This window comes from Cupressus sempervirens, unplaced genomic scaffold (genome assembly GCF_028749045.1).
Source record: "Cupressus sempervirens isolate cs-2001-9-10 unplaced genomic scaffold, ASM2874904v1 CseChr00s100013_2_01, whole genome shotgun sequence".
In the NCBI taxonomy this organism is placed as follows: Eukaryota; Viridiplantae; Streptophyta; class Pinopsida; order Cupressales; family Cupressaceae; genus Cupressus; species Cupressus sempervirens.
The window spans coordinates 1514530-1586618 of NW_028322208.1; positions in this window are offsets into that span (position 1 = coordinate 1514530).

The window sequence follows — 72089 nt, forward strand, 5'->3', positions numbered from 1 at the left end:
TAACTTTAAGAAACCCCTCCTACGAAAAATATGTAAAATTCTAGTGAATTGAATATTAAATATGCAGGAAAAAAATCTAATACAGGGTGATTTTTTCATTCAAGTCAAGGGAGAAAATAATTTTCTAGTGGCAAAAATTTTCCTTTCTACATCAAAATTTAATAATAATTGTGGAGAATGAATTTTTTTTTGGTACACAAATAAATGTAGGTGATTTTTTTTGTTGGTCATAAACATTTTCGTAATGTAAAAGGCTAATTAATTATTTCATATAACACAAAATATTAATATAGTTGGATAATATGTCAGTTTCCAAAGAGAGATTATTTAATTTTTTGGTAAATTTATAGAGTCACAAGTGGTCCATGGCCCATATGCCAAGTGTATAGTATACAATTGACTTGTAGTATGCCAATCCATTAAGATTCAATTAATAATGTGCCCTTTTTATTCCCAACTTGGTCATCATCACTTTTAATGTTGTCATTTTTATGGTGAAAGGAATTAATTTAGACTATTGATGTAATATAGATCAATGGCTTTAGCTCTATTTTGGGCCTAATTTTAAATGACATAGCATAAAGTCTAAATCTTCTTAGAATTAGGACACATATCCCAAAGATCAAAAAAAAAAAGTTGGCTAAGTGGGGATAGTTGGAGACGCACGTCAATAAAATAGTAGATGATGGTCAACTTGAGGGAAAATATTATTTTATTTTAAGGGAGAAATAACATTGTCCAATAAGTCAACGGTATTACTTTTTAAGTCACGGAGGAGGTAATTTCCATGGTAACAAGACTCACAATGAAGGGTTAAAAATGGAAGAAAGTCACTAAAGTACCGGATGAGACTAGCATGCAAAACTTCTTTGCAAAGAATGAGAAGTCAATTCGCTACATAGGAGGGTTTAAAAGGGATAAGTTACTTGAGCCTTGAGATGATGTGTGTCTAGTCCTGATGAAGTATCTCACTCTGGAAGGCAAGTTTGGAGTGTACTATTACTATCATCTTCCTTTGTTGAATCACTTTAGAAATAGGGATTTCATTTCCATTTCATTTTTCCTTCTGCATTCGCTTGAGGATATGATTAAGGATATTAAGGAAAAAAAGAGTAAAGGCTTAAACTTCACCATTATTCATCAGGGGTTAATTTTTTGTCTGTATCAGTTCCACTTAGCTTTGTGTCCCCCTAGAGAGGTTGTTGTGGAAAACCCCCACCATATCAGATTTCCCCCCTGAGCTCCAATATAGGGACAAAAATCCATACTCCTAGGCCATCTCCTAGCAAGGATACTAAGAAAAAGAAAAAACTTGACATGGCCCTAGAAAAAAAGGGAAACAAGAAATTTAAAGTTGATAAGGTGGTTGAGGTTGTTGGAGAGGATTTTTCTGAAGATATTGGGGGAAAAGAAAGAAGAAGGTCTAGTAGGTTAGCTCAGTCCCAGGCTAGGGGTAAGTAGAAGTCCATCAGATACCTTGTTGAGGAAATTGAAGAAGATAGCTCAGGAAATAATAGTGACAAAAGGGAGGAGGAAAGTATTTCCAACTCTAAAAAGGATGATGGTAATGAGGAGGGGGGAAAAATTTTCAATTCTAGGAACATTTTGATGGATGACACTCAAACTCAAGTGTCGGACGACAAAGAAAGGAATACTGAGACAACCCATGTTTCAGCCAGCTTCTCACTTAAACCTTTTACTTTTTGTGATGAGATGAGCAAAAAGGATAATTCCCCAATTACCATTTCTTCCCCTATTAAGGAAAATTTGAAGATTTCCTCTAACCCACGGGTGATGCAGGATACACCATAGGGACAGAAAATGAAGGAGGTTTCTACTAAGAAGGTCGAAGAGAATAAAGAGGAGACTGTGATGGTGGAGGAGCATTACATGAACCTAGAGGAAAGAGTCAAAGCTTTGGAGGAGGGTTTTTCACCTGCTCCAAGTTTGGACTTAAAGTTACTCATGTTGTTGCAACTACCCTCCAATTGCTAGCACAGGAGAAGGAGGAAGCTGGCTTTGACATGGAGGACAACAAATTACTCTTTAAGTTTCTTTTCGATGACTAGGCCCAGATTCTTCTTCATGCAAGAGGAAAAGGGAAAAAAGAAATCTAAGTCTTTTTTTTAATTCTGTTAAGTTATGGGGTCCAAGGATCCAAATACTTTATATACTGTTATGGCAATTATGGTTTTTCTGGTTATCAGCTGTATTTAAGTTTTTATAAGGCCTAGGTGCCTTATTGGACTTTGGTTAGTTGCTAGGGTTCCTTTCTAGTTCTAGCTCTCTGGTTTTTGGTTTTTCTCTCTGACTACTGGTACTCTTGTTCTATTTGTCTATTTTTGTTATTGGTTGGTAATGTGCTGGTTACTAGCCATTTGACTGTTAAGGGCTGACCCCCTTGTTTTTTGTCACTTTTAATTTCAAAAACATTTTCCAATAAGAAAATATTAGGGAAATGTTGGCAAAAATTTTAAAATAATTATGTTCTAAATGTAGATTACATTGGCGATTGGACTAGGATTTGGGACCAATTATGTGTAAACCAATGACTTATTAGCCTTGGACTTTGACCCAAATTATTTAATATCATGGTGACATGGTTGACCCCATATGTAGGTTGTATTTACCAAATTGTGATTTCCCAAAGAGACAAAATGGCCAATTGGCAAAGATTTACCACTAAAAAATCACTAAAAATATGGTAAGAAACCTCATTGCACCCCACAATGTATCCTTCTTAGCATAAGAAAACATGTCCTTCACCCATCCACAAAACTCCCCATTATATATTTAAGTCTGTGTACATAGAAAGAAAGTAAAGAGAGCTTTCGTTGATGGCAATGCCAGTTTAAACATCTACATACTAAACTTGGTAAAAGAAATTGGAATGCAAAAGATGTCATTGACCCCAAGAAAAAAATTTATAATTAAGGCTTATGATGATGAGGAAAGATCCCCTAAGGGCAAGGTCATTTTTCCAATAAGGGTTGGCTTGGTCATGAAAGAAATTGTTTGTCAAGTTTTGGACCTAAAGTTGACTTACAATATCCTTTTAGGTAGGTTATGGATCCATTACATGCAAAAGGTTCCCTCTATATATCATCAATGTTTGAAATTTCCATATATGAGTCAAGTAACCATACCTAGGGACTAAAACTACACACAATATTGTAATTCCCTTGTCTTTCATAACATGGAAGAAATCACCATTAAAAAAAGAAACACCAACCAATCTATAGTAGAAGAGACTTCAAGCTCCACTAGTGAAGAAAATAACCACTTTTCTACAATGACTAAGGGAAAAGAGAAAGTGGGTTGTTCTAGTTCTTCCCTCCCATCCCCTCTTCCATCAAAAGACTCCAAACAAAAACATCATGAAGAAATGAGTTGTTTAATGAAAAAGTTTAAGTGAAAGTGAAAAATTCAATGCAAAGGGGTAGGTGAATATTCAATTTCTTTTTTTGACCCATCATTATCTCCTTAATCTCATGGTAAACCAAGTTCAACTATCCTAGACCCTACAATGAACATTTTGTTAAAGGAAGTGATATATCTCTGAATATCAATGAAGAAGAAAATAACAAGATACAAAATGTTGATATTTCACCCCAACTTTTTGGCAAGGGTTATGACCTAATGAAGAAACTGGGTTATCTAGGTGGAGGCCCTTTGGGAAGGGGTACAAATAATTTTGATCCACTAGCAGTGAATTTTAGGCCCAATAAAATGAACACATGGGTAGGCTATTTAGAACAAAAAAATGAAGGTTTTTTGCTCTATCCTAAGCCACCACATATTGTTAAGTTACGATCTAAATACAAAGACTCCTCCTCCACTTTGGTTTGGGTAGTTAAAGAAAAGGATTTCATAGATTAGAGTGAATGTACTCTAAAGAATGTAAACCTATCTTTCCCTAATCAACACATTGTAGAAGAACCATTCATGGAAGCTATTTAACCAAGTGTGATTTTGATTCGTTATCTAAGGAATCTACCCATGATAAAGAATGTAATGTAATTCAAATTTATACTTAGAGCACTACCATAGCACAAGAACCCACTTCTATCTCAAACCTTCCTTCACTACATAGAGTCAATTCACAACAGAATAGTTCAAAAGAAGGTATAGAACAAATGCACGACCTCCCATCACCTAGAGATGATGAATTTGATGAGGGATTCCAATTCCAAACCCTATTTTGAGATTTCTTTTTGGAAAAAAATGAAAATAAGAATAATGAGTAGCTCAAAGACTTTAGTTTCCTAGATAGTTTATAAGAAGAACACATTATAGACTTGTATGATACACTGTGTAAGACATCAAACAAGGACATGTCTTTGAACCTATCCAAACCATATCCTTATCCTAAGTCATTTTCCTTGATCCATCCCAATCTTATTTTTTGGGATATAACTAAGATTCATAACATTCCTAACTTCAACACTAAGCAGGACATCTTTGTATACCTCAATGCAGTTGAATCATCTTTAAGACTAGAACTGACTGAAGAACCTATAGGGGGTCATGTATCAATTATCTTAGTCACACAAAAAGAGGTCAAGCATATCAAAAATCTAGCAATCCAAACCATTTTTTGGAAATCCATGATAGAAAAATAGAAACAAACAAAAGTGATGTATCTAAGGGTGAAAAACCAATAATGAGATAATTGATACTTTACTCGAGTATTCAAAAGAGAGGTTGCCTATTCTAATCAATCCAACAAAGAAAGTCAATATTGGGACAAAGAAAGAACCCAAAATTATTGACCTCTCTCTATCATAAATGTCTAATGAAAGAAGTAATTTCATTCAGTCCTTCAAGGAAAGGAAAATTAATTTTGCATGGTCCTATGCCAATATAATAGGTTTAGATCCTAATTTGATTCTTCATCAACTCAATATTGCTCCAAAAGCTAAGCTAGTTGAAAAAAAGATCAAAAAAATCCATCTGCATATAGAACTATTAGTCAAAACAAAGTTGGAAAAGTTACTTCATACTAATCTCATCAGGCCATTGTCCTATGCTTCATGGATCTCAAACATTGTTCCTATTTCAAAGAAGGATGGTAGTATACAGATCTACATTGATTTTTGTGATGTCAACAAAGCATGTCCCAAAGATGACTTTCTGTTACATAGTATTGATTTTATTATAGGCCTAACAATGGGACACTCTATGTTATCTCTTATGGATGGATTCTTTGGTTATAACTTATAAGAATTTTCCTTAGGTAAAAATTCAAATAAGACCAAGGAACTCAAACACAAACAAAAAATAGACTAGAGTATCATCAAAATAACTATATTGTATTCAATTCAATGTGCAAGTACACTAGGAGTGCTTGTATATAAAGGCCTCTAAGATGCATCTAGAATGCCTATGAATTAACATCATGATAAGTCATACAACCAGGCACATGTCCACTAGATATGGGTTATCCTTCATTAAGCACAGAAGTAAGTGCGATGAGAGGATAAGCCTACAATAGTGTAGCATGCAAATTTATTTTGTAGACACCATGTGCTAAATTAGGAGTGCAAATAACTATGTTGTCTATATGAAAACTCAATGAATGATGCAAACTCTAGTGTTTTAGACACCATGTACTAAATTAGAGTTGCATCCTTCTATGTTTTCAACATGACAACTCATAGGTATACAAATTCCTAAGTGTCTCACAAACTAAATAATAAAATATTGCACTAACCTAAGTAAACTAAAGTAAAGTGTAAATAGTAGATACTTATTTACACCAACACCCCCCCTTAAGTGCAAGTAAGGGGAATGCACTTAAGCTCAAAAATTCATGATGGGTATGTACTATAAGGCCATGTTAGGCACCCATGTACAAAAGCAATGCTCTACATACAATGATGCAATGCAATCTCTCATAAAGTAGAGAAATATGGAAAACCATATGTGAAAAACCCTCCTCCAAAAAGAGAGATAAGTACAATAAAGAAGATGAGAGAGAAGAAAACTTTAGATGAGGAAAAGATCCCTCCCAGATGAAGAAGAAGAGAGAAGTCAAGGGACTCCCCTTTCTGCAACATCCTGCACCCCCAAGAGATCTTGTAAATGAGTATAGTCGACCTCAATGAAGGGTTTGGTGAAGATATCAGTGACCTACTCTATTGTAGGAAAATATTGTAGTGCAATGATCTACTCATATATTAGCTCTCTAATGTACTATATATGAACCTCGATGTGCTTTGTCCATTGATGTTGAATTGGATGCTTAGAGATCGCAATAGCACTTTTATTGTCACAATGAATGACTATAGGTTTAGGTAGATCAAATCCAAACTCTTTTATGATGTGTTATAACCAAAGAGCCTTTGTAGTTGTATTGACAGTGCCTTGATACTCAGCGTCTATGGATGAAAGAGAAACATTATTTTCCTTCTTACTCTGCCAACAAATAAGGCCAGAACTAAGGTGAAATATGTAACCTAAAGTAGACTTGCAAAAATCAAGATCCCCTGCATAGTCTCAGTCTATGTATCCAACCAACTGAAGTCCTATACATGTTGCATAATGTACCCGATGTGTAGGTGTACCCTTTATGTAGTGCAATATGCACTTGGTGGTCTTCCCATGAAGCTCACATGGTTCTTGCATGAAGTGTGAAACCATGACAATTGCAAAAGCTATATTAGGGCATGTATGTGTCAAGTAGATAAGGCTCCCAACTAATTGTTTGTACAATGTAGCATCAACAAGTGGAGTGGTGCATTTTTCCTCTAACTTGACACTTGATAGAAAGGGAGTGGGAGCAGGCTTACAGTCACTCATGTGAAACTGAGAAAGCAAGTCAAGAGAATACTTGGGTTGAGAAAGTGTGATCCTTACTAAAGATTGTGTGACCTCAATACCAAGGAAGTCATGTAGCAAACCCAAGTCTTTCATAGAAAATTTTTCCTGTAGAGAGATCTTGACAATGGAAATTATGGATGAAGTGCTCCTTGTAATGATCAATTCATCTACATAAAGCACTAGTATCAAGTGTGAGTCATCCTTCTGAAGAATGTAGACATTTGAATCAAAATGACACCTAGTGAATCCTACTAAGAGTAGGAAGGAATCCATCTTGGCATACCAAGCCTGAGGAGCCTACTTAAGAACATAAATAGACTTCTTCAATCTGCAAACCATAGTAGAATCTTATACAAACCCATGTGGTTGCTCCATATAAATATCCTCATGAAGATCACTATTCAAAAAAGAACTCTTAACATCCATTTGGTGTACAACCCAACCATGAGCTACAACAATAGCTAGTGTTAGGAAAATGGAGTTCAACTTTGTGATTGGTGCAAAAGTCTTTGTATAGTCAATACTTGGAACCTACAAGAAACTTTTGGCAGCTAGTCTGGCCTTATGCTTATCCACACTTCCATCCACTAAAAATTTTGTCTAATAGATCCACTTACATCAAACCACCTTTCTTCCCTTAGGAAGGGGAACTAAGTCCCAAGCATTGTTTTACATTAAAGAATTATATTCTTCCTCCATAGCCTTGTCCCATTCTAGAACCCTTGATGCTTCCTAAAGTGACTATGGATCTAAAGCAATGACTATATATGCATGCGGAGATGACTTGTGATGTGACCTTGTCCTCTGAGTGTCTAAAGGATTTCCCACCAATGAACCTGCTACATCAAGGGTTTGTTGTGCCCAATGAGGTTTAGTGGAAGAAGAAGAAGGAATATCCTCAACTATTTTTTGACTCTATGAAGATGGTGTCCTATGAGTCAAAGTTGAAGGAATCTTGTTTTTCGAGTCACTATCATCACTATGATCACTATCCATGAACGAGGAAGAAGAAGGAGTTGAAGAAGCCAAACTTGAACAAGTTTCTTCAAAGTGAACACCCCTCTCATAAAAGATTTCATGAGTCTCTAGATACATTGGTTTGTATGCCTTGAGATGGTAAGGATATCCAGAAAATATACATGGTTTCCTTTTTGGTTCTAATTCCTTTCCCTTTTGTGGAGGTATCATTTCCCATGCTAGACAAAAAAAAAAAAAAATTTGAAGTGCTTTACACTTGGTTTTCTTCCATACCATGCCTCAAAAGGTGTTATTCCATCTAAGAACTTATGGGGACTTCTTTTTTGGATGTAATTGGCACAACACATGGATTTTTCCTAAAACACTTGATCTAGAGACTTATGTTGAAGCATACAAGTGGTCATTTTCTTAAGGGTTATATTCTTCCTTTCAATGACATTGTTCTATTATGGCGTGTATGCAACTAAATTTTGAAGATCAATACCATCATGAGTGAAAAATTCTATAAGCCTAGAGTTGACATATTTCCTACCATTATTTGTTTGTAGAATATTGATGGCTTTCCCTAATTTTTTCTCAACTTGAGCTTTGAAGGTGATGAAGTTATCGAATAACTCACTCTTATGAGCAAGAAAAAAGACCCAAGTGTACTGTGAAAAGTAACAAAGATTAGAACATAGCAAGCCTTACCAAATGATGGTATTGGAAATGGGCTAGCTACATCATTATGAACCAATTCTAGAAAATTAGTAGCCTTCCAAGAATTCCCCTTGTCATATTTCTCTTCAAGATTCTTGCATGCTTCACAACCTAGACATATGCCCTCTAAATACTTGACTTGAGGTAGACCAATGACCATATCCTTGTTTCTGAGTTGTTGAAGGTAGAGATAATTAAGATGTCCAAATCTCTCATGCCATAGTTTAATTTGTGTATTTGAATGAGTCAACAAGGCAAGAGAAGTGGACTTAGGCACAAAACATGAGAAAGAATAAAGTCTTGTCACGTGATTAACCTTTCCAACCACCACCATAGAATCATCTTGGATATTTTTCACCACAACTGTATTGGGGAGAACTCTACTTTTTTTTCACATCCATAGTGAGTTATTTGATAGATGGAGAGAAGGTTGATGCTAAGATTAGGAACATGAAGAACATCCTTGAAGATGCCATTTTGCAACTCAACATTGCCTTTCCCTTCAACTTCCACTTGAGTATCATTTCCCAAATAGATGTAAGGTACATTTGATGGTTTTAAAGAGGAAAATTTCTCCCTTGAAGCACTCATATGATGTGTTGCTACTAAATCAAGAATCCATTCCTCAAGATTATTTGTACTTGCTACCAAATCTTGTCCCTTACCCTTTGAAGTGGATGAAGATTCCTTGTCCTTATAGGCATTTGGTACATCAATTTTGTGTTTCCTCATTATATTGACCAATTCACCAATCTACTTATCCTTGCACTCATGTTCATCATGACTAATCCTCTTACAATAGGAACAAGTTTTCTTCTCCTTTGTGTTGGAATTGTTCCCCTTTTGATTTTTTTGGAAGAAGACTTTCCTTGTGAAGAATATTTTTAAGTGGAAGAAGATTGATTTGAGGAAGATTATTTTTTTGAGAAGGATTGTTGTGTGACATCTTGTGGCTTAGCCTTCCACTACTTATGCTTCTTGTTGCAGTTTTTACCACTTGAATCACCTTCATTAGCTACCAAGTCTTTAGTCTTGGAAGACTTGAGATTCCCATATTCACTAGAGGGTCATGTTCTAAGATCAAAATTTCTAAAAATTTCTTGAATGAAGGCTTAACATAGGCACTACCCATTGTTAATTTGTGTGTATTATAACTAGAAACAAAAGGAGCATATTCAAGTGGAAGATGAGTCATGATGTGTTTGATCATCTCTCCATCCGTGATGGGTTCACCACAATCCTTATGTTGTGCCCTATACATGTCTACTTGGGTAAGATAGTCTTTGATGGTGTCAAAATTCCTAAGATCCAACTTGAGAAGTTTGTCCTCTATGGTGTAAGCCATGTCTTCATCTACTATCCCATACAATGCTTCAAGTTTAGCCCATACATCTATAGGATTAGTAAGCTTCCTAATGTGAAATTTTATGGGATTAGAGATATTTTTCAACAACATTCCTAGGGCCATCTCTTGTTTGGATTCCTAGTCTTCTTTCCAAGCTTCATCAACATCAACAAGAGGTTTCTTTTCTGCACCAATTACATAATATAGTAAACCTTTTTCTACCAATGGTTCCTTAATGTTTTCTTTCCAAGTAGCATAATTATGTGGAGTTAACTTTGAAAAAGTACCCATAATGCAAGAGCATAATATCAAGGAGATACAATACACAATACACACACCCCCTTTTCACTCAATCAAAAAATCCCCCACAAATGAAAGATTTTGGCACTTTATATGTAGTGCATTTTACAATGTAGCTCAAAAATACAACAATTGTGAAGCAATACAATGCAAAACATGACCTATTCCTAAAAGTGGTATTTTTGTCTATACAAGCCTACAATATGACTATAGATTTGAAAAGTAGATGAGAAAATATGCACTTTCAAAAAAAATAGAACTTGAAAAGGAGTCCAGATGAGCCTATATGGAGTGTTTGAAGTTGCAAAATGTAGGACTGGGCAGGTATAGTTGCCAAAAAATGCTTATTCTGACAAATCCATGCACCAAAACTAGAAAAAAGTTACACCACTGAAAAGCTTAGGAAATTTTAGGCAAAATAAAATAAATTGCACCTAATTTGGAGTCCTAATGACCAAGTTATGGCCTCTCAAAGTCAGGCTACCAAATCAAAACTACATTTGAATAGGGGTCTAGAGAGGAAAACACAAAGTTAAATTTGACAGTCAAATGACTATTGCAACAATTCGAAATTGCCTCTGACTGAAGGTCAAATGGCCATCAATTTTAACATAGTAAATTGCTGATGTCAATGAAAATACAAGCCCTTGCTGATGTGGTGATGATGTCACTTGTATGGCTGATGACATCAACACATATGATCATACAGAAATATACAAAAAAAATTGATGTGGAGAGTTGGGATGGCCTATGGTGTTCTACATGGCAATCTATTATACTACTTATGTGTTAGTCAAGATGTTGGACACGTGGCAGGATGTGAGTCCAAGCTGGCGTGGGAGTGACATGGGCGCTATGACCTGTCAAGTCCATGGTGGCAGCAACTATCAGACTAAGGTGGCAAGAGGGGTCTCACAAGTGACAAGTGGCTTGTTCCTTTGTTGTGTGGCATCGTTTGTGTATGTCACATAGATAGTGAGGGTTCCCATGCTACGAATGTGGCTTTCTCAGATCGTGCCCCGTGGATGATTGAGATTGGTTGGAGATTGAATTCCTTCATTTTCAGGAATTTGCACACTATAGAGTTGAAAATCTATGATTTTTGAATGAACTCGCGAGTGCTACCCAGATTTTGTAAACTACCCACCAATGAAGGAATATTTTGTCAAATATTCTCTATACAGGGCTAGGGTGTGACTTCCTAGTGCCTATGCAAAAAAAAAAATCTCTAGACACCTAACTGGCTAAAATAATTTCAAAATTATTGTTTTCTCAAAAAATGTAGAAAAAAATAGATCTGAAAAATAAATTAGTATATCAAATAAAAGACTATACCCAACTTCCAATCAGGCCTTTGGGTTTCGATTTGCAAAATCTTTTTTGCCTCATGATTGACTTTTGCCTAGGGTAGGCAAATTTATAGTCAATTTTCACTAAATCATCACTTTGGACACAATGGTGAGGTTTTCTTCAACTCTAGATGCTCCCAATTGTTGCAAATGCTCTAGATCTAAATCAAGTCCCTTCGAGAGATGAAGCAACAAGGTCTCCAATCTCTTTGTGATGAGAATCTCCCTCAACTTTGATACCATGTAAGAATTTTCCTTAGGGAAAAATTCACACAAGACCAAGGAACTCAAGCACAAGCACAAAATAGACTAGAGTATGATCAAAATAACTATATAGTATTCAATTCAATTTGCAAATACACTAGGAGTGCTTTTATATAAAGGCCTTTGAGATGCATCTAGAATGCCTAGGAATCAATATCATGATAAGTCATATAACCAGGCACATGTCCACCACATATGGGTTATCCTCCATTAAGTACGAAAGTAAGTGTGATGATGAGAGGATAAGCCTACAATGGTATAGCATGCAAATTTATGTTGTAGACACCACGTGCTTTACTTGGAGTGCAACTAACTATGTTGTCTACATGACAACTCTATGAATGATGATAAATCTAGTGTTGTAGACACCATGTGCTAAATTAGAGTTGCGTACTTCTGTGTTGTCAACATGGCAACTCATAAAGGTATAAAAACTCCTAAGTGTCTCAGAAAATAAATAATTAAATAATGCACTAACCTAAGTAAACTTAGGTAAAGTGTAAATAGAAAATACTTATTTAAACCAACATAACCAAATTTGAATAACACCCAAAGACTAAGAAAAAACAAATTTCACTTTTGTATGAAGCACATTCTATTGGAACATCATGCCCTTTGGTCTCAAGAATGCAAGATCCACTTATCAACAAGCTATGATCATAATATTTCATAACATGATGCATAAATTTATGGAGGATTATGTAGATGAAATTCTAGAAAAATCCCATACCCATTAAGATCATCTACCAATTCTAGACAAAATATTTAGTCGTTTAGAAGCTTTTAAAGTTAGATTGAATCCAAAGAAGTGCAATTTTGGGGTACAATCTGGAAAACTCTTGGGTTATATTTTCTCTACCAAAGGGGTAGGGATAGATCTTGAAAAGATACAAGATATTATTTATATGAAACCTCCCAAGAATCTGAGCTAGCTATGTTCTCTCCAAGGGAGACTTCAATTCGTTCAAAGATTCATATCTCATTTGGCTGAGAAATATGTGCCCTTCACTCACCTCCTCCACAAAGATGTTTTCAAGTGGGATGGTTAGTGTCAAAAAAATTTTGACCTCCTTAATAATTATCTTGATGCCTCCTATGACACACAAAATTTTATTGTTGTATATCTCCTTGACAAAAAAATAAATAGGAGCTCTGTTGGTGCAATAAAATGACCAAGGAAAGGAACAAGGTATCTTCTACATTAGTCAAACTTTTGTTAATTATGAGCTTAATTACACTTTCATTGAGAAGGAATGTCTTGCAGTGGTCCTTTCTTCCGAAAAGCTACACCACTACCTATTAATTCATAAAGTAAATATCATAGCCAAAATAGACTCTCTCAAGTATCTTCTAAGAAAAAAAGCATTAATAGGCATAGTGGCCAAATGGGTAATGATTCTAAGTGAGTTCAATATAGAGTATGTTGATAGGAAGGCCATCAAAGGATAAGTAATTGGTTAGTAGATGTATCCCTAGAAAGCTCAAATCCTATTTTAGCAAATTTTCTAGAAACACACATCCTTCAAAAAAATCCAATCACATGGAAGTTCTACTTTGATGGTTCATATACACATCATGGTTTAGGAATAGGAATGATATTCATCAAACCTCTAGGTGTCACCATTTCAAATTTATACAAACTATTGTTCCCATGCACTAATAACATGGCATAATATGAAGCCTTACTTCTTGGCCTCAAATTATTCTTGGGATGGAAATTAATGGCAATAGAATTCTATGGAGATTCCTAGTTGGTCATCAATTAGGTCAATCACACATATCAGACCAAGGATGAAAATTTGATACACTGCAAACATTTAGTTGATCCACTCAACGAATGCTTTCTTCAAATTACATTTGGAAAAATTCCTAGAGATAAGAATAGGGTGGCCAATGCTATGGCTACTTTGGCCTCTTTACTCTAGTTACCTTATCAACATGAATGCTATGAGTTCTTAGTAGAGGAAGGTGGTTCAACATACATTTACTCAAATTGAATCTCACATCTAGATACTCCCAATATCCCTTGGTATGATTCCATTTCTACCTACTTGGATGATAACATTATGCCTCCTAATCTATCTAGAAACTAAAAATAAAACTTTATCCAATAGACCTCACATTACACATTGGTGGCTGACACATTGTATAGGAAAGGCCTAGATGGAACTATATTTAGATGTCTAGAAAACAATGAGTCTAGGGTTTCTCTATAAGAGATTCATGGAGGTATTTGTGGGTCACACTCTAGTGGGTTCACCCTAGCTAAAAAAATCCTTAGAATGGGCTATTTTTGGCCCACCATAGAAGAGGATTCTATCAACTATGTCAAAACCATGATAATCTAATTCATGCACCAACTCAGGAAGTCAACCCATTGACAACACCATGACCTTTTTATCAGTGGGGTTTTGAGTTGATAGGCACAATTAACCCAAATTTCTGTAGTGGATGCAAATGGATTATTATAGCGATCAAATACTTCACCAAATGGGTTGAAGTAGTGCCACTCATAGATGCCCTTGACAAACAAATCTCCTTCTTTATCCTTAACAACATCATTTGTCAATTTGACATACCTCATGCCATCCTAATGGATAATTCTTTGTATTTCAAAACCAAATAGTTGATGAGCTATGTGAAAATTTTCATATCATTCACCATTCCTCTTCAATCTATTATCCCAAGGAAATGGCCAAACAAAGGCCACAAAGAATTGTTAATGACACTAGTCAGGATTAGTATTTACAATTGAATCGTGCCTTGTGAGCCTATAGGAAAAGTGTTCTAACACCTACGAGCACAAGCCCCTTCTCTTTGATCCATGATGATGAAACAATTATCCCTTTGGAGGTTGAAATCTCATCTTTAAAAGTCACCCTACATGCTGTCATGATAGATGAGGACTATAATATAGCCCACTTAGAAAATTTGGAGTTTTTGAGAGGAACATCAAAGTACCACCCATGAACACCTCAAATTGTATTAGAAGAGGTTTTTGAGATACACTAATAAGAAAGTAAAGCCACATGCCTTTCAAATCTAAGATTTAGTCCTCCAAGAGAACTATAAAATCAACTAGTTTAAGAAAAGAAAGGCAAGTTGGAAGCCAATTGAATTGGACCTTATATCATCACAATGTCTCTTGGGACAAGTACATACAAACTTGTTTATTGTGATGGAGAAGAACTAATAGAACCCATTAATAAATTCTATGGAAAAAGATTCTATCAACTATGTCAAAACTTGTAAAAAGTGCTAGATCTAAGGTAATCTAATTCATGCACTAGCTTAGGAACTCAACCTATTGGCCACACCATGGCATTTTTATTAGTGGGGTTTCAACTTGATAGATGTAATTAACCCATATTCATACAGTAAACATAAATGGATTATTACAGTGATCAAATACTTCACCAAATGGGTTAAAGAAAAACTAGTTAGAGACAACACCGAAAAAAAAATTCTCCTTGTTTATCCTTAACCACATCATCTTTTGGTTTGGAATACCTTGTGCTATCCTAAAATATAATGACTTATATTTGAAAAACCATATATTTGATGAGCTATGTGAAAAGTTTCATATCATTCACCATTCCTCTTCAATATATTATCCCTAAGGAAATGGCCAAGTAGAGGCACCAAAAAAAACATCATTAAAACCCTTAAAAGAACCATTAATGACACTAGTCAGGATTGACATTTACAGTTGAACCGTACCCTATGGGCCTATAGGAAAATTGTTTGAACACTTATGGGCACAAACCCCTTCTCTTTGATCTATGGAAGTGAAGAAATTCTAACTTTGGAGGTTGAAATCTCATCTTTAAGAGTCACCCTACATGATGTCATGATAGATGAGGACTATAGAATAACCCACTTTAAAAAGTTGGAATTTTTTAGAGGAATATCGATGCACCATGCATGAACACCTCAAATTGTATCAGAAGAGGTTTTCAAGAAACTATAACAAGAAAGTAAAGCCATGTGCCTTTCAAATCAAAGATTTAGTCCTTCGAGAGAACCGTAAAGTTATATAGTTCAAGAAAAGAAACGCAAGTGGGAAGCCAACTGGATTGGCCCTTATATCATCATAGTGTCTCTTGAGATAGGTATATAAAAACATGCCAATTTTGATGGAGAAAATCTAATAGAACCAATTAACAAAATCTATGGAAAAAGATTCTATTGACTATGTCAAAACTTGTAATAAGTGTTAGATCCACAATAATCTAATTCATGCACTAGCCTAGGAACTCAACCTATTTTCCACACCATGGCCTCTTTATTAGTGGGGTTTCAACTTGATAGGCATGATTAACCCACATTCCTCCAGCGAACACAAATGGATTATTATAGTGATCAAATAATTCACCAAATGGGTTGAAGAAACACCAGTCATAGACACCACTAACAAACAAATCTCCTTGTTTATCCTTAACCACATCATTTATCAATTTGGAATACCCCATGCCTTCCTAATAGATAATTCCTTGTATTTGAAAAACCAAATTGTTGATGACCTATGTGAAAAGTTTCATATCATTCACCATTCCTCATCAATATATTATCCCCAAGGCAATGGCTAGGCAGAGGCCACCAACAAAAACATCATTAAAACCCTTAAAAGAACCATCAATGGACCAAGTCAGGATTGGCATTTACAATTGAATCTTTCCTTGTGGGCCTATAGGAAAAGTGTTTAAACATTTATGGGCATAACTCCCTTCTCTTTGATCTATAGGAGTGAAGAAATTTTCTCTTTGGAGGCTAAAATCTCATCTTTAGGAGTCACCCTACATGATGTCATGATAGATGAGGACTATAGAATAGCCCACTTAGAAATTTGGAATTTTTTAGAGGAACATCAATGCACCACCCATGAACACATCAAATTGTATCAGAAGAGGTTTTCAAGACACCATAACAAGAAATTAAAGCCATGTGCCTTTCAAATCAAAGATTTAGTCCTTTGAGAGAATCGTAAAGTTAGGTAGTTCAAGAAAAGAAGGGCAAGTGGGAAGCCAACTGGATTGGCCATTATATCATCACATCATCTCTTGGAAAAAGTACATACAAACTTGTCAATTATGATGGAGAAGAACTAATAGAACCTTTTAACAAAATCTATGGAAAAAGATTCTATTGACTATATCAAAACTTGTAAAAAGTGCCAGATCCACGATAATCTAATTCATGTACTAGCTTAGGAACTCAACCCATTAGCCACACCATGGCCTTTTTATTAGTGGGGTTTCAACTTGTGCAATTAACCCACATTCGTCCAATGAACACAAATGGATTATTACAATCATCAAATACTTCACCAAATGGGTTGAAGCAATACCAATCACAAACACCACCAAAAAATAATTCTCCTTATTTATCCTTAACCACATCATTTATTAGTTCAAAATACCTCATGCCATCCTAACAGATAATTCCTTTTATTTGAAAAACCAAATAGTTGATGAGCTATGTGAAATGTTTCATATCATTCACCATTCCTCATAAATCTATTACCCCCAAGGAAATGGCCAAGTAGAGGCCACCAACAAAAACATCATTAATATCCTTAAAAGAATTATCAATGAAACTAACTAGGATTGGCATTTACAATTGAATCTTGTCCTGTGGGCCTATAGGACAAGTGTTTGAACACCTATGGACACAACCCCCTTCTCTTGGTCTATGGAAATGAAGCAATTCTCCTTTCGAGGTTGAAATCCAATCTTTAAGACTCACCCTACATGATGTCATGATAGAAAAGGACTATAGAATAGCCCACATAGAAAAGTTGGAATTTTGGGAGGAACGTCAATGCACCACCCATGAACACCTCAAAGTACATTAGAAGAGGTTGTCTAGACACTATAACAAGAAATTAAAGCCATATATCTTTCAAATGAAAAATATAGTCCTATGAGAGAACCCTAAAAATTAGGTAGTTCAAGAAAAGAAAGAAAAGTAGGAAGCCAACTAGATTGGCCCTCATATCATCACAGAGTCTCTTGGGATAGGTACATAAAAAACCATCCAATCATGATAGAGAAGAACTAATAGAACTTATTAATAGAATCCATCTCAAAAGGTTCTATGTCTAAAGCCTTGAGGAAAAACCTCATAGCTGAAAATATCAAAAACATCAAAAATAATGAGAAATTATTTTTATTTTTATTTTTAATCTAGTATAAAAGGAGTGGAAGATGACACCTTTGGGTTTCCCTCAACAACACAATCCTTTCAATGAGAAACAATGAAACAAACATGGCTATAACAATCTATTCACACCAATTTTGTTTGTTTGTAGCCTTTCCATTGCTTACCTTAGTACCACCCAGTACTATTCATAAAAGACAAGGAAAAGTGATACATGATGCAACATTTGAGTCAATTTTTCACATAACCAATTGAGAAACACTTGTGGATTTCATATCAATGGTTTCTTACCATTGAAAGTAGCTTGTAGTAGAGCTTAGAGGAAACATGAAGTTCAATTATATTTTAAGATACCATAGGCGTGAATTACATGAATATCAGTGCACATTTCTAATATCTCTGACCACCATGTGGTTCCAAAAAAATCCTTTTTAGCCTCCATAAATCCATTTATGGTCCTAAAAATTCATTTTAGCCTCCATAAATCCATATGTGGTCCTAACAATCCACTTTTCACCTTCATAAATCCATAGTGGATCAAAACAAAATCACTTTTAGCCTCCATAAATCCATCTATGGCCCTAAAAATCTAAATTAGCCTCCATAAATCCACATAGGGTCTCAAAAATCTATTTTATCCTCAATAAATCCATATGTTGTCCCAACAATGCACTTTTAGCCTTCATAAATCCATATGTGGTCCCAAAAATCCATTTTACCTCCATAAATATACATATGGTCTGAAAAACCCACTTTTACCCTTCATAAATGCACACCTGTTCCAAAAAAATCACTTTTAGTCTATGTAATTCTTTTATGTGCTCCAAAACATCCCTTTTGGCCTCCATGCCTGCCCCTATGATCTCCATATTCCAAAAAATATCACTTCCATCACCTTTTCACTATTACCATAAAAAAACTATAAAAAATAGTCAAAAATCTTTTGTAAAAACTATCAAAAATAGTAAAAAATCTTCAAAAAACTATCATAAACAACCAAAAAAATCATCAAAAACTTTTTAAAATAGTCAAAAACCTTCAAAAAAAAATTTTAAAAACCATAAAAAATAGTCAAAAGTCATCAAAATTATAAAAAAAGTCAAAAATCTTAAAAATTATCAAAAACATACCACAAATATGATTATTAATTTTGTATGATTTTTTTTCAATCTGATGATCCATTGATTTTATGTCGAGTTGGTGTCCATCTATAACTATCGCTCCTTCAGGATGAGTTTGCACACCTCGACCAGTTTATATGAAATCAATGGTGAGACCCCCTATATTGAAAATTATTTAAATATTTTATGACATAATCCTTTCCCTATTACTTCTAGCAAAGATCTCAAAAAAAAAATACATAAATAGATTAAGAAGCAGCATTGTTATGTCTTGAAATATATCTCGAAGCTTGGGCAAATCTGGCACAACACTAATAGATGAAGAATTTTTCCTCTACTCCTCTTTACACCTTTCACCTTCTCAAGGAATATCAAAAGGGCATTCAAAACTTATTTATGTTGCAGAGGCCATGATTGATCTAGCATCCTTCATCAAATAGCTATCCTAAAATGCCTTTGCTATGGTTTAGAGACACATTGATGATTTGAGCATCATTTGGATTACTATAGATATCCATTGCACTCTTTCATCACCATCCAAATACCATGTTTCTGCACACCAGCAATGCTACTAGTACTCTCCCAAGCTCACTTACTTCCCCATCACAGGAAGCAAATACACAAAACTAAATGTCACAAAGGTCAAACCCTTGACCCTTGTAACTAATGGTAGCACAAAATTAGTAAGCATTTGAGAGACTATTGTGGCCTCCCCAACCTTATAAAGGCCCAAACACCTTTTTCAAGCCCCCTAGCACCTTTTTAGGCCATCCAAATACCATGGTTCTGCACACCAGTAATGCTGCTAGCACTCTCCCAAGCTCACTTACTTCCCCATCACAGGAAGAAAATACACAAGACTGAATGTCATGCAGGTCAAACCTTTGACCCTTGTAGCTAATGGTAGCACAAAATAAGTGTTTGAGAGACTATTGTGGCATTCCCCACCTTATAAAGGACCAAACACCTTTTTCAAGCCCCCTAGCACCTTTTTAGGCCATCTAGCACCATTGTAGGCCCCATATTCCTTTTTAGGCCACTTAGCACCTTTGTAGATGCAAGTGCTCTTTTCGGGTCCCCTAGTGCCTTTTTAGGCCATTTAGTGTCTTTTGTAGCCCCAAACACCTTTTTTAGGCCCCTTAGCACCTTTTTAGGACCCCAAACACCATTTTAGGCCATTTAGTGCCTTTTGTAGACCTTAGCACCCTTTTTAAGGCTCCCTAGTGCCTTTTTAGATCACTTAGCACCTTTTGCAGGAAAAAGCACCCTTTTTAGCCCCCCTGGCACCTTTTTAGACCCTCCAACACCTTTTACAACCACTCAGCACCTTTTTAGGCCCACGTGCCTTTTTAATTGGCCCCATAAGTATCTATCTTAGCCCACACCTAGAGAAAAATTAAGACTTTGGCCCTAACTTACCTATAAAGGCTACCAATATACACATAATTTCCAATATCTAGTTTTGTCTATAATTCATGAGTTATCACTTTTGAATTTTTCCACCTAGTGCACATTTTCTCTCAAAATATTACACAAGTTCATACTCATATTTCATTGAGAGCCCACCTTTGATTTTTTTAATCATTTAGTTATCACACATAAGTGCATGTCTATCTTCCTCTAGATATCTCTTGTTTATGCTTTTTGTGGATATTGGCAACATTCCATTCTTTCAAAAATACCAAAAGCATCCAAAATAATTTCAAAAATACCAAAAAAAATCCAAAACAATTTCAAAAATTCCAAGCACATCCCAAGACATATCAACAAAAATACCAAAAAAACAAAAAATCTAGCAAAAATTTTAAAACATCCAAGTCAAAATAAAATATGATGATTGTAAACAAACATGTCCAATAAGGTTGCTTACAACCCTACCTAGATAAACACATTTGTACATAGACATGAAACAAACACTAGTTACCCTTTTTGTTTGTCATGGAAAATACACTTCTTATTTATTACAAAGGAAAAGGTACAATTACATCCAACAAAATACTCATTTTGGCCTTCCTCATGGAGGTGGAATGCTAGGATTTTTGGCCAAGGGTGTTTCCCAAGGCACAGTCCTAGAAGATGAAGCTCCTACCATTGATCCCCCTCGCACCCAAACACCATCCATTCATATCAGGGACTTCCCACTACACAAATGATCATTCAATAATTGCATAAATTGTCTATCCACAAACTATGTCTTGAATCATTGCTCCAACAAAATTGATTGATAATATAGCCCCATATACTATGTAGCTTCTTAGTGTACTTTCATAGTCCTTTTCATATCCAAAAACACATTGTCAACTAGTTTATTGATACTCAACATAGTGATCTCCCATTGAGCTACATTAAACTCCTATTGTACTTGTCCAACTACCATCTTCCAATGCTCCACATCCATTTTCATCTCACCAAGCCACTACTAAAATTGTCTAACCTTTTCCTCACTAGTTGACAACCACTCTTGAAGCTGTAATGACATGGTGTTCATTTTTTATACTGCATCATTAAAAGACTCTGACTGCACCTGCAGTAACACCAGCTCATTCTATTCACTTCCCAAACCTGCCTACACCATCCTTAGAGCATCCTACAATCTTTATACCTATTCTCTCTTAGCCTAGATCCTCATATTATTTCCCTCTACTTGTGATCTTTCTACCCACAACTTAGATTCTAAAGATCGCACATGAGCCTATTATGCATTCAACATTGCTTAGAGCCATCTAGATTATGTTTGCACTCCACCCTCATGAGATTTATTTGTCAAACCCAACAAAAATATGACTTATTGTTTTACATTTTCTACCCAAACTCTCTCTATGGCCAACACTTTTTGTAGTTCCTCCACTTCATGTGCTACATGTGCCACACCCTCAACCTTTGCCTTTGGCTTGACCACACCCAATGCTCCCATCGCCTCACTTGTCAACCCTTGTATCAATATTTTAAGACTAATCAACTAATTCACTATGCTCATCACCTCCCCCACACTGACATCCTCAATCATCATCTACACTTTTCCTACAGTCTTCCCAAGAGAGTCCATCTCACCCACATCTGTTGTTTCTTCTAGCACACTTTTTGTTACTCCTAGAGAACTATATTCTACTCACATCCCAAGATCACCACCCAATTCCACCCACAACACCAATACCAACTATGTTGCACTCTCTAAAAACATTAACAATGTTGACAAAGCAGACTCTTCTATTGGTCTTAGATGGTTTTGACATTTGAGTGTCAACACACTTAACCACTTTCTACATTGAAGCTGAGTACACTATGTATGTCAAGCCATAGTGTGTGTTGAGTGACTTCAAGTGCTGAGCAGTATATAAGTGTCAAGTGATATATATGTGTTGAGTCATAGTTGATTCCAAGCAACTCAAAATGCTTCATCTATCGAGTGAGTCAGAATCATACATGTGCTGAGAAAGACAGAGTGAAATAGGTTCCGGCAATCCAAGATACTATATGTGCCAAGCACTAGTAGTCCAATATGTGCCAACTAATATAGAATCAACATGAGTTTGTGCCCTCACAAACTTAGATGTAAACCATTTTTGGAGCTGACATAGAAGGATTTTAAAGGAGCAAAAGGATAAGGACTAATCTTTTACATTTCCTATGCAATCAACATGTAGCCAATTGAAAAAATGGAGAAGGCACACAACCAATGAGAAAAATTCAAGGAATGAGTGGGAGCTTAAAGATTCAATATGGATCATAGATCCATACCTAACCCTAAGTCTTTAGAATCTTTAAAAGGAGGTCGAAAGCCCCATTGAAAAGAAGAAGAGAGTAGTGTATGGGTAAACTATAGCAAAATTCAATGTGAGGAAGAAAGACTTAGAGAAATAGAGCAAAAATTATACATCTAGTTGATCATAACAACACAAGGGATAAGAACAGAGATTAGATAAAGTGTCTAAATCTAGCAATTAAAGATTGCATACTATCAAGTTCATTGTTCTAATACTTTCTTGCCATTGTATTAGAAGTTGGCAATCCTATATTGATAGGTTAGCTTAACAACTAGGTAGGAGAAACTTTGGAGAAGGTGATTGAAAATCCTATTGTATTAGGTTAGTTTAACAACCTATTGTAAATCCTTTAATAGGGTGACACTTCATGTAAAGTGTTTGTAAATCCTCTAACTAGGTCACTATTGATATAGTGTAAAGCCTTTAATAGGATAGGCCTTTCATAGGGCAGACCATCAAAAGTGGTCAAACATTTATTGCTATAGTGATTTTTGTGGGTGGCATCCCCACCCCAATTTTACCTTCTTATTCCTAGAGGGTTTCTGGGTTACCAAATCTGGTGTTATGTGTGTTATGTGCATGTATGGTTATTTGATGTATTTACATGCATGCAATTGACTTTTCAATTATTTGATTTAAAGGATTAAAAAAGGTTAAAAGTGTGGTACTTCTAATTCACCAACCCCCCCCCCCCCCCCCCCCCAACCAACTCTCTTAGAAGTAATCTTCCCATTTTGAACATTCCAACATCTTCCACCTTGATTTCTGAGCCCCCAGGATGTGTCTACACCAATACAATCTAACTTAACTCACCATGCTCATCAATTAGTTCCTAGAACTAAGGATGATACATGTTGGTTTTTTAACCCCAATCTTTAAACTTGAAAATTAGAGTCTTCCTAATTGCCTCTCTTTTATTTTCTTTGACTTCTCCTAACTTATCCTATAAACCGTCATTGAATTCATATTGTTGACATTTTATAAAAAAAGTTTCAAAATTCCCTTCTGTAAGTCTTAAACCACCTTGTATTAAGTACAAAATGGTCTGATATGGTTCTAAACCATTTTGTACCTATTAAACAAGTTCAATGGTTTAGAGATTCAAGAGGTTCAACAAGTTCAAAATTCAAGATACAGGATCAAGAGTTCATTTAGATCCCAAGTTCATAGTATGGGTTGATGATTCAATTGTTGAGAGGATAGAACATTCATAAATGCAGAGCTCTAGAGTTTGAGCATTTCAAGCATTTTTAAGGATGCTAGCTTTCAAAGGTGATATTATACAATTTATTGTCTTCATAATAGTGCCTAACATTCAATCTATGAAATAAGGTCAAGTTTTAGTGTTGAGTTAAATAGCAATCATCATTAGTGTCCAATGGAACAAAGTTCTTCAACAAACTCCAATCTAAGTCTTGGTTTGTCAGATTATGGGTGTAGATTTCTAAATTTTTGGACACTTATAAGAATACCAATTCAAAGAAGTATGAGGAAATCATGGCATGAATATTTGATGAGTATTTGATGTTTTCTTTGCCTTCACCCATGTATAAAGCCTTTGCATCCAAGATGGGACAAATTCAATATTGAGGAGGAAAGAAGGTTAAATGCATGATGTAAAGGTGTTGAGATCGATAACTAAGCCATCCATATGGTCAAAGATGGTAAAGAAGTCCTCATCTATTTGATAGAATTCTTGTTATACTAACAAGTGAAATTGTGAAGATATTGCAAGCTTTGATGATTAAATCTTTAGCTCCATCATTGAGCCTTTAATTAGACACTGGCCATTGTCACAACGAGGCTAGTTCATGCTCTCTACAATGCACATAAAGTGTCAATGAAAGAGTCTAAGTATAGGGCACCGATGGGAGTAGTTTGACCATCACAGTGGACATGGGGATTCAACTTAGAAGCATTGATTGCACACATGATGATAATGGACCAAGAAAGTGGAATGTCATCATCTTTGTGAAAATACACACTTTATTAAGTGCATTAAGGAATAGTTTCAATTGTGCATAATCATGAAAGTGTCAACATTACATCAAAACTATTTGAAATAATGCCCAAATTCATCATATCATAGTAGTAGAATGCAATCCAATCCCAATTCAAATGGGAGATTAAGCTAAAATAATGACTAATATGTCAATCTATGTATAGTAGATGAAGGATGGAATCTCCATCTATCTAGTGAATAACAAAATGGAAATGTTGGTGATACCTCCTCTTTAGTGTGATATCAAGAGCATCTACAAAGCTTGATCCATCTCCATTATCACAAATCACATTTGACAAAACAATATAAATTTTCATCTCAGTCAAAGGAAACATTACATAAGGATATTTTTGGTATGAAGGTGATCATTCTACCATCTAGATAGAAATGTTGGTCACTGCCTACCCTAGTCTAAACACCTCTCTTATCAAATGCAAAAAGAAACATTATGATTTGCCTCATGATGGACAACATCAAACATAGTAGAAAAAGAACATAGTGCTCAAAGAGAAAGTGTGTGAGCTTGGGTCTCTTGGGAGGAGGCAATAGAGCATGTAAATGCACATAATGTATTCAATAGGATGCAAACTCTATGAACTAGGATTTCTATGTCAATAGATCATCATTTGAATGATGATATGTGTACAAATCCGAGAACATACAACATCTATATGTGCTCATCACCAAATACTCTGAGCATGAGTTTCTATTCTAGAAATGTATTCAAAGCAGTGTGTCAACAATGTGCAATCTATGTGTATTCCAACATTATAATTTCATCGTGTCCACACTTAGAAATGGGAGAGGAGATCTTCAATCAATGTGGAGAGGTACTAGCCATATGTTGGTAGTGAAATAAGACAAAGGTTTGATAGATTTCCAAGTTTTGATTGAAATTTGCAGGAATGAGGACATTTTCAAAGAATGAAAACATATGTAGAAGATTCACCTGCATAGTGGATGGGCTTCCCCTATGAAATCTTGATCAACTAGGATCATAATCACAACACATGGAAATCCAACTATGAGCTATTTAGGACACCATGTTTTCAGTTACTAGTCTATTGGGAAACTTACTATCAAATAACATGTCTATTGTAAAAGGCACCAGAGATATGACTAAAGATGGTCCATATTCATATTTATGTATATGGGAAGTTATTAAAGTGTTATTTGTTAGCAAAGTTAGAGTTCAGTATAGGGGTACAAGAAGATGGGAAATATTTTAAAAAGGAAATTATTAAAACTAAAAAAGGGTAACCAAAAGGAGGAGAGATAAATAAGCATATGAAAGATAGAAAAATAGTTTTTCTTTTTGTAAAGGGGGTAGATTGTGTGTTGCATATGAAGGGAAATGTAGAATGTACAAGGGAAAATTTTTTATTGTAATCAGGGCTATTAGTTTTAATTTAGAGTTATTTTTCAGTATTTCTATAAATATTTGAATCATTAGTTATGTATCAAAAACGAATGATTTCCAAATGAATGAAACATTCCACAAACTATTCAAATATTTTATGCTTTGGATTAATCTTTGTTTGTTTATCCTTGAATCAGTATTGAATTTTGGATTTTTTTTCCATTGTTTGGTTCATATGTTGTGTAGATTTTATATATTTAGTCTATATTTATCTCTCATGAATGCATATACAGATGGACGGATTGTGTGTTCTTTACTGTTGTATGTGTAGATTGTTCCATTTTATTTGGGTTATAGTTATTCACCCCCTATCTAAGAAGAGTGAGGGTATCATTCACTTTTAGGTTAAAAGCATTTCTTAATCTCATTCTTTGCATATCTAATCGGGGAGTTGTACCCTGTAAAATTTAGAGGGCACTTGCACAATCCAATGGCAAAGCAACTCAACTATTGGTATATTTTCATGTCTTCATTGTTCAAAAAATAAAGGTTATTTTTGAAGTTTTGTGTGAATATGAATCTATTTACTAACAATCCAATAGGTCACTTGATGTATGACAAGCATGCTTTTCCCTTCATCCTTGCCTCACCTAGCCTCCCTAACTGACATCTCCCATCTTTGCCCTATGTTGTGACTAGTTTGGTGATTCTACCATGCTAGTAGCCTTAAACTCACTCTGTCTCTCCAATGATTGATTATCCCATAACTAAAATACATATTTCTTCACCATTCTTCATTTCACATGTGCATACTTCTCTATTTATAGCCATCACCCAACACAAATTACACTTTCTTGCCTAGCTAGCTATGCCTTCAATCTAGACAACCTATCTCACTAGTACCAAATACTCACACCACTCTACTCTGACATTACTATGCCATGATACACCTACTCATCCACCATTGACATACATCTTTTGAAGCACTCAACATGCTTGCCACTACAAAATCACCACTGTTACACTACATGACTTGTTCCATGAATTGTTACAAAGGCTTTAATCCATAGAGACTGAACAAACTTGACATTGTTGCACAAAACCACTGGCATACTACTCTACAAATATTGGCTTTTTAACTGTCATGTGTTTCTAGTACCTCGATGATGTATTTGACTAGAGGGACCAAGATGAAACTATGACATTTTATTTGCCTTCTTCTTTCACTATTCTGATCAAGTGATCCTTTGATTTTATGCATTATTGGTATCCACTTATAAGTGTCTCCTCTCATTTTGAAGGCCATGTATACCTCAACCAATTTTGCATAACATCTCAGGTGAGGTTCCTTATCTTACATGTATCTATATGCTTGTGTATTGAGCTTATCTATATATTTTCTTTTGCTGCGACAAACTTTTGTTATTGGTTATCATATTTTTCATGTATATTATTTGGGCATTAGCTAAATAGACAAATATTTGCACTAGCTATTTAGCCAGTGCCGTTAACTCTGTGACTCCGTCAATTTTGCTAGATGCCCTACCGCCTATGTCATGCCCATCCCATAAAATTTATCATACTCCAGTCTACACCATACTTCATTCCCTCAAACTTGATCATTGGAGGTTGTTGATGGAAAAGTATGGTCCTACCTACATGTACTCTTACCTGGAGCTTTGGACAAAAAAATTGGCACATGCATTGTTTAAACTACATCTAAAGTGTCAACTATGTAAATCTTCATGTATTTATTACTATAAAAGCTTAGAGTTTGAAATGAGTAAGGGTAGAAATCCCTTTTGAGAGAGGGTTTATATTGTAAATATTGTGACGAGACCACTTGTTTTTCTTAAATGATCTTTGGTTTTGTAAAACGAGAAATACATTAATAGCTATTTTAAGCTTTAGTTTTTTTTTCCATTGTGATTGTTAAAGCTTCATTATGATTTCTTTTAGCGTGGTTTTTGGAACGACACTACTGTTTTGTTTCCAAATTCTTTTATTTAATTTATCTAAATTATAAAGAAGCTTATTGGTAAGAACATTTACAATCAAATTGCAATACAAAACTTTATTATTTTTAACTATAAATATAAGGGGAGGTTTGCATCTTCTTAATCTAAAATTTGATTGGGCTTAACAAATTTGAAACTTGGTTCTATATAATTATTGAATGATTTATGTGTGGAAATTCTTATGTATGATAAAATAATTTGTTTAATTTCATTAATAATTAGTAAGATATCATAATTAGTAAGACTAGAAAAAAATGAGTTTTGATCTAGTTAAATACGTTAATTTCTTGTACATAAATTTTGAATTATTTAGGTGTGAAAAATCTTATGTGTGATAAAATAATTTGTTAAATATTTGTATTACATAATTTTTTTTAAGAAAACATTTAAATTTTTAAAAAATTAATCTAATAAATAAAGGTCAATATTCGAAGAATTACAAATAAAACCATAAGTGCCATGCCATTCTTTCCCAACTGCACTTATGGTTTTATTTGTAATTCTTCCCTTCATGTCATCAATATGGGCACAAATATTTTAAATATTATAGGTTTTTAAATATTTGTATTACATAATTGTTTTTAAGAAATCATTTAAATTAAAAAGTTTTTAATCTAATAAATAAAGATCAATATTTGAATAAGTATATAGATCGATAAATATACAACTATTCAAATATATATACATCTATTATTTAAGAATATAAATATTATTATTTCATTCAATGAATTGAAATTACAACGAAAACAATAAATTTATATAATATACATTATTTACTCTTTGATTCCAATTGAATTGAAGTTGAATCAAATAGTCAAATAAAATAAATTTTAAAAACAACTTTCAACCATAACATATTTAAGATTGACAACAATGGAACAGTGAGCGGGAAGAGGAGTGGGAGCGGAAGCGAGATTTTGAATGTTGATCAAGAGGAAGAAGACGATGGTGAGGAGGATGAAGATGCAGCAAGGTTGGTCTCCCAGGTTGGTGTTGTGTCTGGCATCGAGAGCTTGGGTCTGCAAGCCCTTTCCTGGCCTTCCTGGTGTTGCTTCATGATTGGGGCTTCCCTATGGGCACCCCCTTTCACTGTTGACTACAAAGATGGAAGCGTGGGAGGATGTAGAGTGAGAGTTTTCCCTGGCTTTTTTGTTGGTGATGGTGGCATCGCCGTTGTATCCGTCGACCCAGATGGGGTTGTGGGTGCTCTTGAGGATGGGGGCTATTGGCTTTTGGTTTAGGGATCTCCTCTCTCCTCCTTTGTGTCTCCTTATGTGGGGGGTTCTACTCTCCTAGATTATATTTTCTGGGGAGAGGTTAATTTCCCTATTATTTGGGTCGTCGGGGAGTTGGAGAGTGGGCTGGCTGCCTTATGTAGGAGCATCCAAAGGTATAAGGGCAATCCTGTGTCACCCAAAAAAAATGTACTTAGATTTAGTTTCTGTTTCATGTCTTTACATTTTTGGATATCAATTTGGCCCAAATAAAGGTTCCAACTCTCATAGTTCGACTATCAGTGCGTTTGAAAATCCCAAAAAAATAGGAGCATGTATTTGGGCCATCATTTTGGTAAACTAGAAGGTGTGAATTGGCTAGATGAATGTAATCATAATTTAGAGCATTCCAAAAAAAGAATCAAGTCAATAGGCCCCATGATTTGAAAGTTATTGCAGTTTTTTGGGTTTTGGAAACCTCCTAAGAATGCTTCAAAGTCAGGTTTAGGGCATTAAATGACCTCAAAAAGGGTCAAAAAATGGAGTACAAGAAATTCTTATCCATAGGGCTATAGAGCACTTTGAGAGCTTTCCAAAAATGTAAACAGTTTGTCAATCGGAGCTACAGTTCAAAAGTTATGCCTCACAGAAGTTCAGTTACCGTTTCTGGATTCTTCTAGATTTGCACTGACTTCTAACGCAGCTTCCAGAACCTTCTATTTCATCAGTGGGTGCCTACTAACACTTTCTAGAATTTACTCCTAGTCCTTAACCCTTTGGGGTCTATTTAAGGAGATTTCTGGCATTGTAAAAGGCAGTTCGGAGTGGAGTTTGAGAGGAGGAGCTAAAAGGAGAAATATTCTCCAGATTTATGCTATTGTAAGCCCTTAGGGCATGTTCTGGAGTTTATTTTCTCTGTACTATTTGTACTAGCTTATTTTCTCAATTAATATAATTTCCCTTTTCTATTGTGTCCATTCTGTTATTGGGTTGTGTCCCCATCAAGTGGTATCAGAGCGAGTTTTCCTGAGTGTGTAGATAGAGCGCCGATTGTGAGGCAGTTTGCACCAGGACTGTGTGGTTGTGGGTTCGAGTTAGAAGATGCCTCCATGAAGAGAGCATGGTGGAAGGGCTAGAGTTATTGATCTTGAGGAGGTTAGAGCCCTCTAGAGGCAGGTACAAGCATTGCAAGAGGAGCTTCGTAGAGGAGCAAATGTTGCCGCAGGTGATAATAGTGAGGATGACAATGAAGAGGAAGTAATGGGACCAGAAGAGTAAGTTGATAGGGAAGTTCTGAATCCTGTAGAGGAAAGGCTTTTTAGGGCCATTACTAAGTTTGGGAAAAGACCTACAATTGAAGTGGGTATATTTTCAGGAAATCTGAAACCAGATGAGTTGATCGATTGGATCAATGAACTGGAAGAATACTTTGAGTATGAGCATATAAGGGACCCAGATAGGGTTAAGTTTGCAAAGGCCAAACTGAAAGGCCATGCCAAAATCTGGTGGCAAGAGATTCCACTGGAAAGACTTAGAAGAGGAAAGGAGAAGATCACAAGATGGGATCGCATGGTGGACAAATTGAAGAAGTAGTTCATTCTTGTGGACTACGAGCTTGATCTATTTAAGAAGATGCATGGGTTAAAGCAAGCAGGAAGATCAGTCCAAGAATATACAGAGGAGTTTTACTGACTCTTGATTAGAGTGGGGCATGCAGAAGCAAATAAGGAGAAGGTTGCTCGTTATATCAGTGGGTTGTGACCTAGCATCCAGGAGGAATTAAGTCTGGTAAGAATGACCAACGTTGAAGAGGCATACTAGTTTGCCCTACGAGTTGAAGAGAAGCTGAATAAAAGGTTTGAAGGAAGACAAAGAGGGTGCGGTCAAGGAGGAAGGGGAAGCAGTAGATCATCTGGAGGCCGCAATGAAACCCAAAAGAAAAATGAAGATGTGGGTACTAGCAGAAACCAGAGGAATGAGGGTTTCAACCGCTCCCATGATCAAGACTTTGGAAATCAAAGAGGAAGAGGTAGAGGATGTGGACAAGGAAGAGGAGGCTTCCATGGTACCTGTTTCCATTGCAATGAAGAAGGTCATCGTGCCTTTGAATGCCCTCAATGACAAGGAAGGACAGATAGGAGAGCTGAGGGCCAAGCTAGGGTTGCTCATGTGGATGAGGATTCACAATCATCACATTCAGAGGATGCAGAAAGAGGAGAGACCTTGGTAAATGAAAGAGTCCTACTAAGTGGTGAGAATGAACCAGGACAACGAAGGAGTTTGTTTCATACCAGATGCAAGTGTGAGGATAAATGTTGTGGCGTGATCATTGATGGTGGTAGCACTGATAACCTGGTATCAGAAGAGATGGTCTCTAAGCTAAAGCTCAAGAGGGAGAAACATCCCCAACCCTATCAGATTTCTTGGGTAAAAGATGATCATAAGGTCCTGGTAAGTGAACAATGTTTAGTAAAATTCAAAATTGGGAGTTACCATGATGAAGTTCTCTATGATGTTATTTTGATGGATGTTTGCCATCTATTGTTGGGTAGACCATGGCAGTTTGATAGACATGCAATACATGATGGACATGCAAACACATACTCTCTGACAAATGATGGAGTTCGCCACAAATTGAAGCCCATGAAAAAGGAAGGTGAAAAGGTATGTAGCAGTGCTAGGATTTGTCTTGTTGATGGAAGGAAGTTTTTAGATGGCATGAAACATTAGCATATGTGCTATGCTTTGATTCCTAGGAAAGATAAAGAAAGTAGTAGTGAAATACCATTTGAAGTTTCAAATTTACTAGGGGAATTTGGAGATATTATCTCTAATAATGTTCCAGATGGATTGCCACCAGTAAGGCAAATCAGTTATCAGATAGATCTAATTCCAGGAGCTAGTTTACCCAATAATGCTGCTCACAGGATGACTCCTACTGAAACAGAGGAGCTAAATAGACAAGTTCAGGAGTTGTTGAGGAAGGGCTTGATTCGAGAGAGCATGAGTCCATGTACAGTACCTATAGTACTTGCACCAAAGAAGGATGGAGAGTGGAGGATGTGTACAGATTCTCGAGCTATAAATAGGATAACCATCAAGTACCGGTTTCCTTTACCAAGGATGGATGATCTTATGGACTGCTTGAGTGGAGCTCAGTACTTCACAAAGATAGATCTGAAGAGTGGCTATCATCAGATATGGATTCGAGAAGGAGATGAGTGGAAAATAGCCTTCAAGACCAAGGAGGGTCTTTATGAGTGCTTATTCATGCCCTTCAGATTGATGAACGCCCCAAGCACCTTCATGTGGCTCATGAATGAGGTACTTAAGAAGTTCTTGGGAAAATTTGTTATTGTCTATTTGGATGATATTTTAATTTTCAGCAAGACTTTGGAAGAACATTTACTGCATATTCATAGTGTCCTTGAAAGGCTAAGGGAAGAGAAACTATTAATTAATCTAAAGGAGTGTGTCTTTGCAAAAAGGGAGTTAGTCTATTTGGGATTTGTTATATCACCTGAAGGTCTCAAAATGGATCCAAAGAAGGTAAAAGCCATCTTGGAATGGCCTACTCCAAGGTCTGCTACTGAGGTAAGATCATTTCATGGTCTGGTTAGTTTTTATAGGAAGTTTATTAAGAATTTCAGTGGCATATGTGCACCCCTAACTGATACAATAAGAGGGGATAGAAAAGAGTTCAAATGGACTGCAGCAGCTGCGAGAAGTTTTGAATTGTTGAAGAAGAAGGTGACTGAACAGCCTGTTTTGGCACTTCCAAATTTTAGAAAAGTATTCCAGGTGGATTGTGATGCTAGTGGTAGCGCTATTGGGGCTGTATTAAGCCAAGAAGGTAAGCCTATTGCATATTTTAGTGAAAAATTGAATGATGCAAAGAAGAAGTATTCTGTTTATGATCAAGAGTTCTATGCAATAGGTGAGGCCTTAAAGAAATGGAGGCATTATTTATTGCCAAAGGAATTTGTTTTGTATACTGATCATCAGGCATTACAGTACCTAAATAGCCAAGGTAAATTGAATTAGAGGCATATGAAGTGGGTAGAATTCTTGCAGAGTTATACATTTGTGTTGAAGCATAGAAGTGGAAAATCTAACAGGGTTGCAAATGCACTAAGTAGGAGATAGTTGTTGCTTACAACAATGCAGGTTGAAGTAGTTGGGTTTGATGAACTCAAGAATTTGTACCCCGAGGATCTTGATTTTGCTGAAGCATGAAAAGCTTGTAAAGAACCTGGTGTTGTAGATAGAACCAAGTGGTTAGACTATTTGATTCAGGATGGCATGTTGTTCAAAGGTAGTCAATTGTGCATTCCAAGGAGTTCCATGAGGGAAAATCTGATTAAGGAGAAACGCAGTGGAGGGATGGCAGGACATTTTGGTTGGGATAAGACCATTTCCATTCTTAGAGAACATTATTTTGGCCTCAAATTACACAGGATGTGAAGAAGTTTGTACAGAGTTGTCAGGTTTGTCAAGTTGCCAAGGGGTTTAGTCAAAATACTGGCCTATATTAGCCATTGCCTATTCCATCAAGGCCATGGGAGGACATAAGTATGGATTTTGTTCTTGGATTTCCAAGGACACAAAGGGGTAATGACTCAGTATTCGTGGTGGTTGATAGGTTCTCCAAAATGGCACATTTCATTCCATGCCACAAAACTCATGATGCTGTCCATATTGCAGACTTGTTTTTCAAAGAGGTGGTAAGACTACATGGTCTTCCAAGGAGTATAGTTTCTGATAGAGATACTAAATTTGTGGGGTATTTCTGGAGGACATTATGGAAAAATTTGAGAACAGACTTGAAATTTAGTTCCACGCATCACCCACAAACTGACGGCCAAATAGAAGTGGTAAACAGAAGTTTGGGTAATTTGCTGAGATGTTTAGTTGGGGATAAGCCCAAGGGATGGGATTTGATTCTACCACAAGCAGAGTTTGCTTATAATAACTCTGTAAATAGGAGTACTGGAAAATCACCATTTCAAATTGTATATGGGAATAGCCTAAGGACTGCACCAGAATTGAGGAAGATAGAACAAGGGGAGAGGACAAGTGTTGAAGCTGAGGAATTTGCTGAACACATCAAGCGTCTACATGAGGAGGTTCAAGCACACATTATCAAGATGAATCAAGAGTATAAATCTAGGGCTGATCAAAGGAGAATACATAAGGAATTCCAAGTAGGGGATCTAGTCATGGTGCACTTACGAAAAGAAAGATTTCCAGTTGGTACTTACAACAAGCTGAAAATGAAGAAATTTGGCCCCTGCAAAGTTTTGAAGAAACATGACTCAGGAAATGCATATGAGGTGGAGCTGCCAGATGGTATTCACATTTCTCCCATTTTCAACATTGTAGATTTAACAAAGTATCATGATGATGGTGCAGATGAGGAGCTGGTTTTAGAGCCATGTCCAATTCCTGCTTCTAAGAAGGAGGAGATAGAAGACATTCTAGATCATCGTGTGGGTAGGAGTACCAGAAACAGGCAGTATGAAGAGTATTTGGTCAAATGGAAAGGACAGCTGATTGAGGACTCAACTTGGATTTCAGCAGCTGAGGTTTCGCATTTGGGATTTCCTCTACCATCCATAAAGTGACAGGGTCACTTTTCAATCTACCCTGGGTGTCTGATGTAGGAGCATCCAGAGGTATAAGGGCAATCCTGTGTCACCCAAAAAAAATGTACTTAGACTTAGTTTCTATTTCATGTCTTTACATTTTTGGATACCCATTTGGCCCAAATAAAGGTTCCAGCTCTCATAGTTCGACTATCAGTGTGTTTGAAAATTCCAAAAAAATAGGAGCATGTATTTGGGCCATCATTTCAGTAAACTAGAAGGTGTGAATTGGCTAGATGAATGTAATCATGATTTAGAGCATTCTAGAAAAAGAATCAGGTCAATAGGCCCCACGGTTTGAAAGTTATTGCAATTTTTTGGGTTTTGGAGACCTCCTAAGAATGTTTCAAAGTCAGGTTTGGGGCATTAAATGACCTTGAAAAGGGTCAAAAAATGGGGGACGAGCAAAGCTGGTCCATAGGTCTATAGAGCGCTTCAAGACCTTTCTGAAAATGTAAATGGTTCGTCAATCGGAGCTACAGTTCAAAAGTTATGCCTCCCGAAAGTTCGGTTACCATTTCTGGATTCTTCTAGATTTGCACTGACTTCTAACGCAGCTTCTGGAACCTTCTATTTCGTTAGTGGATGCCTACTAGCACTTTCTAGAATGTACTCATAGTCCTTAACCCTCTGGGGTCTATTTAAGGATATTTCTGGCATTGTAAAAGGCAGTTCGGAGTGGAGTTTGAGAGGAGGGGCTAAAAGGAGAAATATTCTCCAAATTTATGCTATTGTAAACCCTTAGGGCATGTTTTGAAGTTTATTTTTTCTGTACTATTTGTACTAGCTTATTTTCTCAGTTAATATAATTTCCCTTTTCTGTTGTGTCCATTCTGTTCTTGGGTTGTGTCCCCATCACTGCCTCTCATTAGGTTTTGGTGGCTGCTCTCTCTCTACTTGTGCCTGGGCTCCTTTTCACAGGGTCCTCTGCCATTCTTGCAAATATTTTGGCCTCGGACACTGTGGGGGTGAAGGAAGCTATTGGGGTTGTGGCTTTTGGGGCAAGGGTGCTTGTGGATCTTGGTCTTTTAGATTTTTCTATTGGCTCGGGCTCCTTGTCGGTCCTAAAAATTGTGTTCCTCCTAGATTTTTTCTAGCCTTGCCCCTATTTAGGTGGGGTCAAACCCTTTAGAGGTGGGCTCTGTTCTTTAAGAAATATGGTGGGGGTTCTTTTCTTGCCACTTGGTTCCCTCACTCTGGCTTTCTTTGGAGGTGAAAGCTCCTATGGAGGTGGACACAAGTCCGATAGAGGAGGATTGATGTTGCAGGAGGGATCTCAGTTGCTTTGGAAGGTTCCTCTTTTCATATTGTCTTTTGGTGGCTAGTTTTTTCCAGGTGAGTTTTCTTCTATGGGTAAGTTATTTGGGTTATGCCCAAAGTGTTATGATGCAGCTACTCCATATCTTGTTATTTATCTTTTGCTGCAGTTTGTTCCGCTGGAAGGAGATGTTCATTCTCAAATCCCTTCGGGGAGAGGCCTTTGCGGGGCTATTCCTTGGCTTCTGTGGTGGTTCTTTCTGACCCTTGGATTTTTTTCCCTGAATCTTCACTCCTCTTTCATACTTCCTTTTGAGGTGGAAGTTCTTTTAGAGGTGGAGGCTCAGTCTATAGAGGTGGCAAGAAGCTGGTTGGAAGAGGTGGGCTGGAGATTTGGAGGTTTTGGTGGCCACTGTTGGAGATTTTCTTTAAAGCCTGTGATCATTGATCGTATTATTTTTTGTTGAGTTGCTATGAATAGGTGGTGAGGGGAGTGTTCCTCTCTCCTTCCTCTTCATTAAAGGTTGGGGGAGCCTTTCAAAACCCTTTTGGGCTTGTCCATATCCGGAGAGTCATGTGTATGCCAGTGATCTCTAACTTTCTCATCCATTGTCTGGCAAGTTGTATCATTGTGAAAGGGGGGTTTCTTTCCTCCTAGCCATGTGTGTTTCTCTAACATTATCTTCCTATCTTTGTGTAGCAGTTTTAGTGGTTAGCTTGTTTGTTGGCCCTGGATGCTGCCCAGGTGAGCAGGTTGTTAGTGGTTGTTTTTCTATGCTGATCTGGTAATAGTTTAGGGTCTTTGGCTCCTTTATTACCTCTATTTGCAATCTGTTCTATGGATGTTCTTCTTCTCTTGGCTGTTGTTCTTTTCTTCTGGATTTGGGAATCTGTCCCTATCCTAGGAAGCGTCCCATCTTGTGGGTTCTGGATCCCTGCCAAAATCCATCTGTATGGGGTTTCAGGTCCTCTCAAAACCTACTTTCCTAATCAAAAACATATTTAAGATTGACGTGATACAAAGATTTTAAAATATGCAATAAATAATCTTGTTAATTACTTAATTTAGATGTATTTAATGAAATGTTTATCTTTGTGCCCTAAATGGTGTAATTTTAGTTATTTATGAAAGATAGATTTAGAAAATAGAAATATATAATGCCTCTTAAAAAAAGATTAAAACAAAATATTATTCATGGAAATATATTTAACCACCTAATTGAAATTAGAATGAAAATAATAAATTTATATAATATACATTATTTACTCTTTGATTCCAATTGAACTGAAGTTAAATCAAATACTCAACTAAAATAAATTTTAAAAACAACTTTCAACCATAACAAAATTAAGATTGATGTGATACTAAGATTTTAAAATAAACAATAAAAAATCTTGTTAATTAATTAATTTAGATGTATTTTATGAAAGGTTTATCTTTGTGCCCTAAATGGTGTAAATATCACATGTCAAGTATTATCACATTTTGAGTAGTATCACTAAAATGAGTGCAATGACTATCAAGTGTACTTTTGGTCTTTTTTGTTTATTAAGGAGAATTTGTGATAATGTGTGAAAATTCTTATGTATGATAAAATAATTTTTTTAATTTCATTAATAATTAGTAAGATATCATAGTTAGTAAGACTAGAAAAATATGAGTTGTTATCTAGTTAAATATGTTATTTTCTTGTACATAAATTTTGAATTGTTTAGGTGTGAAAAATCTTATGTATGATAAAATAATTTGTTAAATTTCACTAATAATTAGTAAGATATCAGTAAGAGTAGAAACAAAGGGAGGTAAGGATACTCTTCTTCCAAGGGTTTTAAAACTTATCCCAATGTAGAAATAATCCCCACCATTGAAAAAGAAGAATATGAGTGTGCCCATTAAAAGATACCATTAAAACTTATCCCAATGTATATGAGTGTGGTTATTTTTTACTTGCTGGTATAATAATACTCTACATGTGGGCATATACGTATTCAAATACATTCCCTTACCCCTTAATATCTCCTATAAAAAAATTTGTTCTACTTGACCTCAAGGTGGATTAGGGACAAGAATGTTATGGCACAATTCAAAAAAATTCTCCCCTAAAGGCTCATATTGGAAAAACCTTAAAAATTAAAGAAACCAAGAAACTTTTGCCTCCTCTTAATGCTAGGATCTTAATCTCCGTCAATTGAGGGGCTTGAATCCAAGATGCCTTTGAGTTTTCATTAGATAAACAAATGGGCACCACAAGAGGGGTTTCTCTAAAATCCCAATGAATAAGAGGAATAACAGTGGATTCTACCCCAAATTTATTGTATGTAACACTATTCCCAATAGCCCTCTCGAAGATATATCCTATAGGGAACCCTAAATTGAGATTCTAATAGGTAAGACTATTAATATTAAAAAATAATCCCTTAAGCATGTGTACATAGAATAAAATGCCCCATTCATAAAAAACAAAATGCCATGTCTCAAAACTTAAGTGAAAGAGTTGATGAGCATGAAAGCTTTCAATTTCCATCTATATGCTCTAAAAAGAAAAAGGGAAAAAAAGTCATTAATCGTTTAGGCATAGCAATACAAGGAGAAAGAGTTAATCTATCACAAGGTGAGTAAATTTATATCAACTTATTTTATTATTTTCAACATATAGTTGAATGCTTATTAATTTTATTTCATATGTTCAACATGTGTCAATATAGATTTGGTTGATCAAGGAAATGCTCAACGATGTCGATTGCCTTTCTTTATTGATTTGAACCAAACAATAACATATGACACAAAAGTACTAGATGGTAATTTACTCACTATTAACTATTTTTAGTAAGTTTATTACGTACTCCACATTTCGAACTACCTTTTATGCATGATCAAACAATCAAGATGCAGCTTGTGGGGATCAACCATCAATGCTCAATGTAATTCCTCCCCAACCATTTCAACAAACTCTTGGAGGTAATGTTTGTAAATTAATTTTATCTAAATGGATGTTTTAAATGTGCCTTGTTTTATTAGATGATTAACAAATTAATCAACAATATGTGAAGATGGTAAGGAAATAATGAAATGACATTCAATGTTCTAAGAGTTTATTTCAAAACCAATTTTATAACTAACTCATTCATTCTATAGGTATTGATGATATCTATTTGGAGGATTATGACAAATAAATCTTGAGATAATCATTATAGTTTATCAAACTTTATATAACTAAAATGTATGGCCACTTTATATGGCTATTTTATAAAGCCTCACATAGTGTTCAAATATGTGGTTAGAGTTTGAATATCTAGAGGATATAAGGCAAGCCCTTTAGGGTTGTCAACAATTTTAGTTTACGGATTACACTTTGTACATCTTGTATATTATGAGTAATGATTGGAGATTTTCTTTCTGGTTCTTTCCCTTAGGAGCTCTTTTTGAACCAATTTATTTAGTATAATATTTTAAGATATTGTTCTTTTGTTAATATTTTATGATATTCAAATGATCTCTCATCGGTCTCCTATTGGACATTAATAAAATTATCCTATCTTCTCTTATATTATCTTATCATATTACTATCACTTTTAGGGAACATTAATAATACTTCGAGTCGTGTTGATGAGTAATGTTTTAGATGTGATTTTTTCCAATTTAGAAAAAAATAAAAATAATAGACCAATAGTTTTTTGGAAAAATGTAGTCATAATAAAGAACCAAATATATTCCAAGATCTCTTGAACAAAGATGCCACTTATACTAACATTGAAAATACCAAACATATGTTCTCACAAGTGAAACTTTTAATTTTAGATGGATCAATCCTTTACCAAATCTATGGATATTCTCAAGAATGGTGTAGATATGTCCTACATAAACTCTTAAAAATTAGTTATTATTTCTTTGAATGACATTAATCAAAAGTGAATTGGTCTATAATTGCATTGATCATACCCCACCCAATACAGCTAAATTTTTGAGAGTGTGCTCAAAAGAGAGAAAATTATGTTCTTTCTAGATGAATATGAAATAGAACTTGAAAGGATCTAAATAAAAAATGTGTTCACATTGAGAATGAATCACTACATACTATGAAACTTAACAGAGTTTTGTTAATTATTTTGGATGTATTTACACCATTTCGGGCACAAAGATAAACCTTTCATAAAATACATCTAAATTAATTAATTAACAAGATTTTTTATTGTTTATTTTAAAATTTTAGTATCACGTCAATCTTAAATTTTTTATGGTTGAAAGTGTTGGATACAATTGTTAATTGTGTATTTTCTTTGATGTTACACAAATGTCATATCAGCCATCAGACAAAGTTTACTGAGCTTAGATGGTCAGCAAAGCAATTTACAGTGTCTACCGAACGTTCCTGAATATTACACAGTAAGTTAGCTCTTACCGAGCTCACTTGGGCATCAAAGGATCTTGTAGCAGAAAGTTAATGTTAATCGAGCTCCCAAGGTTAACAAAGGGAAAGTCAATGTTTACTGAGTTCAATGTCTACTGAGTTCACTCGGTCATCGAAGAGAGAGTTAGCTTTTATCGAGCTCACTCGGTAAGCAAAGGAAAGTTATCTTTTATCGAGCTCACTCGGTAAGCAAAGGAAGGTTAGCTTTTACCGAGCTCACTCAGTAAGCGAAGGAAGGTCAGTTTTTATCGAGTTAACTCAGTCTCCGAAGGAAGTTGCAAGGTTTGCAGTGTTTACCAAGCTTCACTTGGTTAACACTGGGGAAACCATTCTGGAGCAGTGGTCACCGAACTGGGTCGGGCAGCAAAGAATTTTATTGTTCTAAAGAATTAAGTTTAATTTTTTTGTGCAGCCAACTGATTTAATGTTTTTCAATTGTTGTAACTTGTAATTGAGTTGACTTGACAATCTGTAAGGTATATATGAAAGGTCAAGATGTGAATTCATAAGATGTAAGAGTGTGGATGAATAAGAGTGCGAATGTATGGATACAGAATGAGTGAATATTGAATATATGAGCGAATATTGAATATATGAGTGAATGTTGAAGAAGGATTAGATATGCTTATGGGGCTACAAAGTTGTATTCGATTAGTGAGGATCTAGTGAAGCAGAACAGAGATTTGTATTCAGCAAAGATAAGTTGCATATATTTCAGATCACTTCATTGTTGCTTTCTAATCATTGTAACACTAATTTAAAACCTCTTAACAGAGTTGGTTTGATAGCCATTTTGTAAATCCTCTAACAAGGTAACAATTCAGTTGAATTTTCTTAAAGACCTATGACAAGGCCACTTCTAATAGGGTGATTAAATCCTCTAACAGGGTCACACCTAATAGTTTGTTTTGTAACCTTTAACAGGGTTGGCTCCTAACAAGGCTCACTTCAGAAGAGTGAAAATTGGTAACTAGTTACTTGGTGGTTTTTTCCAAATTGGGTTTCCACGTTAAATCTGGTGTCTCTTGTGTTCGTGTTATTTCTTTATGCATGCATGTTAATCACTTTAAATGCTCAATAAGTTAACAGAACATCAATCAAGTTTTAGCATTCATTTGTGTGGTTACTGAGTATCAGCAGCAACTATATTTTAAGACATCTTAGGATTTGTGGATTTATTTTTGTGGTAACTGATTCACCCCTCCCCTCTCAGTTACTCCATCTCTATTTCCAACAAAAAGTTGTTTTTAAAATTTATTTTATTTGAGTATTTGATTTAACTTCAATTCAATTGGAATCAAAGAGTAAATAATGTATATTATATAAATTTATTATTTTCGTTCTAATTTCAATTAAGTGGTTAAATATATTTCCATGAATAATAATTTTTTTTAATCTTTTTTTAAGAGGCATTATATATTTCTATTTTCTAAATCTATCTATTACATTCATAAATAACTAAAATTACACCATTTAGGGCACAAAGATAAATGATATTTACACCATTTAGGGCACAAAGATAAACATTTCATTAAATACATCTAAATTAATTAATTAATAGGATTAGTTATTGCATATTTTAAAATCTTAGTATCACGTCAATCTTAAATTTGTTATGGTTGAAAGTTATTTTTTGAAATTTATTTTATTTGACTATTTGATTTAACTTCAATTCAATTGGAATCAAAAATTAAATAATGTATATTATATAAATTTATTGTTTTTGTTCTAATTTCAATTCATTGAATAAAATAATAATATTTATATTCTTAAATAATAGATATATATATTTGAATAGTTGTATATTTATCAATCTATATACTTATTTGAATATTGATCTTTATTTATTAGATTAAAAACTTTTTAATTCAAATGATTTCTTTAAAAAAATTATGTAATACAAATACTTAAAAAGCTAAAATATTTAATACAACTACCACTTCTCAGAAAACCACAATTATGTAATACAAATATTTTAAAACCTATAATATTTAAAATATTTGTGCCCATATTGACGGCATGAAGGGAAGAATTACAAATAAAACCATAAGTGCAGGTGGGAAAGAATGGCATGGCACTTATGGTTTTATTTGTAATTCTTCAAATATTGATCTTTATTTATTAGATTAAAAACTTTTTAATTTAAATGATTTCTTTAAAAAAATTATGTAATACAAATATTTAACAAATTATTTTATTATACATAAGATTTTTCACACCTAAATAATTCAAAATTTATGTACAAGAAAATAACATATTTAACTAGATCACAAGTCATTTTCTTCTAGTCTTACTAATTATGATATCTTACTAATTATTAATGAAATTAAACAAATTATTTTATCATACATAAGAATTTTCACACATAAATCATTCAATAATTATATAGAGCCAAGTTTCCAATTTGTTAAGTCCAAACAAATTTTAGATTAAGAAGATACAAACCTCCTCTTATATTTATAGTTAAAAATAATAAAGTTTTGTATTACAATTAAATAAAAGAATTTGGAAAAAAAATATTATTGTAATTCCAAAAACCACACTAAAATAAATCACAATGAAGCTTTAACAATCACAATGGAAAAAACAACTAAAGCTTAAAATAGCCATTCACATTAATAGTATTTCTCATTTTACAAAACCAAAGATCATTTAAGAAAAACAAGTACTCTCGTCACAATATTTACAATATAAACCCTATCTCAAAAGGGATTTCTACCCTTACTCATTTCAAACTCTAAGCTTTTATAGTAATAAATACATGAAGATTTACATAGTCGATACTTCAGATGCAGTTTAAACAATGCATGTGCCAATTTTTTTGTCCGAAGATCTAGGTAAGAGTATGTGCAGGTAGGACCATAATTTTCCATCAACAACTTGCAATGATCAAGTCTAACGGAATGGAGTATGGTGCAAATTGGAGTACGGTAAATTTTATGGGATGGGCATGGCATAGGCAGTAGGGCATCCAACAAAACTAACAAAGTCACAGAGGTAACGACACTGGCTAAATAGTTGGTGCAAATATTCAGCTATTTAGCCAGTGCCTACTATTTTCTTCCTTTGGCATTTCTTTGCAAGATAGAGTATTCATATTACCATATTTGAGGTAGTGGTGATTGTACTATATCCCTTTTATTTAGGTATTCAATGATGATATTTAATTTGCATCTCTTTACAAAATGTGACATTTAGCTATATTCATGTAGATTGCATTTCATATGGGGTCCCTTAAATCAAATGGTCGACAAACAAATGGGGAATAAACAAGAATGCTTATACAACATCTTTCAATATATTGGCAACAAAATTGAGACATAACAACACGTGACTGACAACAACATCACCATCACAATAATCTTTCAACATTTAGGTATTGTGGACTTTGTTTCCTTCACCACATAAACATAGTCACCCACACTTCATTACCTCATTATGTGATAAAATTCATTTTGCTAATTGCATTATGTATCCTTTGAATCTCACAAAAAAATTGAGTCATAATTTCCTTTCATCAACTTTCTTTTTCATCAATCATTTCATTCCTTCAATACTTTTCATTACTCATTAGTTTCATCATTTGAGACTTGTGAGTTCTATGTGGCCTTTGAATCACAAACATTTTCATTGCATTTATATCTCATTACACTCTTTTTCTGTCATTCCATATCATTTTATTCCTCCCTTCGTTTCAGTATCACTTCTTTTACCCATTTTCATCTCATCCTTCTTTATTCATTTTAATTATTTGATGTCATCATTTATTTCAATTTCATATCATTTTTATTTCATCATATTACACCCTTTGCATCATTTATTTCATTTCTCCACTTATGTTTCATCATTTGAAACATTTGATTTTTATTTCATCATATTGCATCATTAATTTCATTTCTCCACTTATGTTTCATCTTTTGAATCGTTTGATTTTCATTTGATCATATTGCATCATTCATTTTATTTCTTCACTTATGTTTCATCATGTTAATCATTTAATTTCCATTTCACTATCTCATTTTCACATCATCTCATTTTCAATTATTTTCATCTTCTCACATCCATATATTCATTATCATTTCATCATTTACATTATTCCATATCTATTTTCATTTCATCATACCATATCATTCCATTTTATTTCATTATCATTTCATTGCATTACATCATTTCATATTAATTCCTTTCCATCCATAAACCTTCCATTAATTCATTTCCATTTTATCATATCCATTGTTTCATATTATTCCATTATCAAATTATCATTTTATCATATTACATCACTTCATATTTATTCCATTCCATCCATCATTCACTACCATTTCATCATATTACATCATTTCATATTCACTCCAATCATTCATTTTCAATTCCTCTTCATTTCATTCTACTACATCATTCTATGTCAAATATTGAATGATTTCTCTCTCTCTTCTTATCATTTCCTTCCATTTTTCACCTCATTCCACTAAAACTATTCTCAAGCATTTTCTATTCCTTTCAACATTTTTAATCATTTCATTTTCCTATCATTAACCCATTTCATTACATTTCATCTTCTTTAATCATTTTTTCCAATGAATTTTCATCTCATTTCCATTTTATTTTATTATTTATTTTTAATTAATCATATCATCTTCATTTGTTCATTTTACATCGTATTCATTTCATCACATCTTTTTCTTAATTCATTTCATCTTATCACTTTCATATTTCCTTAATTATTTTCTATTATTTTTATCATTTCATGACATCATATGTCATCATTGTCTCATTCTCATTTCCTCATTACATTGAACTATTTTTATATCTCTACATTGTCATCTATTCCATTATCCTCTTTTGACTATCATATCATTACATTACATTTCATTTCATTCATCCATTTCATTTCTATATAAAGACCATGATACAAAGACACAAAACTCCAACATCACTAGAAATGCAAAAAGCTTGATCTGAATAATCATATATCAAAAGGCCATCATCACAAATGATGCCTCCAATAAGCTATTATATGAAATATAAAATGATAAATAGACTCACTCCTAAGTCTCACCACTCAAATAGCCCACCCCATCTATCTATTCTTGATCAAAAGGCACTTGATCACTGAGGGCACTCCTCCCATCTCTCGAAGCCTAATCTATTGAACTTATACCCTGTGTCTCTTGAATGGATGGGGCAACCTAACTGATGGTTGCCTCATCTATTCTTGGTGGTGGAGGTGGAGGTGGAGGCCTTGGTGTCATAGATGATATGAATGCATGCACTATACTCATCAACTAATCAATCTATGTGCCAATCAATCCAAGTTGTGCCTCCATGGTACTCATAAGGGCCTCCATATCAGATGACCCACTTGATATAACTCTTGGTGGCACTAGAGTGATGGACACTTATGGGTGTACCCACTACAATATTTGGGGTTAAATTATGATGATAATTTGTGAAGGTAGTTTAATTTATGTTGAGTTTCATGTTTTTTTTTGGAATTGCCCCCAATGTCATTGCAATATCGACATAGGCATCATAATTGTGATGCTTGCGCAAGTATAAACAAAAAAAGAAAACACAACACAAATCATTCCCCATTTTTTTTTTATGTCAAGAGTTGCATGCAAAAGAAGGTGGAGAGCTCCAAATGAGGGTGGAGAGCTCTAAATGATGTTGTGCCCTTGTATTTGGTGCATTTCATTTCAATGACATATCTTTGCATTTCATTTTTCATGCCCTTGCTCTACAATTTTGTTGATGTGGATATCTATACATTTCCTTTGCATGCCTTTGCTCTATGATTTGGGTGTCATGCCCTTGTCATCACTGTGTTTTTTTGTTTTTACCTTTCTCTATGATTTTGGTGTCATGCCCTTACTCTGCAATTTTTTTTCCATGTCGTGCCCTTGCTCTATGATTTTTTTGTCATGTTGCGCCCTTGCTCTATGCTTTCATTTCCATGCCCTAGCTCTACAATTTTCTTCAAGGGTATGTACATGTTGGTTTCTTTTCCTTCTAAATAGGTATATCTTTATATCTCCTTCTTAACATGTATATTTAGAGATCCTTTTTAAGATGCTTATTACATCTTAGCACAACAAAAAAATTGATCTATATACATACATATTTCAAATCAAAAAAAAAAAAAAAAAAAAAACTCACTCAACCCGTGCTAAGTGACTTACTCCAAGATCCTCCACAAAAATAATGCAAACCAAGAAAAATGGGTTGAGTTCACAAGAAATTTTACAAAAACATATCATAGAAAATATTTTTAGAAAGAAATTGGCCATAACCAATTAAATGAACCTAATTTTTGATTAGCTCGGTTGATTAAAAATTCCTATAGAACTATCATTAGATTAGGTACAATAAAATGAACAATTAGTTTTTCCTAGCTAACAGGATCAAATATAGTTTTCCAAGGTTATAAAATTGCATATGCAAGGAATTAAAGAATAACTTTAGTGAAGAGTAGAGTGTAAGGAGTTGAAGAAGCAAGTTCTGCTTCTGTGTATATGCCATAATCATGAGGCTCATTCCCTTGCAAAAGCCTCTACTACAATGATATTACCTCTAAACCATGCAAAGGATGTTGAAGTAGTTCCCAACCTTGAAACAATTTTATAAGAATTTGATAATTGGGATCATTGTAGGGAGACTGTTCCAATACTTGAAACACTCTTATAAGCATTTGATATTTGGACTATAAATTCTCAAAGACACCTGCAAGTGGTTCCAATATCATAGTACTTACTGCAGCACTTTTTTACATGCTATCTAGTGGCTCCTATAATATCCTCTCTGTTGTCTAGCTATTGTTTCTTTCATGCAGTCTCTTTCTAATGCTGCTCCGTCTCCTTCTCTTTCTAAAGTGATTACTTCTCCTTCACTCTTGTTTCTTAAATTTTGATTATCAAACTTCTGAATATCTACCTCTACCTTATCTAAAGTCAACTTCACATTGTGTTCTAACTCTAGCATAGGTGTTTCATCATCGATAGCTTTCATTTCAACATTCAAGTTTTCAAGATTGGTCAACACTCTCACTTGCGGACCTCTCATGTCAAGAACTTTCTATATTGTTTCAACACCATGTTCTTGTTTCTAATATAACAATTATTCAGGTGCATTTTCTTGTAAAACATTAATTTTGTTGAACAATTGTAAAATCTTAGAATATATATATATAATAATGAATAATAAAAAATTTTCATGTATGTCAAAATAATAACTAACATTACCATTGGATCATATAATAATGAAGAAATCAACCTAGTTAATTAGTAACTAGCCTATTAATGAATTTTTACTCTCTAGCCTATTGATGTTGATCAAGAAACACATTCACTCCAATAGTTTCCTTTGTAATCATAAAAACTGAATTCTACCATTAATAAAAAGAATTTCAATGACCTCAACACTTAATGTAATTGATTCTTGAAAGGCATGTGGGGATTAAGGATTTTTTCTGATTTAATAAAAGGAGAAATAGAATGTACCTAGATGACATCCAAGATAAGTTAAGGCTTAGAGTGCTCATGAGTTGAGCACTATAACCCAAATTCTTATATGATTATCTAAAATAGAGAGATCTAATGGTAGAAGATTTTGAATTGGGTGTGCATGAATATCCACTGGATCTAGAACAACAATTCTAGAAGCTATTTGTGCTTTTCTTGATACTACTTGGATAGAAAATAGAGTATGCCCAAATCAAGGGGATTACTTCCAAAAATTTTTTAAAAAAAGAAAAAAATTTATTGACTAACAAAAATTTTATATAGTAAAAACAAGCTTATTAATTTTGGTGTGGACTAACAAAATACAAAGAAAGATATTACATGTAAACATGGTTGTGTTTGATATTATGTTTAATTCATAATTATAGTTAGATTCTATATGACTCCCTATTTGAATTGTGTTCCCTCTATTTTTTTGTTGAAATTTTATGTACCAAGATCTTACTTTGTACATACTTTGATCATTATAAGTATATGATGATAATATGGTTTAGTATTTCATTAAATAGCATAAGACATACAAATTGTTTATTTAATTGAACTCCTTTTTGAGTTCTTTATTCATATATTTGTAAACACTAATATGGGCTCTTCTACGCATCATAAAAATATGGAGAAAGAAATTGAAAATCTATTATAGAATATATAACAATAGAGAAATAATACAGATGGGAGAAGCATCGGTGTTTGATCTTTAATAGCTTTCAACTTCCCATTGTGTTGTAACTCTACCATAGGTGTTTGATCTTCAATTGTTTTCAACTTCACATTGTGTTGTAACTCTGGCATAGGTGTTTGATCCTTGATATTTTTCACTTCAACATTCATGTTTTCAAGATTGGTCAACACCCTCACTTATGGACCTCTCATGTCAAGAACTTTCTATACTATTTCAACACCATGTTCTTGCTTCTAAGCTAATAGTTCTTCAGGTACATTTTCTTGTTAAACATCAATTTTGTAAAACTTTATGTATTGTTTCAACACAAAATATTTCTTTCAAAACCATATGTGTAGATATAAACATTAAGTATAATATGTCCAATATTTTTGTAGATCTACACATTAATTACACCAAATATTAATTCCAAACCCATATTTGTAGATATACACATTAATTACACCAATTTTTTCTTTCAAAACCATATGTATAGATTTAAGCATTAAGTACAACATGTCCAATATTTTTGTAGATAAACACATTCATGACACCAAGTGTTTCTTTCAAAACCATATGTGTAGATATAAGAATTAACTACAACCAATTCAATAAGGGTACATGAATAAGTTATTCTTGTGAAGAAGGATCATGTCAGATAATACAAGGGATTTTGATTAAAAAAGGGAGACAATTACTATATTGTTGTCTAACTTTCAAAGACTAGATGATGACAAATGTTATTGTCCTTGCAAGCATTGTAACAGCTTAAAGATAAGAAGAATCAAAATTAAAATAACTAAGAGACATTGTTGGGAGAATGAATACACTGAAGGGGGGTTTGTCCATTGGTAAGTTGTTTGTTATATTTTTTTCACAATTAATGTACTTATGAACCATACAACGGGGGTTTGATTATAATCATTTTCATATAGGTTGATCTCTACTAGGTACTACATCATATGGACCAACACATCTCAAAGGAACATGGAGGTGTGAATATGGAGGAACATGGAGGTGTGAGTATTGAAGGAGAAGATCATGATCCCATGGAAGATAATGATCATGTGCTAGAAAACACATTTGAAAATGATGGTATGAATGTGTTGATCAATGACACTTTTGGTACTAGCTTGCTACTAATGATGATGAGGAGGAGGATGAGGATGAAATTTCATCTATGATAAACCTCTACTTGAGAAGGAAAAGATGACCCTTTACAAAGGATCCCAATCAAATATTTTCTCTATTGTATTGTTGTTGGTGAATTTGAATGTTATGAATGGTTTATCCAACATAACAACATCATGTATGCTAAGTTTTGTGATATATATCATTATAGTCTATAAAAGGTGAAATATGTAATTTTAAGATTATTTATACTAATGACTAATATTTTTTGTTGTAGATTGATAGGTGACTATTTGTTACCACCATAAAAGGCTCTCCCTCACTCATACCAAGAATTATGTGCCACTATGAAACATGTTTGAATGGAGTATCAATCAATAGATGCTCATCCTCAAGATCATGTAATTTATCATAAAGAACATGAAAATGCAACGGGATGCGTTGAATGCCATACAAGCAGATATTGAGATGAACAAGTGACAAAAAATGTGTCTTGTAAGGTTCTTCATTACATCCCCATTATTTTGCATCTTAAACAATTTTTTAGGTGCAGTAGCTTGGCACAATTTAAGGATTAGCATGCATGAAATAGAAGTCGAGATGAAATTATTTGAATGCCTATGGATGGTTTAGAATTTAAGGACATAGAGGAATAGTGGCTACACTTTAAAGAATAACCTCAAAATCTTAGGCTTTCTCTACCAACTGAAGGTTTCAATCCATATGGAGAGATGAGATCCCTTTACTCGATCTAGCCTATTTTTGTTAGCAACAATAACCTTCCTCCATGGATGTCAATAAAGAGGGAGTACATTATGTTGGAAATAAGTGTTCTAGGTATTTAATTATTTTATTGTTACCTACATGTAATTATAATTCTTAGAGTGAATTGACCACAATAATTATCTAATGTTTTTCATTCAACAAGTGCCAAGTGAAATATATGAATGTATCTATTATGCCTCTTATTGACTATTTGTTAGTATTATGGAATGGTGTCACTATGTATGATATCTCTAGACTAATTGGACAAAAACAATTTCAATTTATGCAATGCTTATGTGGACAATTCATGATGCCCTAGGGTTGACACATTTTTGTGGTATGTTATATTGAAATCTAGTTGTATGCAATAATAATAATTCCAAAAATGAACATATTTAATCCAATTGTATCATTATCTTGTAGGTCTTCAAACAAAGGGAAAGTTTTAATGTCCAATGTGTGGTCCAAAGGTGAAATATAATCATTCCAAAATTTTAAGAAAGTAGGTGTTTGATGAAAATAAGCACTTTATCCACACACAAAATAACTATCAATGTGTCGAAAAACTTCTTTTTAATGGGAAATAAGAGACTACATCAAAGTCATGAAGAATGACACCTCACCTATGGCAGTTGGAATATAATAGAATTTGAGATCGTCAAGGCATTAGTACTTGCCACCTTCTAAAGGGACTAAAATGTTGTCTCAAAGAATTTAGTAGGTTGTCCTACCATGAATAGCTACAAATTGTGCAATTTTTTTAATACCATGCATATTAGAAAGAATGTAACAGAGACATTGTAGAAAATATTGGATGGAAGGTATGATAGAGAAAAACTTTCCAAAATTTGTAGTGATATTCATGATTCCATTATGCAATGAAAAATATCATTGAATCAAATAGTAATGGAGACTAGAATTATGCAAGTGCCCTTTCTTGGTTATAAATGGAGTAGAAACACAATGCCATAAAAGAAGTCATACAAAAAATGAGATTTCCTACAAAATTTATTGTGAATATAAGCAATCTCATATCAAAAAAAAGTGAATTTGTCCCAAGGCTGAAAACACATCATTGGCATACCTTCATCAAGGTAAGTCATGATCTTTTGTATTTATAATATATTTGTTAAATTACATTCAATTTTCATTATATTAGGGTAGAAAAGAATGAAATGATCAGTTGACAATTATTTTATTATGTGCTACCCCTATCACTCCCAAAAAACTTCGACAATAATATCAAACAAGTGATATATGATCTTGGAAAATACATGAGGTAGGAAGTGATATTTGTTCAATATATCAAACAAGTAATATATTTTAAAGTCTCGTATTTATATGTTTTTTTGTCTTGAATCCCTTGTAGGTGGTTGTCATCAAAATAAATCCATAAAGAAGATATAAAATATTGGAAGAAAATAATTCTTCTACTAATGTGTGAAATGCAAAAGTGTTTACCTTAAAATTTTATTCAATGCACAAGAACACTACCTTATACACCAAATTGAGGAGATTGAATTGTGTGGACTTGTACAACCTAGGTCAATGTGGATGGTTGAGAAAGAATTGAAATTTTGAAGGGTTTTTTTTGACAAAGAGAATGTCCTAAGGGTTCTATTATTGATAGATATATGGCATACCAAATTATGGTGTATGTTACTCAATATATTCCTAATCTTACAGCAAAGACCCATATAGATTGTATTTGGGATCTTGACTCCATTAAAAAATTCAAAGGGGAGTACTTGGTGGAGAAAAGTATATTTAGGAAAGTGAAAGGTAATAAATTATGAGATGGTATTATAGTTAATTAATCCTTAATCTTCAAAATAAATCTATTCTAAGTCATCTATTTACTTTTGTACAGTTGTTCAAGAGAGAGATGCAATACATTCTTTTATTGAAAACAATCAAAGATTGGATGACGGTATGGATTGAATGATGCCAACATTCTAGTCATGGATTAAAATGAGAATTCATTTCTTTATTGGTTAAAAAATCTCATTTTAATGGAGATCCCAATGTTACACAAAAGGAAATAGATTTAACATTGGTTTAAGAGATCTCTAGGTACTTATAAGTTTGTTAATTAACTATATGTTTTTGAACTCATGATGGAATAATTTATACATGTTTCACATTATTATAGGTGAAACACCACAAGACTATGTTTTGTAATGGTTATAAATTTTGGATCAAATATTTAGATGACACAAAGATAACTTGTGACTCTAGGATAAGTGCAATCTTCCAGGTGACCAATATTTTATCTAGAAATGACTTACATCCTCGAGAGTCTCAAAATTGATACTATGGCATTTTGGTTGATATACTTGATTGTGAATTTAATTCCTTCAAATTAGATCTCTTCATCATCAAATGGTACATACAATGACTTAATCAAAATGATCTTTATAGAACTATTATTGAGCATTAGAATGGATTTCCAATGATTAATACAAGGTTGTTTGAGCTAGTTGGAGATGAGCCCTATATTCTTCGAAGCCAATGTGAGCAGGTATTTTACTTAGAGATATATTGCACACAAAATGTATGTTGAATCCATGACTTCCTACATGGATAAATAATCACAATTTTGGGCTTCTTATCCACAGTAATATAAAAAAAGAAATGGAAATGCAACACTATTTGTGAAATTCTTGAGCAGAAGCAATATCAATCAGACAACTTAGAAGAATGTTAAACACAATCTTTGTGAGAGGGGTCAAAGAGGAAACTACATGGCCTACACTAAATAGCATATGAACTTGATCAACATAGTAAAATGTGTTTCTAACAAAGAAGAACAAAAAAAATTTCATATAGATCTAATGGAATGTCATCAGAACAAGATCATTGCCCTTGCATATCCATTACAAGTGCAATAGATAAATATGATAGAGAGCCATCACACCCATAACACTATTGTCACATACCATTGTAGTTACAACTAATAATGTGATGATGACCTCTTGGTCTTTCCTTCTGCAAAATTGTGATGTACAAGCTTTCCATCATAATTTAAGATGCCAAAAGTGTGATGCCCATGTAATCGAATCCAATTCTTCATTCTATCACTTGGGTGATGGTAGGATGTCACAATTATGATAGCCTGTCATCACAATTTAGGTCCAAATGAAGTAGTGACTTGTGGTTGTGAGCTTTGTGCCATTATCATGAGATCCTGCACTTGAGTCCTCTATGTCCTCACAAACTAGACATCATTTGGTAGCATGGCCCTATACTAAACTTCCCTACTCTGATCCACATCATTCACCCTCATCTTTGAACCTACACCACTACTTATCCCTTCTTCCATCACAATCTACCTTTCCCATAAACCTCTCTAGGCCCATAATTGCCCATATCTCGTAGTCTCTATATCAGCCTTTGCCTCTATACTAAAACCTATGGTTGAACTCTCTACTATAGAAACATCATTTCCCTACCCCTACCACCATACCTCCCCCACACTCTAGCTCCACCTTTGGCTCTACCTCTAGGTCTACCTCTAGCCCTACCTCTCCCCTACACACCCTCATCATCATCATCCTCTCCCCCACTTGGATTCTCCTCAATAATGGGTATCGACTCTGTTGGATCTGTATACCTTAGAAAAGGATGCTCTCAAAACCACCATGTGTAATCCACCTCCATCCTAGCATCTACCTCACCATCCCTTAGTGACCATCTCTAAGTATTCCCTATCATGTACATGAAAGCCTCTCCACATACCTCATACTCCAATGATGGACCCCATACTAGTCTCTCAGCCTAGACGTGGGTGTTTGAGCTAATCCATGTGGCATCCCTTGCCAATGACCAAAGTGTCTAACTACCCTCATGAAGAAAAATATCTCAATCACTGAGGGGATCTAATTGAGAAAATATCATGGACAAAAATTGTACACCATCTCATCATTATCCTCTTCCCATGGCTTTATAAACCTGTATGGCCTCCACACGACCTCATCAATGTCATCCAACATGCATCTCCAATACCCACTCTTGCTCAGATGGGGTTGGATAATAACACTTAAATACAAATATATACACGAAATGCCCTATGGTCACTATCACACACATATAGGTTGCATAATGGGAAGATGCTCCTATGTCCATATCTATAATAATACCACACTCACCAAAAGTGATGTAGCCCCTGAATACAGCACATGACGCAAATCATGATACAAGTGGGCCAAAATGTAGCTACCCCACAAAAAATTCTTAGATAGTCAATCATATCCTGAATAAAGTAGCCCCATTCAATGGGACATCTATGCTTGCACCTATCTAGCAAGAGAAACCCTCCTATCAACTCAACAAACACCATAGGTAAGGGATCATACTGAAGCATCTAAAACCATGTCATGCTATCATCCCCAATATCATCATCTGCAAATAGATCTCTAAAGGTTGTCCCATCATCTGTCTAATCATAATAGACTAGGTCCCTTGTATAGGGATTCTAAGAATCCTATATACACTCATTGAGGTGATCTTCATCTCCCAAAGTAGCATGTGAAAGGTTTTATGGGTCAAGTGCCACCTCTCTGCCACAACTATCAATAATCCTTAGTTCACCTAGAACTAAACAATCTAAAGAAGATATGTGAACTTGAATCTATCAATAACCTGACAAACAACCACTAAAAATCTACTAATGGACTCTAGTGGCCACAAAAATAATCCCTGAACCATGATCTTCTTCCCATATACCTATTTTACCAAACAATCAAACAATGGCATCAAATTTTCATTACAAATGATTATCTTACATCTAAGTTAACATCTAGCTATCTAGCTAATGGTTTGGTCCTGAAACCATTCTTTGTCCCCCTCTATATTTTGAGATGGACATTATGGTTTTTCCCTACTTTATATCCTGAGGAGGGCACCTTTTTCTATCTATCCAACATACTTAATTATTCCTGCATATCACTTTGTGACTACATAGCCCTATTTGTTTCAATTAATTATGTGAACAAGTTTACCTCAACCTCATCACTATCCATTGGACATCAGGGTCCTATCTTAGACTCTAATGAATATTGTGCATATTCACATTTACCTATCTAGACATTTTTCTATTTGAAAAGCCCTACATTGGCCACTACAACATCAATTCGACCTTCCTATCCCTATTCACTACTCAAAAGTTCTACAATAGACCATGGATGCACTATGCAACTCAAATGCACTATTTCACTGATCATATGTGTTTTTCTATTCCATGGATGCACTACAATATTCATAAGTGCTATGCAATATAATGGATAGGCTATTTTCAACCAAATGCACTACTAGATATTTCAAATGCATTACACTATCCATAAGTGCTACTCACTTAAATAGATGTCCTATTATACTATTTAGATATGCTACACCATATAAATGCACTATGAAAACTTCTTACAAGCTACAACAGTCTGCCTTTAGTGATCTATATTCATCACCCTGACATGATTCATCGAAAAGATTAAATGTGGTGATATGACCAATGTATGTGCTATAAGTATATCAGTATGCACTAGAACAAGAAAAAGCATTATACTTACTTTTTAATACATGCTATATTATAAAACTAGGGAAGATTTAAAAGAACTAATCCACTAAAAGGATGCACTATTATATTCTTCATATTTTTTAAAGAAATGTAAATGTGCTACAAAAAGATCTAAATGTGTTACAATGTTTAAAACATGCATTTACTGGTCCACATCACATAAAAATTCAATAATTCCTACAACATTCAAAAATTTGAAATCATAGAAGTTCTTGACAACTCACCGAAGCACCATAGTTATTTGGACACACATATCTATAACGCCACTCAAATCTATTTTGTCACAATGGGACTACCATCTTCATTCGCTCAAAGGTCAAAAGGGCATGTAAAAATAAAATGGAAATTATAAATTTAAACCTAATTTTTTATGAGGATTCATCATAATTTCAACACCACTATATTGAAAAAATGATGAACAATGTCGTTGATCTTTTTCTATCAATTTTATGACACCCTAAATGTGTGTCAAAATTGTGATAATATATTGACAGAACTATTTTCGGGATGTCTGCTTGAACCTGCAAGCATTGTGTAGTATACATTCCACCTATGCGACCAATGGTTGTCAAAATTGTGACAAAAACTAGTTAACATGTGTGTCACACATATAGCTATTAGATTGTGGTGACTAATCAAGAAAGTATTGTACATAATAAATTTTTTGGGGTTCAGGGCATTGCCTCAAAAAAAAAATTTGACCTTGTAGCCAACATATGGCCGACATGTTGTAACCCTAAAATGGCATAAAATACTTGTATAAAAAGGTTTAGGGTTAGGTATTTTTTATTATATTGTGATGCAAAATTACTTCTTCCAGTGGTATTGAGTTGTAAGGGATTAACGATTGTAATCAGGTTGTAATCATTGGATTGTAATAATATCGAACTTGTAGTTTGGTGGACGTAGCCCAAGGATTGGTTGAACCATGTTAAATCTTGGTGCCCTGTGTTATTTTTGTGTGATCTATTATTTTACGTTATTGGTTATATTTACATGTAGTTTTTATTTCTTTCCATGGTTTATCCTAACAAGTGGTATCAGAGCTTAGTTTTTTTTCAGTTATTCTCTGCAGGAAAGTTTCACAATTGAGTGGGAGTCTCACGATTGAGTGGGAGCAATGGCAGATGAGGGTAAGCTAAGGGTTGACAAGTTTAATGGGTAGAACTTCCAATTATGGAAGATGCAAATGGAAGACTATCTTTATCAGAAGGATTTATGGAAGCTGTTGGAAGGCAAAGCCAAGAATTAGGGAACTATGTCAAATGATGAAAGGGATCTTTTCGATAGAAAGTCACTTGGAAGAATTTGATTATGCCAAGCACCATCGGTGGCATTTAATATTAAAAAAGCAAAGATGATAGAAGAGTTGATGAAAACCCTAGCGAAACTGTATGAAAAGTCCTCCACTTCAAACAAGGTATTTCTCATGAAGCATTTATTTAATATAAAAATGGAAGAAGGTAGATCTGTTGCAGATCATTTAAATAAGTTTAATACTATTACTAGTCAATTATCTTCTGTGGGTATCAATTTTGATGAAGAAATTAGGGCTCTCTTGATTTTGTGTTCTTTTCCTGAAAGCTGGAATGGCTTGGTAATGGTTGTGAGTAATTTTTCTCTTGGATCTAGTACCCTAAAATGTGAAGATGTGATCAGTGTTGTTTTGAGTGAGGAAACTCGTAGAAAATCCTCAGGTGGATCTACATCAGGAAGTACTTTGAATGCACAAAGCAAGGGTAGAACAACTGAGAGAGGAAATAACTCTAAAAATTGTGGAAAATCAAGAGGAAAGTCAAAGGGGAAGAGGTCTCAATCAAGAGGACCAAATGACTGTTGGTACTGTGGCAAACCAGGGCATAAAAAGAAAGATTGTTGGAATCGAAAGAAAAATGAAGGAGATTAATCAAATGGAGACAATGAGGTAAATGTGGTAAGTAAAAAATTTGAAGAGGATGCTTTGCTTCTCTCTTTAGAAAGTGTTGATGATTCATGGGTATTAGATTCTGGTGCTTCATTTCATGCTACACCTCATAGAGGTTATTTCATTGATTATGTCGAAGGGGATTTTGGGCTTGTTTATTTGGGGTATAATGAACCCTCTCATATTGTTGGAAAAGAAAAAATTAAGATTAAGTTGTAGAACAGGAATCATTGGCTACTACATGAGGTAAGACATGTTCCAAGGCTGAGTGGGAATTTAATTTCATTAGGGCAACTCGGTGATGAAGGTTGTGTAGTTACTTTTAATGATAAAAGTTGGAAGGTTTCAAAAGGTTCCCTTGTAGTAGAAAAAGGTGTGAAAGTAGGCACCTTATATCTTTGTATAGGTCATATTGTTCCTTCTACTTTGATTGTTTCAAAAAAAATGAATGTTTAGTAACAATTGCTGCAGTTGAGTAGGGAGAACAAATAGTTGTTGTAGATTCTGATACAACACTGTGGCACAATAGACTTGGGCACATGAGTGAGAAAGGTATGAAATTACTTCATTCAAAGAAAGTTTTACCAAGTCTGAAATGTGTTAATATGGATTTTTGTGAAAGTTGTGTGTATGGAAAACAAAAGAGAGTGAGTTTTGTAAAGACTAGAAAGGAAAACAAAAAGGAGAAATTAGATCTTGTGCATACAAATGTATGGGGACCAACTCAGGTATCTTCCCTTGGTGGCTCTCATTATTATGTTACATTTATTGATGACACAACTAGAAAAGTATGGGTTTATTTCCTTAGACAAAAATCTGATGTATTTCAAACTTTTAAGAAATGGAAATGCTTGGTTGAAAATGAGACTCGTAAGAAATTAAAATGTCTCAAATTTGATAATGGTGGTGAGTATTAGAGTCATGAATTTGAAGAGTATTTCTCCACTAATGGTATTCATAGACAGAAAACTATTCCAAGGACTCCATATAAAAATGGAGTGGTTGAACGCATGAACAGGACTATAATGGAGCGCGCAAGGAGCATGAGGTTGCATGATGGGTCGCCCTTACACATGTGGGTGGAGGCTATCAATACTGTAGTATATTTGATTAATAACGGTCCCTCTACTCCTTTGGGCTATGGTATTCCAAAGAAGGCATGGACTAGTAAGAAGGTGAGTTATTCTTTTCTCAAGACCTTTAGTTGTGAAGCTTTTTCTCATATAGACTCTGAAAATAGAACCAAGCTAGAAGCTAAATCAAAGAAATGTGTCTTTGTTGGATATGGTATTAATGAATTTGGTTATAGGCTTTGGGATTTTGAAAATCATAAAATTGTTAGAAGTTGAGATGTCATATTCAATGAGAAAGTGTTGTACAAAGATCTATTGCAGCAACATGAGAAGAAAGAAGATGATTATTTAGTGTTGGATGATACTCTGAAAGATGATGTTTCAGCCATTTCTCATGATGTGCAACAACCACAACAACAAATACCACACACCATTGAATGTTAGATGGTCAACGAGGAAAATTTGACCTCCACAAAGATTTTCTCCCTCTTTGTATTCTATTTTACTTACTGATGCTAGTGAAAACAAAGATTTAGTGGGAGACTGCAATGAAAGATGAAATGGACTCTTTTCTAAAGAATAAGACATGGGATTTGTGCAAGTTGCCTGCAAGTAAAAAAGATTTACAGAATAAATGGGTTTATAGGTTGAAAGAAGAGGAAGGAGGTAAGAAAATATTCAAGGCTAGGATATTGTAAAAGGATTTGCACAGAAAAAGGGAATTGATTTTGATGAGATAGTTTCTCCTGTTGTTAAAATGACTTCTATCCATACTATTTTAAGTCTTGTGGCTACTGAATATTTGCATTTAAAGTAGTTGGATGTTAAAATAGCCTTCCTTCATGGTGATTTGGATGAAGAAATATATATGGCTCAGCCACGAGGATTTGAGATCAAAGGTAAGGAGAACTTAGTGTGCAAATTGAAGAAAAGTTTATATGGCTTGAAGCAAGCACCTCAGTAATGGTATCTAAAATTTGATAGGTTTATGCATGAGCATGGCTATAATAGGTGTCATTCAGATTATTGTGTTTATTTTAAGAGGTTTGATGATTATAGCTACATTATTTTATGTTTATATGTTGATGATATGCTTGTCGTTGGGTCTAACATGGATCATATTAAGCGGCTGAAACGCTAGTTAGCACATGCATTTTCTATGAAGGATTTAGGGGCAGAAAAAACAAATCCTTGGTATGAAGATTTGTAGACATAGGAAGAATAGAACATTGATGCTATCTCAAGTTGATTATGTTGACAAGGTGTTGTAACGTTTCTCTATGGAGAATGCTAAAGCTATTAGCACACCTTTACCTGGTCATTTGAAGTTGACTAAGGAGATGTGTCCCAAGACATAAGAAGAGGAGGATAAGATGTCCAAGGTACCCTATGCTTTAGCTGTAGGAAGCTTTATGTATGCTATGGTATGCACTAGGCTAGATATTGCACATGCAGTGGGAGTCGTTAGCAGGTATATGAGTCATCCATGATTTGAGCATTGGAATGTTGTCAAGTGGATTCTCAAATATTTGAGAGGAACATCCAATAATTTTTTACACTTTGGGGGCTCTACTACTAATTTACAGGGCTATGTTGACTCATATTTGGCAAGGGATATTGATACCAGGAAAAGTACTACAGATTATGTCTTTACTGTTGGTGGGGCAGCCATGAGCTAGGTTTCTAGGTTACAAAAGATTAATGCTCTATCCACTATAGAGGCAGAGTATGTTGCTGCTACAAAGGCAGCCAAGGAGATGATATGGCTTTAGTTCTTCTTGGAAAATTGGGACATCTTCAAAAGGATAATTATTTGTTCACAGATAGTCAGAGTTCCATTCATCTTGCAAAGAATTCAGCTCTGCATTCTAAGAACAAACACATATAGTTGCAATACCATTTCATTCAGTCAATTTTGGAGGATGGATAGTTAAAGCTAGAGAAGATACATACAAATGACAATCCAGCAGATATGTTGACAAAGGTTGTAACAAGGGAGAAGTTGAACTCCTCTGCATCTTTGGTTGGTCTTTTAGACTAAACATAAATAAAAAAATAGCAGAGTCCAAGGTGGTTTGATCTAGTGGGAGCCCCATGTGGTAATGGTATTGATCCAGGATCAGTCTCCAAGTGGGAGATTGTTGTTTAGTATGGAGCCTGATCAATCCCCAAGTGGGAGATTGTTAGATTGTGGTGACTGATCAAGAAAGTATTGTACATACTTCATAAATTTTTGGGTCATAGTTGACATTGTAGCTGACATATGGCTGACATGTTATAACCCTAAAATGGCATAAAATACTTGTATAAAATGGTTTAGGGTTAGGTATTTTTCATTATGTTGTGATGCAAAATTACTTATTACAGTGATATTGAGCTGTAAGGGATTAAGGATTGTAATCAGGTTGTAATCATTGGATTGTAATAGTATCGGACTTGCAGTTTGGTGGACATAGCCCAAGGATTGGGTGAACCACGTTAAATCTTGGTGCCTTGTGTTAATTTCTGTGTGATCTATTATTTTCTATTATTGGTTATATTTGCATGTAGTTTTTATTTTTGTCCATGATTTATCCTAACAATAGAATCCCCATTAAAATTTTATGCATCTATGTATCAAAATTATGATGAATACTGGTCAAAACTCATGTTGCATGTATAGCATCCTCATCAAAATGCTATGCTCCTTTGCATCAAAATTATGATGTCCAATTCTATTTTAAAACATCTATGTATATATATGTATGTATGTATGTATGTATGTATGTATAATTATGCTCGTGATTTCTTAGCTTAGATACATTGAGTCTAGAATCTAGACTTGCATGGGTGATTGCAAGTTAATTTCTTAATGACATTACCCATAGACTCTCTATCATGTATATTTCTTGATGTTGCTATTCATGGATTTTTGTGTTGAAAATTTCTATCAAGAAAGGTATTATATGAGTCTAGAGAAGCTTGATGAACATTGGCCCTACTGTCATGCTCGAAATATAGGGAAAAATACACAATTTTTAATTTTTTTTTCCACTAAGTTAGAAAAGTTAATTCAGTTATAACAAAAGATCACTGAGGATGGATACAAACCTCCTAATTAAATAAGAGACTACAATTCAAATAATAACACCTAGAAGAAATAGGTTGCTAACCTAAACGTTCATTGATAAATCCATTAATTAATTTAAACAAACTAAAATTCAATAAAATAAAAGACCTATCACATGATTATTTATAATTGCTCTTAAAATGACAATTAGAACTCTTATTGCTTAGTTGATTAATCAATGTAAACAACCAATTTAAGTTAATTGAAAGATCTAGCACACATTTACTTTTAATTACCCTAAGAAAAATCTTGCCTCCTTAGAGCAATATTAAAACATTTTTTACAATAAATTTAAATTCTATCTACTTAAATCATTATAATTTTGATTAAGCCAATTATCATTTAACCTATATGATTTAATGATTTGAATGCCCATATTAATAGTATTAACTAATTATATTCAAAAACATTGAAATAAAAGATCTTCAATTTAATATAGCATAACATCCATGTTTAAATTTTATTTCCCATTTAAATCTTATTGAAGCTATAACTCATTCGAAATAAAAATATAACCTTGGCCATGCTAGAATTGTCATTTCAAGTAAATGTGATTATACAAAAGACATGACAAAATAACATCGTCTATCAGTCCCACATATATCTAACATAAAAACACAAGATTAATTAAAACTACTATTATTCTAGAATATATTTGTCAACTAGAATTTAATACATAGCAATTTTATTATCCTACCACATAGTTACAGAAAAGAATACTAACAAATAAACGTTTTAGTCAATTTAAAGCATCATCTACAATTTTGTCATTTATTTATACCAATTCCTTTTTCTTCATATTAGTCTAAAAATGATCATGTTGAAATACTAATTAAATAAAACAACAATAACATTTCCTACTAATTGTCTTTAAAAGTAAAAATCTCTACATATTAACACTAAATTATAATGATATTAACATATAATATTATAAAATAAATCTAATTGAAATTTAAAACTCTACTTATACTAAATCTAAAAATTATTCAATACTAAGGCACATTAATTAAATTTCTAACAAATTAAGAATAACAATCATTTATTAATTCTAACTTTTTTTAACTAATTAACTAGCATAATACTCATACTTCAAAAAAAAACATATAAATGAAGACACTATACAATTTAAATCATTAACAATTAAAAATTTTGTAATATTTAAACTGAAACTAATTTTAAAGTAAGATAAACATTACTTAACTAAATCCTATGATTGCTAACACCATTAACCACTTTACTATTCAAACGCATAAAACATTTTAATTATAACATATTAAACTAACTACTTAACTCAAAACTAGATTCTAACTATGCAATATACTAATCAAAACAATTTTAATAATACTAACACTAAATCAAAATCTAAGACACGCAACTCAACATCAATTAAATTTTAACACTATCCTGAACTATCCCATACCCATGCTAAGCTATCCTAACCACTACCTAAAACCCATGCGCATAAGAGTGCTAGACTGCCGACCCTATCTACTCCCTAGAAGTTCATGCATTTTTCTTTATCTCCTAGGAATTACACACTACCCAAACATTGACCACCCAAAGCTTGGCGCAAGATCCAAGCATTACCCAAGTGGGGGGGGACATTCCAATCCCATACTGCCATGATATGATGGCAACGTCAGCACGTAAGGGGGGGAATCATGAAGGGTAATAACTACCCTCAAATCGTATGCAGACCCACCCTAGCCAACTGCCACTCTCTACGTGACATGTGGCCCAAATTGGCTGCACCACTGAGGTGGTACATGGGTTAAGGTTCAAACTGGTCGCATTTTTTGAAAGGTAGCTTCCAACTATCATGGACACTAAGGATTAAGGTGGAGATTGGAAAATTTTATAACATAAAGTTTTTTTTTTTTTTTAACATAAAGCCTCCCAAGCAAATTAATGACGAGACCAGATCCCTGTCAAAATTCCTAAACAATCATTTCAAGTAACTTAAGTCAACACATCTACACCAAAGGGGAAAGAGTAAGGACAAGCATTAAGTGAATAAAGTTTTGTAGTTGGCCTCCTTTTTTCTTTTTTATCAAATTTTTTTTTTAAGAAGAAAACAAAACATAAAATTTTAATGTAAGGTTTTTAAAATAAAAAATTTACAGAGAATATTATCTATCACAATTGAAGCATAAATCACTTGCCCATACAAAATCTAGAGGCTTATTTTTCTCCTAGGACATCTTTTTTTTTTAGTGTAGAATATTTTCTAACTTGCATAAAAAAAATTTCAAGGGCATATTTTTGTGTCTTATAGATTTTTATACAAGGAGGTTTATATCTTCTTCCTTTTCAAATTGAATTCACCAATTATTTAGTTAACAAGAGGGTTGAATTAATTTTGTTTATCAACAATGTAAGATTTGTTTTATCTCCCAATAAGCACGAGTCAAATTGAAAATTTCAACATAACAAAATTTCTTCCTTAACATGATTGAAACTTGCAAATTTCATAATTTGAAAACATCAACATTTAATCTATATTTCCACACTCATATCCATAAATTGAACAACATGAGATACAATGCAAGGAGGTTTTCTCAATCCTTTCTCTCTATTAATTAACCTAGTTCAAGGCTCCATCGAGAAAGAACTAGTAAGAAAAACTGACATCCTTGCCAATACATCAAAATTTAAATACATTTTACATAATGTTACAATTCAAATGAATTCTCTTCTAGGTCTTTTACAATAGATCCTTTCCAATATCTCCAATGCATCAAGGGAATCATGGGAAGGATGAGAACTAGCCCAGAGGTAAAATAACATAATATGATGAACATTTCAAGCATGCATCCCCAACCCGATTTTGCACAATAGTTTCAACATTGAACCAAAATAGGGGGGAGGTGGATTTTCTCAATAGGAGACATCAATCACCATACCATAACATAGCCCTTTCGGGGCTAAAACTCAAGAACTTTCATTCTTCTACAAATACCCTTTCGAGGCCAATATAACAAGGGTTTTCATTTCTTCCCTTCTTCAAGAATTCAAATTTTCATACAAGGTATGTGATGACAAGTAGGGGCCCATACACTCTACCCTCTTTCCCTCTTCTCACCATGAGAGGAGACTCTACACTATTGAGGTCCAACTAAGGCCCTTCCCCCATACTTGTCCACTTCTTCCCTATCTAAGGGTGAGTAATGCCAAAAAATCCCCATGAAATCCTCTCAAAATTTCAAAGCAAAGTAAAAGAATGACACCCAAGAACAAGTTAAGATCCCTCCCCAAACAACCTCAACACACATGCAAGCAATACAAGCAACAACACAATGCCTTATGCATGAATCAAAGTATGAACAATATGAAGAACATGATCAAAAGAGTGAAGAACCCTACCTTTACAAAAAAAAGTTATAGTCAAATGACAAGTTGAGAAGAGCTTATCCTTCCTTTCTTTCAATCTTCAAACTTCTCTCTCAAAACTAGAGATTGGGTAACAACCCCAAAACTTCTCCAAAATGTATCTAAATATGATCCTAACTCAACTAGACTTTAGGTAACCCAAGGTGGAGTTTTGAGTCACCAACTCATGAAGGAGACAAATCAATTTTGGAAATCAACCAAAAGTAAGGTTTTTGAGTGACCCTAAAAGTCAACCAAAGAGGCTAAGGGGGTGGAAAGTACTCCCAACCCATACCCTTACCCCTAGGGTACTTAAATTTAATGTTTTTATGCCTTAAAGACTTAATAGAACCCAAAAAAAAGCTAGGAGAATAGTAAGACCCAATAAAAACCTTCAAAGAAAGATAATGCAAAATAGCACAAATTAGCAACAGGTTCAGTTCCGTCTTTCCATTAGATTTCCTAGCTAACTATCTTGCACACTCATGGCACACATCAGTAGTTCAAGAAATGACATGCATATATGTAAATTACGTATTAGAAAAATCATGTAAATTAAAAACATCTATTTTTATAATAATCAATTGTTCATTTCATTCTACTAATATTTTTGGCCATTAAAATTGCATAATCAAAGTGTTAGTTTTGCATTCATTTACTTTATTATCATGCATGTTCATAGAGCATTAAATGAAGAAATCAAATATCTAAAGGTAAAGCATCACACATCATAAAATACCATAATAATGTTTGGTGCATCAAATCGTGTCCCAACATATTGAGTCATGAGTAACAAAATAATAATGTATCCACTATGCAATGATGGGTCGGGGTGAGGCCTCACACCTACTCCAGAGCTCATTGATGACACTACTTTCCCCAACCAAAAACTAGATGTTGTGACACTTGGACACCCATTTACATGAAACAATATCTTTTCCCTAATTCAGTTAATCTTATCATGTTGGCCCATAATGGTATCTATTAATTGTTTTTTTTTATATAAAGAGAGTCTGTATTGTAGCAAACAATATTTAAGAGTAGAAACTATATTTCATCTGCACTATTCTTATCCTAAAAATAATATAACTAATAATATTACTATTCTTATTCCTTGTGCATAATTGACCACTACAAATAATTTTTATTATTGGTCTAGTGATCAATCATATCATAAATTATTTTTTATAAAGAGGTCACCATCATGTTTCAGTATTTACAGTTTGCACTTGAGAATTGTCTCTCAGCCAATGGTATGGGTTGGAGATAACTAAATAAAATTTTCTAGCATCTTAAATATTATAGACCTAATCTTGAGATTTCAGAGTCCTTTAGAAAATCATTAGGAAAATCCCAAAAATTGTGAGGTATAAATATTCACAATTTATACTCTTTTATATTGTAAAATAAATAAATTAAGATGCAAACCTTGAAATAAGTAAAACAGATTTTAAGTGCTTGAAGGAAGAAAACACCTTTGGTTAAAGAAGGTTGGGATGTTGATAGCAATTGTACATCTAAGGCATAGATCTAGAGCTAGCCAAAATGAAAACTCTATTTTTGCACCTACTTCTACCTATAATCATTTCCATTGCATGAACATCAATCACAAATAGTTGGAAAGTTTTACTTCCAATAAGTATTCTACTTGTTCTAATTAATAAGACATTCCATTGTCTAATCTATTATAGTTTTTGGCAGATTCCATGGTATTTTGGGAGGGGTATGAAAGCCTACCCATTTTTGGGCATTGTGATCTATTGGTTCATTTATGTGAAATAGCCCTCCCTCTTTCCTATGAAGTTTCAAGAGTTTTGTAAATCTATTACTGCATTTAATTAAACATTCATCCTTCTACTTTAGAATGGGTGCTACTCTATTTTGGGGTTGAGAAAATGCTTTTCCCCTTTTTTTTTCCTATTACATACTTTGCAATTAATATTACATATTTTATTTTCTAGGGGCTAAAGTGAATAATGATTTGAATTTATGTATTTCAACCTTTTCTCTACCATTTTTCCTAGTTCATAGCGTATGCTCTAGAGATTATTTGTATACTCATTATTGGTAATGAAGGCCTCTATGTTTTTGTCCTAGGACCTAATCACTTTTCTTTACTTGGAGTGACTTTGTATTCTAAAGTTTTGAACCACTTCCCAATGGAATCATGTTTACACTAGTACAAAATGTTATAGGTTTTCTAGTAATAAGAATCATCTAGGGATTAATTTTGGGAGACTCTTGTTGATGATTTTTTCCCATAGATCTAAATTCATCAATATTGATATCACAGTCAGATGTGCTAGAGTTAAATATATTTCTTGGCACTTCTTTCTAACTTCTATCTTGACAAGAAGTTGTTAGGGCTTCCTTCTTCTAAGTTATTATAGAAGCCTCCATTATTTAAAAACTCAAATTTTTCTATTAGTTTCCTTGTAATGATTTTTAGGAATATCTGGGAACAAAAGAACCTTGTAGAGAACATGACATGTCTAGGCTTAGGTACTACAAATTTCACATCATGATAAGGGGCCCCTTGCCAAGTAGCATCTTATCAACTAGAAAATTTAAAATGCTAGTATAAAAAATAATGATGAGAATATATAACCATATTCCTTGCATCTATCACAATCTTCATTCAATCATTCTTGCATTGATAAAGTAAGAAACAATTCCTACTTAAGGGAATTGTTGGTCCAATGTTCAACAATGACAATTGATATTTAGAGAATAAAAATCAATAAACAACTTAAGAATTCTAGTGAAAACCAACAAGGTGAAGATATTACCATTAATAAGTCACTCTAGATAACTTAAATAACTATTGAATTAGAAGTCATTTTCATAGAGTGATAGTCCAGATATCTGTACATTTAGTTTTTTATACTATTCATAGTATAAAAAAAATTAAGGATTAAAGGGTTCCAAGAAAATGGATCCATAACAATATAATTAGAAATGGTTATATAAAAAAAAAGCACATTTGTATTAGTAGCTCTAGGCACTTTCTAGGTTATCTATGATATTCAGGATCTGGAAGTTCCAATAGAGGATGGTGATCTCCTTATGTTTTTAAAGAAATAAGATTGCTTCTACGCCAAGTGGAACCTCCTCTAGCCACTAATAATACCTCATTACTACAACTCCATGGCTTAGTAATGATAGTTACGAGGAAATATCTAGCCAACACTAAAAAATTATCATTCCTTCCTAAAGCTTCCAATTATTATTGATAATGTGCATTCACACTCTATCATTTATTATGAGGAGTGCATATTATGTGAGTTATATTTTTGTGCACTATATTTTTTGATATACATCATACTAGAGTTTTTTGAAATATTCAAATGGGAAGAGTACTTCTAAGAGGGGGGGTGGGGGTGTGTGTGTGTGTGGGTGGTGAATCAAAAGTACCACACTTTTAACCTTTCAAATCCATTAAAACAAATAACTAAAAATAAAATGCATGCATGTAAACACATGCAAGTAAACATATGACACTAGAATTTGGTAACCCAAAAACCCTCCAGGAATAAGAAGGTAAAACTAGGGTGAGGATGATACCCACAAAAACACTACAGCAATAATTGTTTGACCACTTCTAATGGTCTGTCCTGTGAAAGGCCTACTCTGTTAAAGGCTTTACACTATATCAATAATGACCTAGTTAAAGGATTTACAAACACTTTACATGAAGTGTCACCTTGTTAAAGGATTTAGTCACCTCTTCCAAGGATCTACAAAATAGCTAACCTATCATCATAGGGTTTTCACTATCTAATACAATTGCTAGAGAGTATTAGAAGCCTTTGACCCGATTGCTTACAATCTTCAATTGCTGATTTCAGGCACTCAATCTGCTCATTTTGATGTGATCCTTTATTGATATAATATCTATTCATATCCCTTGTACTATTTTGATTAATTGGATGTGTAATTGTTGCACAATTCACTAAGTCTGTAATGCCCCTATTGTTTGCCTTGTTCTGTAATTTTGCTTATCTGCTTAGCAACTTCCTTAACTTCTCTTTAGTAGCTTTTAATCATGGGGCCTAAGCCTTCTTATAAAGACTTTGTAGACTTCTATTTGGGTATGGATCTATGATCCATATTGAATCTTGAATTCCTGCTCATTCCTTGCATTTTTCTCATTGGTTGCATGCCTTCTCCATTTTCCTAAATTGTTGTGTGCTAATTGCATGGAAAATATAAAATATTCATTCTTATCCTTATTATCCTTCAAAATCATCCTATATCAGCTCAAAAAATGGTTTACATTTAATTTTGTGAAGGCACAAACTCATATGTTGATTCTATGTTACTTGGCACATATTGAACTACTGGATCTCCGCACATATACTATCCTGCTTTGCTCGACACCTTTTGTATTCTATCTTGCTTAGCACATGTATGACTCTAGCTTACTTGGCATATGAAATTTTCTAGCTTTCTTGGCATCAACTATGACTCAGCATCTATATAATGCTCGGCACCTAAAGTCACTTGACACCTGTTGGAATTCTGGCTCAGCACATACTATAGCTTGACATACATAGTGTACTTGGCTTCTTTACAGAAAGTGGTTAAGTGTGTTGACACTCAAATTTCAAAACCATTATGAGACCAAAAACATCCCTCTTTGACATGAGTGTCAAAAACACTTAACTAAAAATTACTAGTATGATCTTACGAGTACCCTATCCAATCTATTTTGCATATGTGCAAAATTTCAAAATTTGTTCAAAATACCTTATAATTCCCTTGAGCTGATTGTACCATTTCATTCTTGTAACCCAAAATTCTATGTTGAATGTGCCTAATACTCGTTTTATTTTCTATCTTTTATTCATATCTTCCCCAAAACATTATTTCTCCCCCATACTATTTACACATTATGACTTATCTCTCCCTTTTTGGCTATCTGCAATATCTTCCCTTTTTTTCTCCAAAAAAAGGAATGAAAGAATGCAATCAAAATTTAGTATTCTCCCCCTTAGTCATATCTTCCTTATTTTTCTTTCTTCCCCTATCTCCTTTATTATTTCTCCCTTTTTTTGAGACTTATGTCCAAGGGTTCTAAGGGGTAATACCATATTTAGCCAAAAATGTATTATTTACCTCCATTATCATTTTCAGAGCTACATCCCAATTCTCCAAAGCAATATCTAGTGACGTGTGTTAATTGACAATCTTTGTAGCAAGATGTACAAGTCCATATAATGTAGAAGGATTAAGATCTTTCTTTAGTATAGTTTCAGCATAGACTTTCTCTTTGTGGAGGACCTCCAAATGTGGGGTTATGGAGGATTGAATCTACATCAATTTGACCTTTATGTTGGCCTCTTCACTTGTGAAGTGATTGGGAAAAATGCTTTTCTCACTTTGAGCTGGATCCCTTGGTAATTACATGCTAGAAATATTCAAATTTCTCTCCAAGCTCATTATTCTCTGGCCTGTCTCTTGTGTGAAGTTTGAAAAATTACATAGCTTTTTGTACAGTGAGAAAATGTTCTCAAGTATACTTTTGACCTTTTCAATTTTCTTGGCCAATTCAACTTGTGCAAGTGCTATGCCACTTGATATCTTCTCATTCACCTTTCCCTAAAATTTCCTTTCAAACCACTCCATGATTTTGATATTTGTGTCTTGGTCTTCACTAGTCACCTGGTCAACTATATCAGATAATTGCTCCAATATAGGCTTGGACTAATCTGGTGACTGCAAGCTAAAGGCATCCATAAAGATGTCCTTTATCTCATGTAGTACTTGCTTATCTTTATACTCTTTTTTGAGATGTAGACAAGTATTACAATGTCTTCATCTAACTCAAGGTCTCCATAGTGAAGTACCCTGGTCACCTTTGAAGAACTCAAGCCTAGTGTGGAGATTTGCAAATGTATGGCTTCAGTGCTCAGCTTCTAAAGGGTTTTTGTAGGAGTGCCTATTTTTGGTAGTTCTACCAATATCTGTATAGCAGCCTACTCCTTTTCCTTTGATGTATCCTCCTTCACATCAAACTTCCCTTCTTCTAAACTTGGCTTCTATGTGGTGTCACCTACTGATATAGGTGGTGGAAGCATTAAAATTTTAGTGCTAGTAGTTATATAGGTGAAAGGTGGTTCTTGTGGTTTCATCTTGTCTCTTTTTGGTTCTGCTACTACCTTCTATAGCTCATATACACTCATCAATATAGGTTTTGTGCATAACTATTCCTATAGAGTGGATTGGTGAAGGATCTTGGAGAGGTCCTCTATAGTTAAGG